The sequence below is a fragment of the Emydura macquarii genome, unplaced genomic scaffold, assembly GCF_026122565.2.
Source record: "Emydura macquarii macquarii isolate MOO-44397 ecotype Brisbane River unplaced genomic scaffold, CSIRO-AGI_Emac_v2 contig_2205, whole genome shotgun sequence".
NCBI lineage: Eukaryota > Metazoa > Chordata > Testudines > Chelidae > Emydura > Emydura macquarii.
The window spans coordinates 21581654-21637697 of NW_027132342.1; the positions used below are offsets into that span (position 1 = coordinate 21581654).

At 41.1% G+C, this 56044-nt stretch overlaps 11 protein-coding genes and 1 long non-coding RNA gene across 12 annotated transcripts; 6 read left to right on the forward strand and 6 right to left on the reverse strand.

Annotated features, from left to right (window-relative positions):
* The first annotated feature begins 3830 nt into the window (after positions 1-3830).
* Positions 3831-4267, forward strand: LOC137160507 (histone H4). Its single transcript, XM_067559073.1, has one exon. It carries the CDS (start codon positions 3907-3909, stop codon positions 4216-4218), a length of 312 nt encoding a protein of 103 aa, XP_067415174.1. The 5' UTR covers positions 3831-3906; the 3' UTR covers positions 4219-4267.
* A 1293-nt stretch (positions 4268-5560) lies between these two features.
* Positions 5561-5972, reverse strand: LOC137160509 (histone H4). The gene has a single exon (XM_067559074.1). It carries the CDS (start codon positions 5920-5922, stop codon positions 5611-5613), a length of 312 nt encoding a protein of 103 aa, XP_067415175.1. The 5' UTR covers positions 5923-5972; the 3' UTR covers positions 5561-5610.
* A 16251-nt stretch (positions 5973-22223) lies between these two features.
* On the forward strand, positions 22224-23669 carry LOC137160821 (uncharacterized). The gene is made up of 3 exons (XR_010921981.1): positions 22224-22303; positions 22721-22925; positions 23554-23669. It is a non-coding gene; the product is annotated as an uncharacterized lncRNA (long non-coding RNA).
* Positions 23670-24820: 1151 nt separating this feature from the next.
* On the reverse strand, positions 24821-26172 carry LOC137160817 (histone H3). Its single transcript, XM_067559683.1, has one exon. It carries the CDS (start codon positions 25291-25293, stop codon positions 24883-24885), a length of 411 nt encoding a protein of 136 aa, XP_067415784.1. The 5' UTR covers positions 25294-26172; the 3' UTR covers positions 24821-24882.
* A 141-nt stretch (positions 26173-26313) lies between these two features.
* LOC137160819 (histone H2B 8) lies at positions 26314-27087 on the reverse strand. Its single transcript, XM_067559685.1, has one exon. It carries the CDS (start codon positions 26737-26739, stop codon positions 26359-26361), a length of 381 nt encoding a protein of 126 aa, XP_067415786.1. The 5' UTR covers positions 26740-27087; the 3' UTR covers positions 26314-26358.
* On the forward strand, positions 27027-27521 carry LOC137160818 (histone H2A.J). The gene has a single exon (XM_067559684.1). The coding sequence runs from the start codon at positions 27085-27087 to the stop codon at positions 27472-27474; it is 390 nt and encodes a 129-aa protein (XP_067415785.1). The 5' UTR covers positions 27027-27084; the 3' UTR covers positions 27475-27521.
* Positions 27522-28417: 896 nt separating this feature from the next.
* LOC137160816 (histone H1-like) lies at positions 28418-29149 on the reverse strand. The gene has a single exon (XM_067559682.1). The coding sequence runs from the start codon at positions 29136-29138 to the stop codon at positions 28479-28481; it is 660 nt and encodes a 219-aa protein (XP_067415783.1). The 5' UTR covers positions 29139-29149; the 3' UTR covers positions 28418-28478.
* Positions 29150-43506: 14357 nt separating this feature from the next.
* LOC137160825 (histone H4) lies at positions 43507-43919 on the forward strand. The gene has a single exon (XM_067559691.1). It carries the CDS (start codon positions 43547-43549, stop codon positions 43856-43858), a length of 312 nt encoding a protein of 103 aa, XP_067415792.1. The 5' UTR covers positions 43507-43546; the 3' UTR covers positions 43859-43919.
* A 563-nt stretch (positions 43920-44482) lies between these two features.
* LOC137160822 (histone H3) lies at positions 44483-45001 on the reverse strand. The gene has a single exon (XM_067559686.1). It carries the CDS (start codon positions 44957-44959, stop codon positions 44549-44551), a length of 411 nt encoding a protein of 136 aa, XP_067415787.1. The 5' UTR covers positions 44960-45001; the 3' UTR covers positions 44483-44548.
* An 821-nt stretch (positions 45002-45822) lies between these two features.
* LOC137160823 (histone H3) lies at positions 45823-46318 on the forward strand. Its single transcript, XM_067559687.1, has one exon. The coding sequence runs from the start codon at positions 45842-45844 to the stop codon at positions 46250-46252; it is 411 nt and encodes a 136-aa protein (XP_067415788.1). The 5' UTR covers positions 45823-45841; the 3' UTR covers positions 46253-46318.
* A 565-nt stretch (positions 46319-46883) lies between these two features.
* H4C16 (H4 histone 16) lies at positions 46884-47295 on the reverse strand. The gene has a single exon (XM_067559690.1). The coding sequence runs from the start codon at positions 47254-47256 to the stop codon at positions 46945-46947; it is 312 nt and encodes a 103-aa protein (XP_067415791.1). The 5' UTR covers positions 47257-47295; the 3' UTR covers positions 46884-46944.
* Positions 47296-55356: 8061 nt separating this feature from the next.
* LOC137160827 (histone H2B 8-like) lies at positions 55357-55811 on the forward strand. Its single transcript, XM_067559693.1, has one exon. It carries the CDS (start codon positions 55384-55386, stop codon positions 55762-55764), a length of 381 nt encoding a protein of 126 aa, XP_067415794.1. The 5' UTR covers positions 55357-55383; the 3' UTR covers positions 55765-55811.
* Positions 55812-56044: the final 233 nt, after the last annotated feature.

Genomic DNA, 56044 nt, shown 5'->3' on the forward strand with positions numbered 1-56044 from the left:
TTAATCCCTATATTCCCTCAAGTTTACATATTTGAGTTGGTCTGCATGTTTGTGTTTCCAATAAAATTTGTTTTGGCAAATGATCCCTGTGATAAATTGTTTAACAAGCATTCTGTACTTCAGCATATGTAGGCCTGATGCTCAGGTCTGGTGGATCTATAGCTAAGTAAGGAGCCAAAGGAGAAGGAACAAGGATGGCTTTATGCCAGGGACCATCAGTGCCCCTGGCACTGATTTGAGAGGGTTCAGAGCTGCATATGTCTGAGTCTGGCTAGTAGTGGTTCCAGCCACTGGAAATCATTATCTTGCAGGTGTTCTTCAGTCACCCCTCCTTCCCTGGCTGATACCAACAGGCCCCCTAAGCTAGAAGTTGTGAGAAAAGGTGACATAGAACCAGATCATTGATACTGGAGGAATGTTCAGTTATCCAAGTAAGATGGTTTTAAAGCCAGTTTGTGCTGCTGGAGTAAGAAGGAAGATGTAAGGTTAAAAAAATCCATAGATCACTCCTACCTAAGCATCCTTGCCTTCCCTCATACAAATAACAGAGATAATGGTAAATAAATAAAGCCTCCCAAAATAAAGTAAACAATGCTATTTAATGGAATGACCCCGCTCCTCCGTACATTCCTAATCCTTAACATACACAATTTGTAACCAGTGATTTAAAAGTACCTCAAATTTACTAAATAAAGATCAAATCCACCACGAGTAAGCAACGATTTCTAATAGCAGCAATTACTGCATTTATTTAACAGCTAAATGTTTCAAGTTTCCTAGCTGCACTTTGAAAAAATGTGTACAGAGTATTTCTAAATTGATCAGCATGCTCACTGCAGGCTACATGAATATATCACATCCTCAGATTCAACAGCTTACCTGGCTGTACATATTTTTCATCAAGTCCAGCTTCCTCTTCACTCTAGTGTGTTGAAGATCTCATCTTGCCTTCATAGATATTACACAGAATGGCATTATATTATAATTAGTATGTTGTTGATACTGTTGTTTCATGTAAAAAGAAACTTATTTACAGTGTCTCAAGAAACACTTCAGTCCCTGATTAGGAGATTGTAGTTGAAGCAGTGTCTGTCTAGGTCTGTGCAGCTGGGTTATGACTTCATGACCTTAGGCTATGTTAGGTCATCTGGAATCATTGTTGATAATGGTAATAGGGTGAGAAGAGTGTCCTTCTCTCTCTGCTCAGCGTGTGTGTGTGGTGGGGGAGAGGGAGAAAGGTCATTTATTTATTTTTAAAATAAAAATAAAGTTTGTCATTATAATTGTACCTAACCACCCTATATATGTGTTAAGAAACAGCAGTGACCTACTATGACCTGCATTATCTTTTTCCTTGAATTATGGTGCAGCTGTAGTTACACCGTAGTTAAGGTTACATTACAAATTCAGTTTAATAGAACTTTAAACAGCATCTTTTTCAATGTGATTTTACAAGGCAAATATAAAAATACAGACTATAAACACTGAGAATATTTGAATTTGTCAAGATTTGATAAATAATGACATAGGATGACCATGAGCTGCCAATGTGATATGGCAGTGGGAAAGGCTAATGCAACCTTAGGATGCATTGGGCAAAGTTTTTCCTATAGCAATAGGTAAGTGTTATTACCATTGTCCAAGGCACTAATGAGACCTCATCTGGAATACTGTGTGCAGGCAAGTTTGTTCTTCCATATTTAAAAAAGATAAAATCATACTGGAATAGGTGCAGAGAAGTTTTTCTAGCATGATCAGAGGAATGGAGAACTTGCCTTACAAGAGGAGACTTAAGGAGCATGGCTTGTATAGTCTGACAAAAGGAAGGCTGAGGGGAAAGATGATTGCTCTCTGCAAATATATCAGAGGGATAAACACTGAGGGAGAGGAGTTATTTAGGTTAAGAGCTAAAATTGGCTCAAGAACAGATGGATACAAACTGGCCATCAACAAATTTAGGCTTGAAATTAGACAAAGGTTATAGGTATTGAAAGCTGTTACATATTTCCATATTTTGGTATGTCAGAGATGAATACATTTCCTAAATGGAAATTAATGTAACAGAAAAGTTAAGAAAGGAAAACAATATTCAGGGACCCTGATTTTTCTTCCATTTAAGTACATTGAAGATTTATCCCTCATTTAAAATTAAGCAACATAGGGCCAGGACCTTGTATTAACATTTCAGTATAAGTGATAAATCCTCTCACTGGAAACTTGTATGAAAATCACACTTGGGGAGAAAATATTTTAAAGAGATTTATCAAAAAGGAATATCAAAATAGTATAGTGGAATGGGGATGAGAAAGGAAAAATGTGGATGCAAACAAAAAAATGAGCAAGATTTTTGGTGGCTGAATTTGAAATTCATAACACGCAATTACTGTGAAAATTCATGTCATGTGCCACATCTATCATTTTTCTTTGAGAAATTTAGAGGAAATAACATTTGAAACCTCTTTTTTTCTCCACCTCTTCCCCATGACCTTTATTCCCTTAACAAATAAGGCCTAGCCTAATATCTACTGACACTGTTCTGTTACAGTAAATTGGTGAGTACAGTGAACACACTTCAAAATGTATACGTATTTAAAATAAGGAAATCATATTTAGTCATTTTTTATATTTAATATCTTTCAAAAATCATACTGTGATTTTCTATATCATTCTTTCCTCTCTCTTTCTCGATAGGAAAAATAATCCACTATTCAACACGTAGGTAATCCTATTATGAGAGGTTGCCAGGTTAAAATATTAAAAGTTAAAACAGAAAGGTGATTGGATCAGTTAAAAATCCTCACCGATTTAAACTAATTAATTGAAAGTCAGTAGATGGCAGCAAAGGATACATTAGAAATGGCTGATGTATTCCTTAAACTGTTAACCCCCGCACCAATTTCTTTAATTATTTTCACCAAAGCTTCTCAATGGTCTAAACGTTCATAATTAATAGTTATACTGTAACCGTTAAGATGACTATATAATATAATTTGAATATCACATCAGAACCTAAAGTGATTGCCCAATCCAAACAAGGGGGAAATGTTTCCATTTTCAATTTAGAACTGGTTTCTCAGCCTCGCTGAAATGGAAAAGATGTTTAGTTTTCCGAGTGATTATTTACAGCAACTCTCGTGATACCCTATTTATGTAAAAAGTATGTATTTAGTTATAAAAACCACCAAAGCAAAAAACGTCACTCACAGTGACGAGGGGAAGGCAGGGAAGGGCACAGGGCTCTGTCCCACTCCCGCCGTTTCTCTGCAACATTGCCGGGTATCAGAGCAGGCCGACCGCTCTCGATCAAGCTTCGGGAAATGGCGGCGATTGGGAGAGAGGGACCAAAGGCAGGCAGGGGAAGAACGGATGTGCCAGGAAACCTGATTGGTCAGATTCTGCCGCAGACTCCAAATGCTAGAAACCCAGAGAGGAGTGTTTTCAAACTAAAACAACCGCGCGCAGCAGACCCGCGTCTGCCTCTCTCTGCTCAGCAGACGCACCGGAAGGAAGGGCAGAGTTTGAGACTGAAATTAGTTTGAAAGCGGCTGTTCTTTAAAGTGAGGAAAAGGAAACGCCCAGTGTTGCAGGGAAACGAGGCATTCCATTATAATTCCTGGACGTAGGGCTTGAGAATGAGTCTCTGCAAATTTCGCATCCTAACTCTGTCTGAAGCCAGGTTTGGGGGGTTCCTATTTATGTTAAGAGCAAGCCTGTGGGTGTAATTCTAGCCATGAGCAGATAAGGGCGGGTGTTGGAGGAGGGTTCTATAAGCCCGCCCTTTTCCTTTTCAGTTCTCAATCAGGTCGCGTGGCAGACAATATAGCCAGACTTCAGGCTAACAGGCCCCCGTAACATTGTGAGTTGCTGTTTGCTTGCTGCTCTGTTGTTGCTGTGTGGCATTTCAATATGTCTGGGCGCGGTAAGGGAGGTAAAGGGTTAGGGAAAGGAGGCGCTAAGCGCCATCGGAAGGTGCTGCGGGACAATATCCAAGGCATTACAAAGCCGGCTATTCGTCGCTTGGCTCGGCGCGGGGGAGTGAAGCGTATTTCGGGCTTGATTTACGAGGAGACCCGGGGTGTGCTGAAGGTTTTCTTGGAGAATGTGATCCGCGATGCTGTCACCTACACCGAGCATGCCAAGCGGAAAACCGTAACGGCTATGGACGTGGTTTATGCTCTGAAGCGCCAGGGACGCACTCTCTATGGTTTTGGCGGCTAACCGGATCCCTTAGTCTACAGGATAACACAAAGGCTCTTTTAAGAGCCACCCATACGTTCACAAGAAGAGTTGTGATTCTTGTGTTCTCGTGCTGTGATGTGAATACTTTCAATGGAAAAAAGCGAAATACTTAACTAGTACACTAAATATTTTGTAGGTTAGTGTCGATAAGTGCCTTGGTTTAGCAGCGTGGGTGTATTTTCCAGCAATAAAATTAGTGGTGGCCTCCTTGAGTGACAGTACAGTATTTAAGAGGAAAATTCAAAAGAAATGATTCTCTTTTACTGAAAACATGAAAGAATCTTTGGGTTTTAAATATTAATTTCTACATTCAAAGACCATTTACATGACTTCAGATACAGCATGTTTTGGTGAACCCCCCTCAGCAGCAGGAGCACAGCAGTCTGGATCTCCCGGGAGGTGATGGTCGAGCGCTTGTAATGAGCCAGGCGCGATGCTTCCCCGACAATACGCTCAAAAATACCACTTATAAAAGAACCGATTCCAATGACCTTGGAGGAGATGCCACTGTCCGGGTGAATTTACTTCACCACTTTGTAAACATACACGAAGTAACTTCCAACCCTGCTTTTTCTGTGTTTTTTTGTCCCCCTTTTGGGTCTTGCTCACATCTTAGACCCCTTCTCGGGAGCAGGAGATTTCGATGGTTCTGGCATCTCAAGGTTTTTTAGGATCTCCCTGTTGCTCAGTTACAGAGTGATAATAGCGTCTGTTTCTCTGTTTAGTAGGACGCTATGCAAAGAAAAGCATTGCATTCTTAAAATTCAAATTCATAAAGGAAAACGTCCTTATGGACCTTTTCTCTCCTTTCCCCCATCCCCCTTGGTCAGACGCAGTATTCCAGGACAACAAACCTATCACCGGCTCTTAGGTGGATGTAGTTAAATTACTTCTTAGAAAAATATTTGTATCGTTAACCAAAGGCTCTTTTCAGACCTATTCTGCTTTTCATAAAAGAGCTGATATTCTTTACAACTTATTTTTTTTAATCGTTTGAATACATATGTAGCAGGTTATTTGGGCTTCAAAACAAACCAAAATTTTCCTTTGCAATCTGTTGACATATTGACATCAAATGTAAGTTTGGGGTTTTTTTATACCGTTGAAAGTACAACTATTTTAACATTGAATATTTTACTAAACCCCTGCAGTTGCTTCAGGGCTATGTACTAGAGATCTCCGCATTTAAAAGGAGGTTGTTTATGTATTTTTAAAGGCACGTTGATTTTAAGAGCCTGTGAAAACCGAGTTACTCAAGTTAATTTTCAGCACTTTCGTCTAAATGTTATGAAAATAATACAACTCTTCTTGTGAAAGTGTGGGTGGCTCTTAAAAGAGCCTTTGTGTTATCCTGTAGACTAAGGGATCAGGTTAGCCGCCAAAACCATAGAGAGTGCGTCCCTGGCGCTTCAGAGCATAAACCACGTCCATAGCCGTTACGGTCTTCCGCTTGGCATGCTCGGTGTAGGTGACAGCATCGCGGATCACATTCTCCAAGAAAACCTTCAGCACTCCCCGGGTCTCCTCGTAAATCAAGCCCGAAATACGCTTCACTCCCCCGCGCCGAGCCAAGCGACGAATGGCCGGCTTCGTAATGCCTTGGATATTGTCCCGCAGCACCTTCCGATGGCGCTTAGCGCCTCCTTTCCCTAGCCCTTTACCTCCCTTACCGCGCCCGGACATGCTGTAATGACACACAGCAACAACACACAGCTAAACGTACCGCTACTCAGAAATTATTGTATTCCTGTTAGCCTGAAGTCTGGCTATATTGTCTGCCACGCGACCTGATTGAGAACTGAAAAGAAAAAGGCGGGCTCTCGCCTCCCTCCCTACTCCCCCCTCCCACCCGCCGTTGTTTGTGCTCACTGCTAGTTACTTCCCCCGCCCCAGGCTTTCAATGACAATAAATACAAAACCCCCAAACAGGTTTCTACAAAAACCTGGCCTCAAGTTAGGATGCGGCGGAGACTCATTGGTCATTATCAAGCCCTAAGTCCGGGATTTATAACTGAGTCTCCCCGTTTCCCTGCAACACTGGGCGTCTCCGTTCCTCTCTTTAAAGAACAGCCGCTTTTTGTCGCCGATAGTTTCAGTCTCTGCCCTCCCAGCGTCTGCCGACTCCGAGCAGAGAGAGGGAGGCCGACGCGGGTCTGCTGCGCGCGGTTGTTTTAGTTTGAAAACGCTCCTCTCTGGAGTCTGCGGCAGAATCTGACCAATCAGGTTTCCTGGCACATCCGTTCTTCCCCTCCCTGCCCTTGGCCCCTCTCTACCAATCGCCGCCATTTTGACCGAGCTGCCTGCCCTGGTGATAATATTACCCAGACCATGCAGCAGAGAGGCGGCAGGACTGGGTCTGGGAGCGGGACAGGGCCCTGTGCTCTCATCCTCTTTCCCCTCGTTACTGTGATTGACGTTTCTGCTTTGGTTATTTATTTGTGCAGTGTGCGCATAAGTATGACATCGTGAGTCTGGCTGTGAATCACTGCAAACCGGATCGCTTGGGAAACCAAAGATTTGTTTCTGAGCAGTGAACACCCCGCCCCATAATGCAGGACTCAAGAGACGGCGCGAGAGACGAATCTTTAATTGATAAGCTGAAACAATTGGTTGAGTGTCTTTGATACGTGTTGACAAGAATATATACGATCATTATTTCTACTATCGTTCAGAATATTTGATATCAGGAACAAGCATGTTTTTTTGATTTTGCAAGAGCCTGGCGTCATGATAGATACATTCAGGAAATGGCGAGTGTGTCAGTGCTGGTGTAGTTGAGGGGAGGCGGAAGGAGGAGGAAAGGGGGAAGTCCCTGCATGCTGGCTCAAGATACTTGCATTCATAATAATAATAATCAAAAGGATAGTTCCAGGATTAACTCTTGTTTGAACACTTACCAAGTGAAACTGGAATGTGCATTTTGTAATCTCTGGATGTGGGCAGCAATGAAATCTAGGCTAGTATTCACAATTAGATTTCCTTTCCTGACTCAACACTAAAACTTTCAATCTAAGCATCTCTACCTAGATCTCCTGGACAGAGTTTCACTGTTAGGGACATATCAGGTAGGTCACCTTAGTTTCATATTATACATAGAAGCATGACAGTGCATAGCCATAGTAACAAAATGTCATGTATATACAGTACTTTTTAGATAGTTGCAAACTTTTACTAATTTATTTTGGCAAAATGGCTGTGAGATCAGTCAGTCAAACAGGATTGTCCCTTTTAACAGAGGGGAAACTGAAATAGGGGAAGGAAGTCTTAGTTCAGTCCAAAGGAGAAGGAATCACTTTCAGAGGCAGGAGTAGAACTTGTCAGACTGTTTTTGTCTGTCTCTCCATAAACAGAATTTAATTTGTTGCCATCAGAATGTTCATTTAGAGAAGCTTTTTCATACTTAGTGCAATTTTATCAGGACACTTGGTCAATATATTGTTTAGCATGAAAAAAATGACATCTTTCCGATAAAGTATTCTCACATTTACTAATCTTTTAACAACAGAAAAGTTTCTTCATTTCCTTGTGATTAATACATGACAATAGTTGCTTACTATTAGAGCTAGGATGACTGCTTAAAACATTAAGGCCATAGACAATAAAACTGATTAAGAAAATATATTCTTAAATATTTTATAACAGTTTGTAGAAGATTAATATTCTCAATTTTAACTTAATCTCAAGATAAATGAATAATAGGAAATTAAGTGTTGCATAAAATAATTACATTGTCAAAGAAATAACTGTGCTAAATTAATTGAATAGTTTCCAGAAAACATGAAATAAGTCTCCCATGTTCATTTAAATTATCTCATTGTGCATATAAATGAAAATATTGTCTTTCATTTTCTGATCACAGATGAGCAACAAAAAGTGTGACTGATTCATAGGTCAATATAGGAGCAACCTAGCTTTAAATTGTAAAACATATACATATGTTCTTTAAGTATACTATCTAATTGGGGCAACAATAGAGAATGAATTTAGAATTTATTTCTGTATTATTGTACTGTATGTCATATACTCAGAATTATGTCTCTTCACCTGTTATTGTGTGATTATATTGTAACAAATGAATTCTCAAAGAACAAAATGGGCACATTAAGTTTTACTCAGAAAATTCCACAGAAAAAACAGACATTCCTCAGGGGTTCATTGAAAGAGGCCTCTTCACACTGATTGAAAGAAAAAAAAATTCAAAAGATTTGGGTGAGAGTAAAATTAATTTGGCTTAGTTACCTGAAAACATCCTGACACTGTAAATAGGTAAGACTGCTTAAATAATATAATTTATTGAACAATTTATTTTTTTTCTGGGTAGGACTGATTGTTGCTGTGTCTTCATTTTCAGCCTCTTTGGGAGGATGGACAAATCTTAGGAGAGATGAGTTGTTGTAGACTGGGTTTAACCTTTTATTATGGGATATGAGTTACCAACACCCTTCTTTTAAGATAGTGGTGTGAGACAGTTAAATAGCTATTTCTCTCTGCCTCCCCCCATATCCACCATCAAAAACAGGCATATATGTGAGTCCACCCAGGATTTTGAATAATGTTGGCAGAAGGCTTTAGTTGAGCATTCTTTCGGTAGCAGGGGGAGTGAGCTGCATTCATGATACAGGGTCAGGAGCAGCCAGAAAGGCAATTAGTGTTGCTGTTATACAGAAATGTTAGTAATGTGGCCCAGAGAGAAAGCTAAGAGAGCAAATTTTTTAAGCAGAGTAGTGGCTGAAAAGTAACATTTGGAAAAGTCAGCAAATTGTCTCTTGCTGTTAGATTCCTCCTGTTATCGGGAAACCGGACTTTATGTATAATTCTGTAAATAAACAAGATTGCATCAAAGAAAATGGTTATATCATCAATTTCTCCTCACACCTGGAACAACCCACAACACCCTAAATGTAGCTGTCTACTTAGCTCAAAAGGGATAACAATACAATAAAAGCCTATTGAAATATATGCACCCTAGGGTTAAACCAAAAGCTATTTCAGGAACCATAAACTTAAAAAAAATTGCAATACATGAACTTTCAAATTATATATATATATATATATATATGCTTTGGGACATACAAGATAAACTGTTAAATTCCTTTTAGAATACAATGTACAGTATTTTTACAAAGGAGGAAATTAAGGTGGATAATGATTTATTCATGATCTTTGGATTGTGTCTCCAAATCAAACTTTGTACTATGGAACTACAGTTCCAACATTCAGTGTGCCTCTTGGAGCATGCTAGCCACAAGGCATCAGAGTGCCTAAAATTTAGAGGTTGCAATGCTGGTATTGACCATTCTGAAGTGTCTCACAGATTCATAGACTTTAAAGTCAAAAGGGACCATTGGGATTTTCTAGCCTGACCTCCTGTATGTTACAGGCCACAGGACTCCCCTGTTTATGTTTTGTTAACTCACAGATTGGGATCTGCTATTCATGTGCTAAGGACATGACTCTCATTCGATAATGACAGAAAGACTTTAATTACTATACTTGTAAACAAATAAAATGAGCCCCCAAACCAAAAGTCCAGTATATTTTAGCTGCAAACGCAATTATCCTCACCAATGCAGGCAAGATGCAGCTATTTCCCTCTGCCTCCCCACATCTCCACCATCAAAAACAGGCATACGTGTGAGTCCACCCAGGATTTCTTAGCAGCTTCCCCCAAGAGCCTGGATCCGTGGTTTCAGAAGACAGCTGGACAAAAATGGCAGGTCTTGTCAGTTGTTTGTCCAGAATGACCCTTCACTCTTGAAGCTTGCTTGCCTTTTTTATTTCCATTGCTTCTCTTATATATTCTTAAATGTAATGTTTTTCAAAGTATTTTGGTAATTTACATGAGTAAACACAGGAATTCCCGAAAACAATACAAGTGGGAGAGACCCATGTGTTTTATTTAGTTAAAAGGCACTATCCATCTAGATTTGTTGTTTAGTTTCAGTGTTCCACCCTTCAAACAAAGGGGTATTGGGTTTGTTGTGACTAAATTGAGCAATATCTGGGGTGGCATCCAGCCATGGGCTTTGATCATAAGATATTTTGAGAGATCTGGATCCATGGAGATCTAGCACGCCTGACATTTAACACATTTCTGTTTACTGCATAGATGAGTTACTCCCAGAGGATAAGTTCATCAGGGAAGATGGTCCAGGCAAAAGAGGCAATTAATAAACAGTTATCTTAATGAAATACCAGACATACTTTGAGAATGGAAAGACAGCGTGGGTGTGTTGCAATGAGAAACAACCACCCCTTTTCAAAAGGGACTCCAGCCACCATTTCACATACTCTGCAATATGCCACATATTAATATTTGGTAGCTTAATTTTATAAGTAGGTCCAGCCTAGCAGAAATTTCATGGTCTAAAGTTTCAATAGCTGTGCTTGAACTAGAGCATATATTTTAAGAAAATAAATACATAAATATATAGATCTTGCTTTAAAATTTTCCAGTGATGGAGAATCCACTGAAACCATTGGATAATTGTTCTAATGATTAATTACCATTACTGTTAAAAATTTGCACCGTATTTCTAGTCTGTCTAGTTTCATCAACTTCCAGATTGAAGAGCTCTCTATTATCACATTTCTGATCCCCATTTATATTTATAGACTGTGATCAAGTCACCTCTTAACATTGTCTTTGGTAGGCTAAATAGAGCTCTTTAAGTTTTTCAACTATAAGGAATGTTTTCCAATTCTTTAGTCATTCTCGTGGTTCTTCTCAGAACCCTCTCCAATTTATCAATGTCCTCCTTGAAGAGATCATTCAAGGTAAGTTGGACCATTAAACATGTCTCTAAGTCAAAGGACAAAAAGAGGGGGATAGTGGGTTTGTTATAATAAGCTATAAATCCAGTGTCCCCATTCAGTCCTTGATTTTTAGTGTGTAGCAGAGTTATGAATTTAAACTCCAGGCTCTTCTTTTGAAAGTGTTGTGCAGGTTTCCTTGTCTGCCTTCAGGTAGACTATGGGATAACTGTCATAGTGCCTAAGATAGAATGACTTCTGCTGGTTGGGCTCTATGATGGGGTGTGCCTGCCCCGCACTAGAGGCAAGGAAACTGACTCTTCATTATAGGCAGAAGTCCCACCTCTTAGACTGTGCTGGGCATGCTCCAACTCCTGTCTCAGTATAAAAGAGAGCAGCCTAGCTCATTCAGGGCTGACCACCAAGGAGGAAGAACAGAGCCCTGCTGGAGGCTCCTGCCACAGAACCAGCATAACAATGGACCGGGAGAATCGGAGACCCGATGAACCCAGGAGGAGTCTCAGAACCTGTGGCCGCCCACCCAAAGGCTGGACACATTGAAGGACCTGGGGACTCTGCCAAACAATGGACCATCATTGAGGGAGTTGGGGTAAGAAGTAGCACAGGGAAGGGGGGCTAGCCCTGACCAGCAGGGAGAGTCAGCATATTGCAGAAGGATTCCTGCTGACCCAGTAGCAACTTGTACCCCCACCTCCATTAGGTCCCTGGACTGGGGCACAGAAGAGCAGGGAGGGTCTTGTTACCCAAATAACAAATATCACAGGATCTTTTTAGGGAATAAGGCAACAAGCCACGTTTATTATGAACATGGAAACTTGGTAAATAGTAACAAAGAAAAGAAAAGTATCAACACTGTAATAATATCAATATTGTGCTTTAACAACATAGTATCAATAATGCAACCACTATGAAAACAGTATTAACATTGTATCAATACTACAATTACAGAGATTCTTGTTTAATAAAATATACTTTGTTGACACATGTTTCAATTGGAACTTTTATTCATCCTCACACACACTGACAGGCATACACAGACAGAGACAGACAAACACACACACAGGTTCCACAGATGTTATAGTTACCAGCCTCTTGGTGCTCGTGACAGTCACTGGCCAGATGACTAGAGCATGAGGATGAGGAGCAAGGTCCTGCCGATGCGCACTGGTACTCCTGGCTGGTGTGATGTTGTAGACCCGAACCTCCAGCCTTCATCTTCTTGTCCCATTTTATAGGGAAAGGACCCCATGTAAGTCTATGGGTTTTGCACTGTCATGCTGCAACTGCATTCTTGGTGTGATTCTTAATCACCCACATTCTTGCAAGCCTGATCAGATTTTGTCCTTTGAAATGTGCTGGCTCCAAAGTTATCAGGGTGGGTTCCTCTTCGGCCATTTGATCATCTTCACTCCTTTCTTCCTTCCTCAAGCGTTTTAGGTGAGGCTGGTGTTTTCTTCATGTCTGTTTCAATATCCCTCACTCAGACCAATTGTTCAATCACTCTCCCTGTCTACACCCAACTCAATTGCTCAGCCATTCACACTTCAATCACTCAGTGCCAACTCTTAGGTGAAGAACTTACATATTATTTTTAGAGCAAACATTATTTCATTTTTGCCAGTGTCTTTTACAATTGAGAGTAGATATATATTACATTTCACAGTGTGGCTTTTTATACTTACAAATATATTGAAAGTGAGTAAAATGAACAGATAAAATGGTTTTCAAACAAATAGACTTATAGAAAGTAAGTGAACATTTAAAAGAGTAAAACAAGAGTCAGTTGAGGTTTTAACTTTTGATTAAAGTTACAGTGTGTCAGGCTGAAGTGCCTTTTGGTAGGAAGTGGGGGGGTGTTTGTGGCTCTGTTCTTTCATGTATTTCTCAAAAACAGGATTGGGCCAACAGTCTGAGCCCCCCTACCTTGGGCACCATGTGCTTCTAGGTGGTGCTGCACGCCGCCAATGGGTCTCATTGTCCCCCAGAATTGGGTGATGTTGTTGACTCAGGCCTGTAGGCTGTGTGGCCCTGACCCAGAAGGACTGTCCATGGACTCTGGCCATCAGGCCATACTGCCTCACTTCCCCCGAGCTGTGATACTGACTCTGGCTGCTGAGCCATACTGCCTCACCCCCCAGGCAGAGATACTGACCTGACTGGGGATCATGCAATCTCTCCCCCTGGGAGATCAGATCCTCAAGGGAGGTTGGGGATGGACCACCCGAACAGGCCCCCACAAACTCGTGGGTTTTGGTGTGACTGCACCACTGGCACTATTGTAGCTACACCACTAACTGGACACTGTATTCCAATAGTGGTCACACCAGTGCCAAATACAAAGGTAATATAATCTCAGCTCTTACTTGACATTCCCCTTTTTATACATCCTAAGATTGTATTAGCCCTTTTGGCCACGGCATCATACTAGTAGCTCATGTTCAGCTGACTATCCACTATTACCCTAAGTCTTTTTAACAGTCACTGTTTCCCAGAATAGATGTATGTTTGTAGATATATGACTTTACATTTGGATGTATTGATACAATATTGTTTGGTTGTGGCCAGTTTACCAAGAAATCCAGATTGTTGTGTGAGAGTGGCCTGTTCTTTTAATTATTTACCATTCCTCCAGTCTTTGTGCCATCAGCTACCTTTATTTTTGATGTTTTGATGTTTTCTTCCAGGTCACCGATAAAAATGTTAAATAGCTTATGGCCAAGAACCAATCACTGCAAGACTCCACTAGAAACATAGCCACTCAACAACAATTCTCCGTTTATAATATTTTGAGGCCTATCTGTTAACAAATTTTGAATCCAGTGAATGTACACCATCTTGATTTTGTACTGTTGTACTTTATAAATCAAGATATCATATGGCACAGAACTCTAAATATATTACAGCAACATTGTTACAGAAGCCAACATGCTGAGTTGGGAGCTGCCTAAATTAGCCAGTCAGCAATGCATAGGAGATGGGTATGGCCTAAGCCCTGCTTCTCTCAGAAAGTTGGGCTACCACTCCAGGCTGTAGGAAGGAGCCTTTCTCTACTTGCAATTCATAGCCATGAACCCTCTCCTGAGATTAGGCACCTACTCACCACAGCCCTTTCTTGTGACAAACTGAGGAAGAGAGAGTGGTGCTCTTCCCCACCATCAGTAGGCCAGTGGTTGGAGCACACATTTGGGATGTGGGAGATGCAGATTGGAATTCCCTCTCTGCCAGATTTGGAGCAGGGATTGGAACTTCAGTCTACTATATCCCATTCCCAGGTTAGTGCTTTAACCACTGAGATATGAGTGGAGGGCAGCACCACCTCTTGGCTGTTTTTTGTGTAGTTTGGTCAAGTTTGCAGTATGCCTACTGGATTGGGCCACACAGGCAAAATAGATGGAGGAATATCTACATTGTGAATCCTGCTGGGGTTTAGGTATAATGGTGCTGAGCAGCTCAGTGGCATCAGGATTTAGGTGGCTTTGTGCATGCCCACTGACACAAATTTAACCAGCATGGGGACTTTCCCAGTGGAAACTTCTGCACCTCCAAGATTATACAACAGAGGAGTCCTGAAGAACTCAATGGCACCTAAATGTTGGATTGAGGAGCCTAAAGTTCTAGTCAGGCATCTAAGCCCCTTTGTGGATCAAACCCAAAATGAATTACCCAGAAGCCACCAGTTGAGCCATAAATAAAACTCAATTCTCCTGAGGCCAAGTCCAGTACACCATCACAGTGGTTAAAAGATAAGAAAGACCATCTCAGTCCTGTTGACCTAATGAAGCATTCAGCCTAAAAATAACTTTAATCTTATCTGTCATTTACAGTCTTTTGCCAATGATGGACTGATTGAAATCAAGGCAATTTTAAATCAGCAATTTAAATCATGATTTAAATCACCAAGTGCAAAGCCTTGATTTAATTAACTTTTCCATTTATACTTCTGTTATTTGCTAAAAAGAAAGGTGCATTAGCTGATATAACTATTAAAACATGTTGATTAACAACTAAATAGAGCCTTTACACTAGATTTGGTACATTTTTTTGCTACCTAGGAGGGTACACTATATAACTATATACATATATTTAAGTAATTATACAGCTTAATATTTTCAGATTCTTATTAACTGTACACTTTTAGTATGCTAGAAAATTGTGAATGATATATTGCTTATTTACTAGATAATTATTTTTCTGCTCATGATTTGTGTCAAGCTGCATTAGGATGGTAACTGGAATTTAATTACACATTACATTAATTATCTGCGGCCAAAACAGCAGATAAGATTTATTTTTATTAAATAAAATAACTTTAAATGCTTTGGATACATAAATATCTCTTAACAAAACATGCTTCACATTTGCAACTTAGTGATTTATTCAAAAGGAGGATTAACTGTTGTCAGAGAATGTAACTGATTATTTCACATCTACCTAGGAAAATTTTCAGTTATGCTTAAGTGAATGTGACTGGAGCTTAAATTCTTACTTGCCTAAGTCTTTGAAAATGAGATAGTCTCCCAAATTACTTAGGCTGCCCTTCAAACTTGTACAACTAGTAGATCTCATCTCCTCGCTCCTTGCTTTAATTAATTTTAAACAGGTTAACTTTTAAAAAGAAAAACTTACTATAATTTAAATAAAATACAAAATCTGATTTACGTTTTTAAAAATCATCAGTTTTTATCCATCTTTCTTTTGCCCAAATGCAGCTATTGTAATACTCTTAATTAAGGCCAAAAAAAACCTGTTAGCATGGTTAAAATTGCCCAGCATTTCCTGGTGCCCTTACAAGAGACTTCAAGTGAATGTACACTTACCCTCTGAAAACCAGGAAACAAAGATATAATGTAACATTAAAGTGTGCCACTCTACAGATGGTTTCACAGTGTATTGTAGGAGACCCTGTCCATCACATCTGGGGATTTTGGGCAGAAATAATATGAACCCAGCAACTCATGAAAGTAAACCAGTCCCAGCTGCACATGCTCCAGATATTTGTCCAAGGCCCTCATTGCAACATGTGGCGAGACATGGATTTAACTCAGAGCAACGTCCTGTATTGCATGTTAGCATTAATGCAACTATCATCTGACAGGAGAATGAATAGCCAGGGCATGAGACATATATGTCCCAAGACAGCTAATTCCCCATTTTCGAGACTGTCTCTTCAGGGACTACAGCGAGGAGGCATGACCCTCCTCTCAGATGCACAGGGAGGGACAGACATGCAGCACTACACCAGGAAATTAAAGTGAAATGTCAAATGTAATGTAATTACATATTATCACGTCTGTTGTCTTTGCCCTGCGAAGGCATGGCACAATTGATCACGTGCAGCTCCATTATATATGAAGTGGCTTCACCTCTTCTCTGCTGCAAATTCTCCATCAGTTGGAGCATATGACAGTGTGATGCCAGCACACCTGGAGTCACTGGGACTGGGTCTGGGTTCAGAGGAGTCCAGGATTTGAGATAAGCTTTCCAAAAAGAGTCTCTCAGATATGTCCTTCTGTTGTTTACTGACTCTTTCTTTCATTTCCCAGTCTTCCCTTCATCTCCCAATCATGCTTCAGAGAATCTGCCACCATTTTTTCCCCTCCCACTCCAGCATCTTCTCTGTTACACTGGACATTGGCAGTATTCATAATTTGCTGGTTCCAAAGAGACAGTAAATCCCAGCTTGCCCAGTCCCCCTGAGATCACTGCTTGACTTAACACACAGCACTTATGTTTATAGCAAAAACAACTAGAAAGTTATTTAACAAAGTATAGAGATTCAAGTTGAAACAAATGGTTACATATAAAATAAAAAATAACACACATTCTAGAACCTAGACTTAACTCGATATTTTCATGTCTTATAGAGAAATGCTCACCCAACGTCCTTCCACATTTTATAGCCAGACTTGGCTGTGATCCTCCACACATGAGACAAACACACTATTAGCTTGTCTCCTGAGCAACATAATTTATGTCGACTTAAACTGTAGTGTAGCCATAGCCTCAATGTAGCCACATGCAAAACTAGGTCAATATAAGCTTTGTTGCATTGACCTAACTTTGTAGAGTAGACCAAAGGCATAGTGGTCTGAAAGATAAGGCTCCATGCTGATTCTTCTCCCACTAGAGTGGCAAGCAAATTGCTACTATGCAAATTACCTCTTCCTGCTGCAACCTCTGATACAAAATTAATAGCCCATTGAATCTGGGCCACACCTAGTTTGAGGTGTTGCCCTCTTTCCTTTGTCTGGAGAAAACCTGTTTACCAAGTCCCCTGATAGGCCTGATTTAAACATCTTTTAGTCACAAACTTTTAAGCATAACATTAGTGAGTATCCATAATTTCACACAAAGCATTTTTATGTATATTTTTAAATGATATTATTGATCAGTGTATTATTAGTTTTCAAATGATATCATACAAAGTATATCTTGAACAAAAGTCATTGCAGTAGTGTGTAGGGTATGAATACTTGTCACACACCCACTCCTTCCAGGAACCTACTTTTAGGCTATGTTCATAGTCAGAGTTGCACTGGCTTAATAAAGTTGTGTTTTAAAGTAGTTTAGTTAAAAGAGTGCAAAATCCTGGGTATACATTCCTAAATCAGTTTAAACCTGGCCAATATTAATATAGGTTAATTCACTAAGCAATTAAGTTAACCTAAATTGATATCAATCAAGTTTAAATTCAATTAAGAGTGTTCACCCAGAAAATTGTACCAGTTTTAAGCCTAAAATTAACTTAACTAAGGCCATGTCCGCACTTGCACTTATGTCAGCAAAACTTTTATTGCTCAGGGGTGTGAAAAAGAACAAGGTACTGGGACAGGATGGAAAGATGCAAGGAATGTGTGGGAGGAGTTTGAGGAGGGCATGGCACACAAATCTGCATAGGCTGCAGAAGGGATTGGAGGGAGCAAGCATGTATTCTGCCTGCAGCGCGATTAGGAACTTCAGCATCTCCATTTGCTCCTCCACCACTTTTATCATCTGCTCCTGGGCCACTAAAATTCGCTGCTCCCCTGCTTCCTCTCCTTCCTATCTATTTTCGTATTTTCAGAAACTGTCTCTCTCCATGCCCTTCATTCTTGTTCTGTGACTTAAGAGGTTTGGAGCACCTCCTGAAACATTTCCCCCTTGCTCCTTCTGGGTTGCATCCTTATCAGGCGGAGGTGCTCTGCCAATGCATAGGGGGCACCCTTGAAGGCCATATCTGCAGAACCACAAGAAACAATAAACAGAAGCATGATTGTTAGTGCACTCAAAGCATCAACTCATAATAGTAAAATACACCTCATTATCACTGTCCCCTGGCAAGCACACAGCTTGGCAAATGCCCTAAACATGGTGAGTTCGGCCTGGGGAGCGAGGAGAGCATTCAAGATGGGCAAAGGGTGTTGATGGTTTTCTATGGGGGTCACTGCAAGCAACCAGGGACAATATTGTAAATCCTTCCACCATTTTTCACATGCATGGGTAACAGAAACTGATATCTCACTCTTGAGGGCTTGCAAGGGTGCATCTCCTTCATGTGAGGTGGCTTCAGACCGGGTCCATATGCTGCTCACCTGTGTGCCACTTTGGTCTCTGCTCAAGTGATTGCTAATTGGCATGGGAAAGTTTCCTAAAATAGGTGAAGGAACAAAACACATCTGCCAAGGAACTTTCGGCAGAAGATTGGCAAGAATCCCAAAGAAAGTTTCCTAAAGATCTCTCTGAAGGATTCCCTTGAAATCTCGGTGTGAATTAACACACTGTTCCGCCCTCTGGCGTAGCTGCACAGGGGAATGTGAAGGAGACGCAAACACAACTAGTCTTGTACATTTCTACTCTTTAACCCACTTCTAGCATATAACAAAGCCAAGGACAGTTCTTCCTCATGTAACCAAGCAGTATCAATTGAAAATAATCACTTACCAGTGTTCTCCTCTCCTGCATCATGTGCACCAGAGATGGAGTGCTGGAATTGGCTCAAACCCTCCAGGTCGAAAAGAGATCCTGGCTCACCGCGGTATTGGACAACCCTGTCGCCTGTCCCACCTAATTCTCCAACTCCACTTCCTCATCCACCATTTCATCCTCAGAGTTGAGTCTGCTAGCAGCTGACCCCAGCCCCACAGAAGTATCTAAGGGGTTCTTGGTTGTGGAGGTGGGGTAGCTGCCGAAGATGGCATCTAGCTCCTTATAGAAGTGGCAGGTCTTTGACACAACATCAGAGCGATGGTTTGACACCCTTGCCTTCTGATACACCTGCCTCAGTTACTTTATTTTCACACGACACTGATGTGTGTCCACTTTATACCCCTTATCCAACGTGCCACAAGAAATCTGACTGTAGATATCAACGTTCCTATGGCTGTAGCGGTGTTGGGACTGCCCAGCCTCTTCTACCCACAGATCCAACAACTCTGGTGTGCTCCAAGCAGGAGAATGTTTGCTGCCTGAAGCCTCCATTGTCAGCTGGGAAGATGAGATCTGAGCTCGAGATGCCCAATGAACAGGCATTGAAATTTAAAAAATCCCCAGTCCTTTAAAGGGGGAGGGGTGTATGCTTGTGCACCTGGGTGCAGGGTAGCAGAGTTCGAATTGTCAAGATGCGGTCAAGATGGGCATTGTGGGATACTTCCTGGAGGCCATTTACGATGACATAACCAAGAGCAGAGTCTACACTGACATTTTGTCAATCTGACTTTGCAGCAAAAAGCTCTATGTCACTTGCTGAGGTGGTTTTATTTTGTCAGCAAAGCAGGAGAGTTTTGTCAGTGGGAAGAGCATTGTACTGTGTACACCTCCATTGTTTTGTGGATGAAAGCTGACGTTTGTTGACAAAACTCTGTAGTGTACACAAGGCCTAACCCAGTGTGCTGTAGGCTATAGCATGTTCTGACAGCTTTAGGGCAGGTGCCCCAAAGATTTCTAAATTCCACCCAACAAATCCCTTCTGGTTGCTGGTGTTGTTCCCTAGGAACAGTTACCATTATTATGACCTTTTATATATATATATATATATATATATTACAGAAATTTACAGAGACCCACAGTCAGGTGATAGTGCCATTTTTTTCTGGGTGTTCTGCGAACCATCCCTGACCAGATAAGCTTGCTTTACATGTACGCACAAACACACACACAAACACAATTAAGCAGTGGAGTTTCATTTTTAAACATGATAATTTAAATCAGGTTTCATAGTTGTATAGTGTATGTATGCAGTATTTATGAGTCCTTAATATATTGGAAGGCTATCAGGTTCCCCCCTCAGTCTTCTATTCTCTAGATTGAACATACCCTTTTTTTTAAATCGTTCCTCATAAGTCAGATTTTCTAAACCTTTTATCATTTTTGTTGCTCTCCTCTGGATTCTATCCAGTTTGTCCACATCTTTCTTAAAGTGTGACACCCAGAGCTGGACGTAGTACTCCAGCAGTCTCATCAATGCAGAGTAGAACAGAACAATTACTTCCCTTGTCTTACATATGATATTTCTGTTAATACACCCCAGAGTTATATCATTAGCCTTTTGCACAACAGGATGACATTGTTTACCCATACTCAATTTGTAATCCAAAATAGCCCTCAGATTTCAGCAGGACTATCTAGCCAGTTATTTCTCATTTTGTATTTGTGTATCTGATTTTTATTTCCAAAGTGTAGTAAATTGCACTTCTCTATATTTAATTTCATCTTGTTGATTTCAGAACAATTCTCCAATTTGTCAGGGACATTCTGAATTCTAATCCTGTCGTCCAAATCCATGTTGGCTATTCCTTATAACCCTATATCCTCCAGGTGCTTGAAAATCATTGCTTAATAATTTGTTCCAGTATCTTTTCAAGAATTGAAGTCAGGCTAAGTAGTCTATAATTCCTTGAGTTTTCTTTGTTCCACTTTCTAAAGACAGGTACTATGTTTGCCTTTCTCCAGTCTTCTGGATGTCACCCAACCTCCATGAGTTCTCTAAGATAATTGCTTATGGTTCTGAGATTGCTTCAGCTTGTTCCTTAAATACCCTAGAGTGGATTTCAGTAGGCCCTATAAACTTGAATACATCTAATTTATCTAAATATTTGTAACCTGTTTTTTCCCTATTTTGTCTTGTATTCTTTCCCCATTGTTGTTAATATTGTGTTGTTGAGTATCTTATCACCATCAGCCTGTTTTAGAGAAGACAGATGCAAAATAGGTATTAAATACCTCACCCTTCTTGATGTCATCAGTTATTAGATTTCCTTCCTTGCTAAGCAGAGGACCTATATTTTCCTTTGTCTTTTTATTGTTCCTATTGTATTTATATAAATATTTTTCCCTATCATTTTAAACTTATGAATAAATATCAATCAGCTTTGCCTATGATGTAGGCATGACCACACATGACCAGGCAGGCATATAACACCTATGTCTGACCTGCTTCTTCATACTTCATCAAGGGAGGTGAGTGTGTGTGATCTTTGCCAAAAGCTAAGCACTAGCTGTTTGTCATGGCTTTTGTGATATGTTTGTATGGGAACTCTATTAAAGAGATATGTAAAATGTGGAATATTATGTTCAAAGCTGCTGGAGATGGAGCATGTCACCACCAGAGGCAGGTGGGTCTCAACTACTTCAGTCAAAGGTGAGAACAATCAACATCAGTCCAACCCTGTGTTTACAGTCTGGACCAGATGCAGGCCTGAAAATTTACAAAATAAAAGAACCAAAAGAAAAGACTCAGAATAGCCAGAAACAAAATGTCTGGGACCGTATAGGAGAAGAAGAAATAGTACTAGATGTTATCATCCATTACACGTGTGGCACTCTGCCCTCATGAGTGTCTCCTGAAAAGTGGATGCCAGCTCTCTAGACTGGACAAACACTGAAAGGACTGACCATGAGGTGAGAAATACCTTCTTACACTGGAAATGAACTTAATAAGCATAGGTTCTAGATTGTTTTTTATATTTTCTTCTTTTAATCTGTAACCTGGTATTTTCAATCCTTTTGCTTACATCTATTTTAGAACTTCTTTTCTTAACTTGTGTTAAATAAACTAAATAAAGTGTTAAACTGAAGGGAGACTGGTGAGCTGGGGTACACTGCTTCCATGGAGACAGCGGATTGGTGTACATTGCTTGTGTCCAGAAGAAAAGGTACTCCAATGTATCAAAGTGGAGTGTGCTAATTGCTAGAGCCCAGTCTGCAGAGGGAAAGTGTGATTCAGAGAGCCCAGAGTGGAGTGCTTATGCTGCCTGCGGCCAGCAGAGGTGGGAGGATTCGCCCCTGGTGAGCACAGACAAGGGTCTCTCATACTGTAAGTAAATGGTAGAGAATGTGATTCATCCTGTATATTTTGGGTAACCCCTGAAGTGTCACATTGCCCAAAAGCCTGCTATTTGTGAATGGCTCTCTCTCTTTCTCTCTCTCTCTCTCTGTCTCATACACGCACACACACACACACAAGCCCAGGAAATAAATTCATATCACGGATCATTTCTGCAATCATATCAATAGTCATATTCATGCATATATGCTACAAATAAAATCACAATATTATTCAAAATAAACTATTTCAGTGATCAGAAGAAAACAATCTAATCTCCTAGACCAGCATTTACTCAAAAGTGATGGGGGAGGGGAGTTATTCATAGATTCAGCAGTGACAGGAAAAACTACCAAGACAGTGGAGCACCAGTCAGGCACTTTTGATTTGGATTATTTTATTTTTCAGATTAGCCCCCTCTGATTACATTTTAGAAAATGGCGATGAACGTAAAACTCAGAGTGAGAGAAAGATGGTGTGGCAAGAATCTGATTGGTCCGATTTTGCTGCAGTCCTAATTCCTGAAACAAAGGAGCATTAAAAAAAAGTATCAACAGCCACTGCGAAGAAAGGTCAATAAAGATCGTTACGCTAGTAGAAAGATCTTCCAATTGTGAGTGTATATATGTTTACTCCAAGAAATCTTCTACGGCCCATTATTAATCGAATTAAGTATAGAGTAAGTGCAATTGAGTCAAGTCCTTTGCTAAAGGCTCCTCATGATTTCAAATAGCAACACAAATAAGACAGCCATCATTAATGTTTCATTTTTTAAAGTGTATTTTACAGAAAATAGCTAATTATTATAGACGAAGCACGAAAACATGCTGGGATTTTCAAGTGACCACTTTGTAAAATTGTGTTATGAGATCAACCAGAAATGGGTAAGGATACAGAGTGTAACAGAAAGTGTACATTGAAAGCAGTTCTTGTTATGATTAATATATTTAACGAAACCTACAAGACTAAGGGGATATCTGAGTTTCCATTGAAATAACGCTGGACTTGATATTAATTTTCGAGCTCCTACATGGGTCATTTTTTTCCCTCTGAAATCTATGTTTGAGGTTATTGAGCGCCCTGGGGAATCTTAACCGAGCTGTATCCAGAAGGGGGAGGGGGAATAGCAGCCCAAAAAATTACCATCTTTACCTTTTCAGTCAGGTCTGACTCCAGAGAGACATGGAGAGCGATCTCAGATCATTTGTAATTATTTTGATTTTCACGTCTGGTAATCGTAGGTAAAGAGATTGGGAAAGGACGCAGCACCAGAGCAGAGTGCAGACTTTAAGGATAACAGCCTGGCTCGCCATGGGGGCACAAGCGTATCTTAGGACTGATCTAGGAAGAGACCTGCGATGGTTTTCTTGGACCTACACTGAAGATGAACACTCCAAGTGAAAGGCTGACAGCTGTGGACTTTGTCGGTGCTCTGAAAGGGCAGGAGCACACACCACACGGATTCGGTGGTTAAATCCACATTATGAATAACACATTTGCAACTCAACTGCTCTTTCCTGAATCACTCACAAATCCAATAGAAGAGCTGATAGCATATAGGTTAAAAATAGAATATTTTTAAAAGCCACGTAGTATACCGAAATTTAGAGGGAATCACCTAGTATGAAAAACCTAACAATAATTACAATATTGGGCAAAATATTTAGATTTTACTTTTGTCTTATTCAGAATGGTTTCAGAATTTAAAAAGCTATATTTTGTTTTGCTTTTAATATACCATGAATACTCGTTACATTTTACAATTAATATACTTTGCATGAGGAGAGGGTCAGGGATGTATTTCTTCTAAAATATGCACATCTAGTCTTACAAAAAGTTGCTACACTTTATTTCTAAGTGCTAAATTCGGAAGAAAAAAAGTTGGAGTGTCATTTAACACCGTATGCTGTATAGAACTGGTCGTGTAGAAAGCCAGCCAAATGATAAATATTTTGAGGTGCGTTCTAAAACACGCCAGTCGTTTTTGCTCTGGGCGAAAGAGAATATTTTATTCATTGCTGGTCAGCTTGTGCATTTAAATCGAGATAAATTAAAAATGTAAGTCATGAAAATGAGTAATGATTTCAAGAGGGAGTCTGAAAGAGGGATAGCAGCAAGTCATCAGTTCAGTCATTTTGTGGTTCTACCTCTTCGCTTTATGGAACTGAATTAGCTAACCGAAATATGTTATTTTTTTTAACTTATCATGGGTGATAGATTTTTATTTTTGATTATTTCACTTAGCCATCTCTTTAGCAACAACTGATTATTCCTCATATCACGTCAAAGAATGCTAACACCGAATCTTTCTAAAGCAAATTAAACATTTATGGGTACAAACAAGTTGAACTTAATACTAAGTATTTTGTTCTATAAATGTAATAAAACATGCGACTAAATTGCCTACTATTTAGCTTTTCTGTCTGAAGCGAGAGACTACAATTTGTTGGTCCTTATTCTTTGATTTAAAAAATTAAAGCAGATACAGCTCCTTTCAGTGTCAATGTGGTGGCTCTTAAAAGAGCCTTTGGGTTTTAGATGGTTGCATTAACTTCTGCTATTAGGAATGTTTACGCTCTCTCACCACGGATACGGCGGGCTAACTGGATGTCCTTGGGCATGATAGTGACTCTCTTGGCGTGAATAGCGCACAGGTTGGTATCCTCAAAAAGCCCAACCAAATAAGCTTCACTGGCTTCCTGCAGGGCCATAACGGCCGAACTCTGAAAGCGCAAGTCAGTCTTGAAATCTTGGGCGATTTCACGAACCAGGCGCTGGAAGGGCAGCTTGCGGATAAGCAATTCAGTAGATTTCTGGTAGCGGCGGATCTCCCGCAGAGCCACAGTGCCAGGCCGGTAACGATGAGGTTTTTTCACTCCTCCAGTTGCAGGAGCACTTTTACGGGCAGCTTTAGTAGCCAGCTGCTTACGCGGAGCTTTCCCCCCAGTGGATTTGCGGGCGGTTTGCTTTGTCCTAGCCATTCTCCCTATCTGTTACTGTCGCTTCGACAAGACAAAGAAAAATAAGACGCGCGCTGTAGCAAAACCCGATATTTATAGCCAAAGTCCCCCTCCTGATTGGCTGGCGGAAAAAAGCAAATCCATTGGATAATTTTAAATATTTGAAAAGCCCGCGCTCTGCCAGGAAGGAAAGAAATTACCCTTCCCGCCTTCGTTCTGCCTTACAGTGCCTATACCGCCTCCCCCACTCGCGCCCTCACGTCATCTGATTTCAAATAACACGCCCGGCTTCTAGCACCCATTCATCGCTACCAGTAGTTTTCTGGCTCTTATCAACTTAAAAAACCCTTATTTTAATTCCTGATTTCTCTCTTTAAATCCTTCCTTCACCGGAAAGCGACAGATATGTGATCTGTGATTCTGAATACTTTCATCCTCCTATTTACAAAATCTCCACCTTGCCAGACAACTACGAAAGCAGAGAAGGAAATGCATACCGCATAAACCGAAAAAGTTTGGTGGGGTGGAATTCTATGCTATTCTATATTGCACTTTGGGGTTATCTAGAGGGTGATAAACATCCTATAATCTTTCTCCTCTCAGCACCCCCAAAGCAACATAATCTTTATTAAAGATTAAGCAAGAACAGAATGGAGGATTTAATATAATTTAATTCTTGGATATAGTACAGTAATAGTTAATTGTCCTGTTAGTTTTACTTTCCTGAAAACCAAGATGTACACATGACTTCAGCAGGGGATTGGTTAAGTGTTTGAATACGAAGTATGCAAACTATAAATATTTTTCGTTTTATTCGAATGTCTATGAGCATAGATGTAGCATTAAATGCGAGAACATGTTTAAATATTTTACGGACTTCTCTAACAGTGGGCAACACTTAAAATAATTGTGGTGTATATTCTTAGCAAGAATTAGGAGAGATAATTTAGGTTTTCTGTGCACTAATATTTTTTAAACAATCACTTTCTACATTCAGAAAAAAGAGGAAGCAGCGTCAGAGCTCTTTTATTGAAAACGTGGGTGGCTCTTAAAAGAGCCTTTGGGTTTTATGGTCTTTAATAAAATTTACTTAGAGCTGGTGTACTTGGTGACAGCCTTAGTGCCTTCAGACACAGCATGTTTGGCCAACTCACCCGGCAGCAAGAGTCTTACAGCCGTCTGAATCTCCCGGGAAGTGATGGTCGAGCGCTTGTTGTAATGCGCTAGACGGGACGCCTCCCCTGCGATGCGCTCAAAGATGTCGTTCACAAAAGAGTTCATGATGCCCATGGCTTTAGAGGAAATACCGGTGTCTGGATGAACCTGCTTCAGCACTTTATATACATAGATAGAATAACTTTCCTTCCTAGTCTTTCTACGCTTCTTATCGCCCTTCTTCTGGGTCTTGGTGACGGCTTTCTTAGACCCCTTCTTAGGAGCTGGAGCAGATTTCGCCGGCTCAGGCATATTGAAATTCGACGATTTCGCTAAATCACAGAAAGAACATAAACACAATGGCGGCCAACCCCCTTATTTATAGAGGCCGTATGCAAATGAGATGCTTGTAATCTTTTATTTTCTATTGGACCTTAGCTAAAATTCACGTCACACACGATAAATTCTGCACCCAATTGGTCAAAATAAAATCCTTATTACCATTGGTTGTAAATACAATGAAAATTTTCAACCAATCATGAGTCAGTTTCTGTGCCACAAGGAAGGGATAAAAAGGCAGGATTCGGGCGGGGCGTTACTATACTTATTCTACTTTGAGTCTTAGTGCTTTGGTTGTCTGAATTAGCGCGTTGAAAAATGTCAGGCCGAGGAAAACAGGGAGGCAAAGTGAGGGCGAAGGCTAAGTCTCGTTCTTCACGAGCTGGGCTGCAGTTCCCTGTAGGTCGTGTGCATCGTCTTCTTCGGAAAGGTAATTACGCTGAGCGAGTGGGGGCCGGCGCTCCGGTCTATATGGCGGCAGTGCTGGAGTATCTGACCGCTGAAATTTTGGAGCTCGCTGGTAACGCTGCTCGGGACAACAAGAAAACTAGGATCATTCCCCGTCATCTGCAGCTCGCCATCCGGAACGACGAGGAGCTCAACAAACTACTGGGGAAAGTCACAATCGCTCAAGGAGGTGTCTTGCCTAACATCCAGGCCGTGCTGCTGCCCAAGAAAACTGAGAGCCATAAAGCGAAGAGCAAGTAAACGTGACAGCATTCAAAATCAACCCAAAGGCTCTTTTCAGAGCCACCCACATCCCAGAAAAAGAGTTGAGTTTCTAATACAGGTTATATGCTGAAAAAATAACATTAGGTTTCACTCAGTGTTTAAAGTGAAAAAACACTGGAATGAGGTGGGGGAAAAGTCCGTAGTTTATTTTAACTTAATAGATAAATTTAATAATTTTAAGCGAAATTATTTGAGTCTGTAGACCGAATAGAATAGAGTCTTAAATCATGGGGCAGAGTTTTTTTTATGGTTAAAAGGAGCACTCACATTTACTCTACCCCTTGTTCCTATTCTGCGCTCAACGAGGGTAAAGGTTACTCAGATGTATGTATTTTCATGGGCAGAGACAAGGATGAAAATAAATTAAAGATCGACCACAGGAAAGCAAGAACTACATCTTTCGAAGCGAAATTGACGACAGAATATTTAATTAGTACTGGGAATAAGAGTAGATTCATGTAATTTAACAAACTCGGGGCGGAGAGAAGAGGCGTCACGGACCAATCCCTGTAAAACGCAGGTTTTTCGAACTCTCCAATTGCTGTGAAGCGCGCCCTTTTCAAACTTTCCCCACTCCCTGCAAAGTGCCGATTTTTCACTGTCAAGAGGGATGTATGTTCGCAACAGCTGAGAGAAGTAGGGTGTTCTAAATGATCTGCGGCTTCTCGTCCTTAGTAGCCGACAGGACAAGTACTGACAGCAATAGATCTAAAGGGCCAGAATGCCTGCCAATATAAAGGATAAAAATGTAGCTTACCTCCCCCAACCCGTCTTATACCACTTAGAAAAATCTTTCAAAAGCATTAAATAACTATATAGAAAAATATGAAACATGAGAAACTGCTAGCCTTAGTCCTCCAAAGCAACCTGCTGCGGGTGCAGAATACTGTCAGACACAGCTCCTTTTGGAAAGGGGTGGGTGGCTCTTAAAAGAGCCGTTGGGTTTGTTTGCATGAGACTCAATTTCTCTTCAAACAGCTTCACTTCTTCTTGGTTGCTGCCTTCTTTGCCTTTCCTGCTTTTGGCTTGGTTGGCTTGGGCTTGGCCGCCTTGGGCTTCACCGCCTTCGCCTTCGCCGGGCTCTTAGCTGCCTTTTTGGGCTTAGCAGCAGCTTTAGCTTTTTTCGGGCTCTTGGCTGCTTTCTTGGCCACGGAAGCAGCTGGTTTCTTAGCTTTTTTCGGGCTCTTTTTTACAGCTGCAGCCTTTTTGGGCTTCTTAGCGGCGCTGGTCGGTTTCTTGGTAGCTGGTTTCTTAGGCTTTGTCGCTGGCTTTTTCTTGGGTGCTTTTTCCTTGATCTCACCCGGTTTTTTGTTGAGTTTGAAAGATCCAGAAGCCCCGGTGCCTTTGGTCTGTACCAAGATGCCTTTGCTCACCAGACTCTTCAACCCCAGCTTAATACGGCTGTTGTTTTTCTCTACATCGTACCCTCCAGCTGCTAAAACTTTCTTAAGAGCAGCCAAAGACTGCCCTTTGCGCTCTTTGGAGGCAGATACTGCCTTAGTGATCAACTCAGTTACGCTAGGAGCTGAGGGCTTCCGGACTTTCGAGCCCCCTGCTGCCTTCTTTGCCCTTTTAACTGGAGGCCTTGGGGCTGGAGCAGAGGCAGCTGCAGCTGCAACTACAGGCGCAGTCTCAGACATGGTCACAGACACGTTTCAAAACCAGAAAAAACATAAAGTGAACTAGTCTGACGCCTGTTATTTATAGGGAGGAGTCACTGTCTGATTGGTGCGTTAAAGTGCCCGCCCAGCTGCAAACCAGAAAGGGCTCTTTCTCTCCTCTCATTTTGTGTTTCTTCGGAGTCAATAAAGTGTAATTTTTGCACAATATTTGCCACCAAATTATCTCTTTTCTCAGCCAAATGAAGTTGAAACAGGATATTTTAATCCATTAATGTTTCCTACAGAAAACAATACAATTACATTAAGGAAAAGACAATAAACCCCGAGTGCTGAAGCTGGATGGACCTCGAGAGAGGGAATTTTTTGTTTTTCTTTGTAAATTAAAAATGTCCCTTTGCCAAAAATATCAGAGAAATAATGTAATTCTACTCTTTTGACGGTCGTCTTCTAATTAGGAAAGAAAGCGAGTAACGTGTGTCAATGACTTCATTATAAATCTATTTCAAACAGAAAGAGGTAGCACACACTCCCACAGAATAAATTGCAGGTCGATTGAACAAGGCGTATACCTCCAAACTTAAAGAGGTATTATTATTGTTGTATTTTCATTTAAATTATTATTTTGGGACAATACAGCTGTATTTACTTTAAAAAATAAAAAATATTTTCCAGTAATCTGATTACCACTAGCCAGAGCTGACATGAAGTGCCGGCGTTGAAACGCTATTAGTATTACAACCTAACTAGTGGCTGTGGCTTCATTCAGAATTAATAAGAAACAAATAACGCTTATATAAATTCCATTCAAAGGGTTAACCGAAAATTTAAGTTCTCTCTCTTTCTCTATGTATATATAGAGAGAGAATCATAAAAGATTATATATATAAATAAAATGTAAGAAGCATTCAGATTTTTAGTTGGTTGGTTTGGCAGGGGTTTTTGTTTGTTTGTCTTTGTTGTTGTTTTGTTTGTTTTCCCTCTGCCTTGTTAATAGTGGAAGGTTCTTAAAATTCCTTGGTACTAGTTTCAAAACTATTAAGCTGATCTGAGATAGCGCCGAGTTTGAAGTCTTAACTCTGATTGGGCAGTTTGAAAAGCCCGCGCTTGGAAATGGAGGGTCTAGGATTCCGGGATTTTGCTCACGTGGTCAGACTGGCTTCACCCGCCTCCAGAAATACCCTGCAGTCAGCAGTAAACCTTTGGGATTTGTAAATCCTACATCTCTGATTTTCATTCTCAATCTTCACTAAATTCACTACTACTTGATAAATCTTTTCTTAGTGAAGGGTTAAATGTACTTAACATATTTTTGGTATACCAAAAAAGGTACCTTTGTTTCATAACTTTGGACAGGTTCCCTTTCCCTTGACTCACCACAATCATTTTTATAGTTGATTTTCCATTTATTTCCTTATATTGATTCCAATAATCAGATTAACCAGCACTGACTAAGGAATCCCTTCAATCCCAAGAAGAAATAAATGACTAGAATGGTTTTGCAGCCACTATTAAAATAATTGATCGTTTCTTTTCATAATAATTAGTTGCATGCTTACTTTGGATTCTGTTTTTGTCTAGTCTGTCAGTAAAAGAAAATGTACTAACTCTGAATAGGCCTTCTATATGTATGCCTTTGTTTACAGTAAGAAATCTCTGTGTTGTTTTATAGCTTCTAAGGCCAGAAGGGACCACTGTGGTCACCTATTTTCACCTCCTATATAACTCAGGCCAAACTATCCAATCTAGATTTAAAAATTGTCACTGATAGAAAATCCACCACTTCTCTTGCAAAATTGTTTTAATGGTTAATTACTTTCACTGTTAAAAATGTAAGCCTTATTTTTAATCTGAATATATCTAGCTTCTACTTCCAGCAATTACATTGTTTTATACCTTTTTCTGCTAGACTGAAAAGCCCATTAATAAATATTTGTTCCATGTCGTAAATTATAGACTGTAATCAAGTCACCCCTTAACTTTCTCTTTGTAAAACTAAATAGATAGAGCTTCTTGAATCTCTCACTATTTTTAAACTTTAAATTTTAAAACATGCCTAAATTATCTATAATGCAAAATAAAAATGTAACTACAGACTATTCAAAATTGAATAACTAGTATGATTAGAATTTTTACCCATTTTCTTTAAAATTCATTTGTTTTAAAACACTGACTTCATTTAAGTTCACATATACAACTTTTGTTTAAACTGAATCCCTCTAAAGAGCCTTTTCGTTACTCTAGAATAGAGCTAATTTTAAATCTGAATATTTCTATGTCTAAGTATATATATGAAGGTAATACAGCTCTTTTCAAGAAAACATGGGTGAGTCTAAAAATAGCCCTTGTGTTGTAGATGTTCTTAAAATGATTTTAACCTCCAAATTCATACAGTGCACCCCTGGCGTTTTAAGGCAGCCATACACCATGTCCATGGACATCACAGTTTTTCACTTGGCATGCTCTGAATGTAGGTGAATGCATCCTGATAGACATTCTTTAGAACTGGGGTTCCCAAACTGGTACACGTACCACCAGTGGTACGGAGGCCACCTCCCAATGGTATGTGTCTAAGCTGCCCGACAAGTTGCCAAGGTAGCTTAAGAGGAGTGTCAGCAGCAGTTTAGCCTGAAGTTCTGCTGCCAATGCTCCGCTTAAGTTACCTTGGCAACTGGACCGAGCAACTTAGTTCCTCAACCAGTTGCTTCCTGAACTTCTGGCTTCCAGCCACATGAAAGGAACCAGTTGCCAAGGTAGCTTATAAGTGGAGCATCAGAAGCTACATTGTATAAAAATTTGGTGGTGGTACTACAAGTAGTGCCATTTTATGTTGGTGGTAGAGTTTGGGAACCGCTGCTGTAGAAAAACCTTGAGCAACCCTGGTCTCTTCATAAATCAGTCCAGAGATACATTGGACTCCCATTCAAGTAGGTAGACAATGAATAGGCTTCAGTAATACCCTGAATGTTCTCTCTCTCAGCACATATCAATTTCTATGGACTTAGCACTTCCTTTCCCTACTTACTCCCTTACTACCTTTACCATGACCAGACATAGTGGAGTCAAAATAGAAACTTAGTAATAATTTGTACAAAATTATCAATATATACAGAAAAATTCTTAATGTGTATATAGGCCTGCACTGACTCTCTTTACATTCCTTGAAGTCAGACCTGATTAAAAACTATAGAAAAGAGGCAGGTTGTTGGTGCTGTTCTCTTCCCTTCTCCCCCACCCCCAAAATCCTAATCTCTGTCTGTACAGGGTCGGTTTAGACTCAGCCAAACATGCAATAAACTCAAAGCTCACATTTCTAGAATAGTTTTGGAGAAAATAATGTCCAATTTAGGATTTTAAAATTTATTATGATTATAATTATAACTGAAATGGAAACTCCTATTGACAACATCATGTCTCGGTAACTACACTACTTAACACAAGAACCGATTTCAAACATCTTTGATTTTTTAGTCATTCGTTGCTGTTCCTCTCTCCTCTCTCGTTTTCTGATGGTCTGTTGATGCTGTTTTTCAAGATAACCGTTTGAAATCAGTGTACATTTTCGCGTCCCTTCTCTCTAAAACATTTTGTTAATGGTGCTGTTGTATCCATATAATTTATATTTAAATGGCCCAGGACAGCGCGGAGGAAGAATTTCTACTGCCGCGGAATATTCCTGGTAAAATGCACAGATCTGATCTACGTGATTGTAAAAACCTTATTCAGCTACTTGGAGTCTGCAGCAAATTCTGACCAATCAGCTTCACTGTCACATAATATTCTCGCTCCGGTTTTCTCTCCTGTGTTCGCCGCCATTTTCCAAAGCTGCGACAGGGGGAATTAATGTTATACAATGTGATCAAAAGACCAAGAGCACTCACGTGCTCTGGGAAGCTGTATTGTTTTCATTCACTCAAAAATCCTCAGGTTCTGAACGCTTGTTACTTTTCCTGTATTAACAATGCATTTATCAGAACTGATCTGAGTGGTTACAGAATGAGTGCTCAAAAAACTAGAGCTTTGTTTCTCCTCTCACCTCCCCCCCCCCCCGCCTCCATTCACAATTTACCGACACAACTAATCCTGCAGCTGGTGTGGGAAAGGGTGAGACGATCTGTTGATTATATTAAAATCCGCAAAAATCCAGCATGAAACTATCATACAGAATGCTGATGGAGACTTTCAAGACGAACAAGTATGTCCTATCATCATACCAAAAGTAGGTGAGTCCGGGCTGGTTAGTTTGTGTCTTAATTCTGTTTCATTCCACCCCCGCCAGTGACTAGGACAAAAAGAATGGGAAGCCCCAGGAGGACAAGCATTTCCTGTTACATTGTCCCTAAATAATGTTTTATATATGAATTTTCTTTGGTTACTTACTGCAGCTGATCAGTTATTTTGTGTCAAATAAAGTGTTTGTTTGCACTATTTCTTTGGAAAGAATTAATTAGGCATTACAGCTTTAAAGAACCGCTATTTCATTGTTACATAATTTCCCTCACCCAAAAAGTATATCAATTCACAATACTACTTGCAAGATGATAAAGAAAAAATCATTGCATAAGACCAAACCAACACCAGAAACACCTATTTCAGACTCAAACTTCATTCATCTCTTATATCACTGGACCTAGCAAGATTGGTGTGCAAATATTCACTGATTTGTTTTGCACAATATCTCGTGGCATTTCTTCTCTATCCAACTGTGTATTCTTTGCAGCAAGAATCCAAACACCACATCAATGTGTCTGTTAAACCCCTCACCCTTGATTTCACACATGGTGAGTAGAATATTAAAGGCAAACCTACTGATGCCCCAGTTTTGGAATTCCCATCATGGTGAGTTAACAGATGTTCCACTTTACTTTAAGCTCCCAGTGCATGCTCTGCCTTCCTGCATCTGCTGAGCATATAACGGAACTGCTGCTGGTCAGAGTCTGTGTAGTTAGACTATGGCTTCATGCCTTAGGGAAACAAAGGGTATACAGTGTCTCAAAGAATCATGATTATGGGTACCTATAAATAATGCTGTGGCATCGAAAATTCAGGAGCTGAGAATAGACTTGGATGAATGGAACAAAACAGTCACACAGCACTGGATAATCTGGTGACTTGAGAACAGGCATGTTCAGTACATGGCACAGACTACAAGCTCTGACACTAGGCCAAGGAAAGGGGAATGAGAACATTCACTGAGATGAATGAAGGAGTTCACACATCTCAAAGCTCTTGTTTCATGCTCTGTTCTTTTCCATGAATGTTTGCATTCATCTAAGAACATCCCATTGAGGTGAATGGGCCACTTCACACCTCTGCTGGGCTCCTATTCTGCAGATGGACTTGTAAAATCTCTTCCCCAAACACTGGCAAAGTCTGAGAACTATAGTGGCACCGCACAGCTTCTGGGCTGGGAAGGGAATGGCCAATGGGATGGATCACTTGATGATTACCTGTTTTATTCATTCCGTCTGAAGTATCTGGCATTGGCCACTGTTAGAAAACAGGATACTGGGCTAGATGGACCATTGGTCTGACCCAGTATTGCCCTTCTTATGTTATGTATGCTGAATGCTGTAGTGTAGTGTAGTGAATTAATAGTGTAGACACAGAGTACTGTTATGTTTTTCCATCAGTTTAGGAACTCCACCCCCCTCCCCCAAAGCAATGGTAGCTAAGTTGATGGAAGCAGTCTTCAAGTGACCTAGCTGTGTCTCCATAAGGGGTTAAGTCAGAACATAGTTACAGTGCTGAGCATTGTGGATTTTTCACAGCCATGGGAGCTGTAAGTGACCTATGTTTTAAGTGTAGATGAGAACTGTGTGTACACTCTCCTGCCTTCAGTTGTCACATGCACTTCTCATATGCCCACCACCCTCCCTCTTCTCATAGTCCCTCCAGGTTTACCAAGAAAATGGAGTGGCAAGGAGGATGGAATTGGGGGCTGAGCTTGGGGGCTGGGGTGTACGGGTTTGGAGCAACAGGCATGTTGAGGAGGTCAGAGCAATGTGGAACTGCAGCAAATAAGAGGGAATAAATTGGTACAGTAGCAGGGGATTGCATGGATGGGAGACTGAAGGAGATAAAAGTGGGAAAGGAGCTTTGGAGTATTGCAGAAAGTGTGGGGGTTGCCAGGGTTCAGAATAGGGTCACTGCCCTTTTCCCAACCTTTGCCCTTTAGGGCTGTGATCTGGCACAGTTTCTGAGCTCTGAAGGACCAGCACACGTCTACATGACAATCCTTATTAGTAATATCTTTTATTGGACCAACCACTGTTGGTGAGAGAGACATGCTTCTGAGCCACACAGAGCTTTTCTTCAGGTCTGGGAAATGTCCCCAGAGTGTCACAGCTAAATACAAGGTGGAACAGTTTGGTTAGCATATGCAGTTAACACATATTTCAAGGGACCATTCAAGATGAAGTGGCCAGTTAACGCCTCTCCAGTCATGGGGGGCAAAGGAGAAAAAAAAAAAAAGATGGTGGAGGAGTAATGGGTTATAAATTATTGTAATAAACCATAAATACAGTGTCTCTATTCACTCCATGATTTTTAGTGGCTGTAGATATAGCTGTATCTATCTATATAGCTACATCTATAACTATTTTAGTGACTATATATAGAGAGTGATTGCTTTGTGAAAAGAACTCACCCACAAAATATATGGTGTTTTTGTCTTTTACCATTTTTCTATGTGAGTTCATTCAAGAGTGTAGTGATTGTCTGGTTTCACCCACACAGTTGTTATGGGCATTTAGTGCATGGGATAAGGTACACCATATGTTCTGATAGGGATGCAGAGGACCCAAGGATTTGGAAAGGTGTGTTGTGGGGAGTGTTGACCATTGTACCAGTGGAGATATGTCTGCAGATTTTGCATCTGTTGTTCTGGAAGAGTCTGGTGCTGCTTTGAGTTGGTGTGTCCTGGTCATTGGGGAGTACGTTTCTGATTATCAATACAGAGAGGTTAGGGGATTGTTTGAAAGCCAGAAGAGGGGGCTTAGGAAATATTTCTTTCAGCATGTGGCCACCATCAAGTATGGGTTGTAATTATTTCTTAATACCCCATATGGGTTCCAGTGAGGGGTGATAAATGACAACCACAGGTGTACAGTCAGAGGGGGTATTATTTCCATATCAAAGCAGTTTCACTTGGGGTATTTGCATGGTCCATTCCATGATGCAATCTACTTCTCTGGATTCTAGTGGAGAGTCTTTGTTTGGTGAAGGCAGTTGGGAGCTGAGGCTGGGCCAGGTGCCAGGAGCTGAGGCTGGGTGCCGGGGCCAGAGGCCGGGGCCGCAGCAGAGCAGACCAGTGCATCCCTCCCTCCTCCACACCCCCATGGGAGCTGGTCCAGGCCCTGCTGTGCCCCACAGTTACCTCTAATCAAAGGTATATTATTGGTTTTGTGATGGATTTGTCCAGAAATTCTTCCTCAAGGTGACCCATGAAATGCTTGGTATATTGGGGAATCATCCTAGTACGCCTGGCTGTTCCCACGGTTTGGACAAAGTGTTTGTTGTTGAATATAGAATCGTTATGGATGAGGACGAAATGGATGAGTTTGGCGATGTGTTTGGGGTCAATACCTGAGTGTTGTCTATTATCTTGTAGATATTTGTGCCGCAGTGATGCTGTCATTGTGAGGGATGTTGTTGTAAAAGGAGGTGACATCCATGCAAGGACAGTCTTCTCAGGGAGGTTGTTAATGTTGCAGAGTTTCTGGAAGAAGTCAGTTGTGTCCTGGAGGAAGCTGGCCCTTTGTGCGGTGAGTGGTTTGAGGATGGTTTATATGAGTACCAATATTCCTCCAGTAAGAGTGCTGTGGCCAGATATGATGGATCTGCCTGGGTTCCTTTGTTTGTGTATCTTGGGAAACATGCAGAAGGTCCCTAGGATGGGTTTGTGGGGGGTGAGGTAGTAGAGTTTCTCTTGCAGTTGTTTGGGGAAGTATTTGATATCTTTAAATTTCTGGGTAAACTGTGGGATGGGATAGTTGAGTTCTTTATAATAGATGGTGTCAGAGAGTTGTCAGTTAACCTCATTAACATACTCATCACAGTTGAGGACTATGATGGCTTTCCCTTTGTCTGCTGATTTGATCAGTATCTGGTGGTTGGATTTCAGGAATTATATAGCTATCCTGTTGGTGCTGAAGAGATTGTGGTGTATGTGATGTTTGTTAAGGATTTTATAGTTATTTTTTTTCCTGAAGCAATTAATGTAATGATCAATAATATGGTTTCATCCACTGTGGGGTGTCCAGTCAGATGATTCTTTTTTCTTATGACTGCCAGTGAGGAAATGGTTATTTTGGGTGATGGTCATCATTGTTGTAAAATAATTCCTTGAGGTGGAATCGGCAAAATAATTCTTTTAATTCTCCATATTTTAATATAGTAACAGGTTCTGTGGTGGGGCAGAAGTCCAGTCCCTTGGAGGACATGGAGAGTACAGATAATTCAGCTCCAGTTATGGGTAGTCTTGATAAATTGATGATGTTTGAGTGTCACGTAGGGTCCATGGTGTCCTGGTGCCATAGTTTCTCCTGAAGGTGGTGTTCTGTAGATTGAGGAGTTGTTGTAGTTGATTCCGCTTTTTGTTTTTGTGTTGGATGACTGTTATCAATGGGGGTTTTTTTTATAGTTGCTTTGGGTTTTTGATTTTTTTCTTCAAGTGTGTGGAAGCATGTGATAATTTTTTGCTTGAGGTGGTTCCTTCTTGAGTATGTGAGGTGCAGTAAGTGGTTCCTCAGTTTTTTCTGAAGTCCTTCTGTAGAGCTCTTCAGCATATTTTGGATTTCTGTGTAATGGTCAGAGGGTTACAGGTGGTGAAACCTCTGAGGATGATGTTTTGATTCTTGAATTTGCTCAGCAAGTAGATGTCACTGTTAAGTTTTGCTTCCTTTTGCTTCATGTTGTGGCATTTCCATTTCAAATGGCAAAATTAAATATCTTCCATTGTTGAATGCAGTGTTGTTGTAGACATGTTGGTCCTATGATATTAGAGAGATAAAAGAAAGAGAAAAAGAGACCCTGTGAGGGGGAAGCGTCCCAGAGGCCAAGCTCCAGCCTGAGCCAAATGTCTACACTGCAATTAAACAGCCCCATAGATTTAGCCTGCGAGCCCAAGAAAGCTGACATGGGCAGCCGCGGGTGTTTAACTGAAGTGTAGACATACCCTCTGTGCTCCTTTAACCCTTTGTTGTCTAGTGGCCTCAGTACATGTTTGGGAGGCTTCCTGCTTCTGATGTACTTAAAAAAATGTCTTACTCTTAACGTTTTGCATCTTTAGCAAGTTGTGTCTCAAATTCTTTCTTGGGCTGCCTTATTGTACTTTCACACTTAACCTGCCAGAGTTGGTGCACCGTCCCATTATTCTCACTAGGATTTGACTTCCAAATTTTAAAGAATGCCCTTTTGCCTCTAATGGTCACCATTGATCTGCTGTTTAGCCACAGTGGCATTCTTTTGGTCCTCTTATTGTCTTTTCTGACTTGAGGTACACATTTAGTCTCAGCCTCTAATATGGTATATTTAAATTGTCCCCATGCTTCTTGCAGGCATTTTACACTTGTGACAGCTCCATTTTATTTACATCTAACCAGGATCCTCATTTTTGTGTAGTTTCTCTTTTAAAAGTTAATGGGACTGTGACTAGGTTTTTTTTGTTATTATCCCTGCTACAAGGATCTTAAATTTAATTACATTATGGTCACTATTACCGAGTGGTTCAGCTATAGTTACCTCTTGAACCATACCTTGTGCTCTACTTAGGACTACATCAAGAATGCCTCTCCACAAGTGGGTTCCATGACTAGCTGTTCCAGGAAGCAACCATTTATGGTGTCTAGAAATTTTCTCTCTCCGCATCATGCCCTGAGGTGACATTTACCCAGTCAACATGAGTATACTTGAAATCACTCATTACTATTGTGCTTTCTGCTTTTGTAGTCTCTCTCTATCCTCCCTTTGCATTTTACTATCTCATCATCCTGGTCACTTGGTCAATGGTATAGTCCTACTGCTATACACTTTTTATTCAACCATGTAATTTCTATCCACAGAGATTCTATGGTACAGTTTTTATCATTTAAGATTTTTACCTTATTTGACTCTATTCTTTCTTTAATATAGAATGCCATCTCCCCACCAGCATAACCTACTCTGTCTTTCCTGTCTATTTTATACTCTGGTATTGCCATGTCCCATTGATTATCCTTCATCCACTAAGTTTCTGTGATGCCTATTATATCAATATTCTCATTTAATGTGAGACACTCTAGTTCACCCATCTTAGATTTTAAGATTTCTCACATTTGTATATAAGCACTTGCACATTATGTCAGTATTCAGTTGCTTGACTTCAGATGTTATATTTAAATGGGAGTCTCTTATATTTGACTGTTCCTCACTGCCTGTACCTGTACTTTGCCAACTTCTTTCCTATCCTCTTTACTCGGATACAGAGTTCACCCTTTAATAAATTCATCCCTAAGGGACATCTCTTACCTGAATGGTGTGTTCCTCCGCACCAATTGGCATTCCCCCAACCATTTAAAAAAAAAATCCTCTACAACCTTTTTAATTGTATGTACCAACCATCTGGTTGCTTAAGGTGGAGCAATTCCTTCCCCAATAGGTTCCCCAGTTCCTAATAAATTTATGTCCCTCCTGCCTACGCCATCATCTCAGCCATGGATTGAGATCCTGCAGTTCTGCCTGTCTTACTGCCCCTGAACATGAAACTGGATGTATTTCAGAGAATGCTACCATGGAGATACTGGATTTTAATCTCTTAACTAGCAACCTAAATTTGGCCTCTGGGACCTATATTCTGCATTTCCTACATCACTGGTACCTACATATACCACAAACATCGGCCCCTCCCCTGCACTACCTATATGGCTATCTAGATGTCCTGCCCATGGCTGCCTCACCAAGCTGATGGAGGGGTTTCTGGGCTCCTCTTTCTTCCACTGGTCTCCTAACACAGGAATAACACAGAACTCCCCTCCTTCTCCATGCTGTCTCCAGCAGTGAGTAAGAGGCTCCAGATTCTTCCTACACCCCCCACAAACTGCTGCTCTTAGGTGCAAGGGGAAGTCAGACCAGTGCAGTTGATTGTGTGCAGAAAAAAAGAGAGTCAGAGCTGTGAAGTGGGTGACACAGGGATATTCAACTATGCACCTCCTAAAACTTACAGCTATGTCATCCCCATTTCTGTCTCCCTTCAAATATTGCTGCTACTGACTATGTCAGCCCCTTCATTGTTCCTGTATCTTCTTCTCAACTCCTCAGCCGGCTTCTATGTAGGACAGAGTGGCGGGGAAGAAAGACTGGGCTGTGTTTGACAAATGAAAAATCCTTGAGATGATGCATAGACAATGAAGGGATTAATGTGCAGTCAGTGCCTTCTGTGGCTGGGTAACTATTGCCAAGGACCAAGAAGAAGTGGAGGGACAGTGTAGGCTGTAAAATATGAGGACATTGAGAAATTATGTTTTAATAAAACAAGGAAATATATTATCCAAAAACTTTGCTAATGCAGGTTGCCCACCATTGCCTAGTGCCCCTCCAGACTGTGAAAAGATGGTAAACTTAAACCTCTGAAAACTGGAGTTAAAAAGTTAAGGTACACAACACGATCTTTACTCTGCCCGCTTTGATTGAAATCCCAGCATAGTAATAACAAACATACCAGCACTCTACCCTCACAGATGCTTCAGAACACTTTGGGAATAGAGCACAATGAGCAGAGCACTGTATGATAAAGTCTAACAACTTCTGTTTGCTAAAACAAAACTTGGATTTAGTTCAGGGATAGCCAACAGGATTTGCTTACATGTCACCTATACTCAAAGCCTATTCCAAAAAGGCCATCCCAAATCTGCAAAATGTTACCACGCCTTCTTTGTTGCCCTGAAAATTCCTTCTATAACATTACCTTCACCTATTCCTCATTAAACCCTGGAGACCACTGTTATATATTTCATCCGATTGCTAACAATCCGCAGGATAAGATGACCAACGTAAACAAGAGCATATTCTCTTATTCTTTCCTCATGTTTTTTTTTTAAGGCATCACCATTATTGAACAGTAGTTAATTCAAGCTTTAGAGGTGCATTGGGGAAGCGGTATGAATTTTTATGTACCATTTTCTGGTTTTCAGAGGTTTCAGGTTATTCAGTCTCCACATTCTGGAAAACCATAAGGTAATGCCTGACAACCTTAATTCTACATTAACTAAGTTTTTGGGCATATAATTATTAATTCTTATTAATAATATACAGTTCTGAGAGAAAAATTAAATGTCTGCATTCAATTTGCTTTGATAAGGATTGACTTGAGAAACTGGAAGGGAAGGGGATTTAGTCAGTCCTTTATTTTTTTACTTTTATTTTTTTTTTTCATTTTGTTGTTGGTTGGATTTTATTTGTTTATTTTAGCAAATCCTGACAGTTGTGAAAAAAGATCTTGTTCTTAAATAATCAGTATTCTGCTATCAGTATCAGATTGTAATATGGGGAGCATTAATATTATATAAATTATAAATAAGTAATTTAATAACAAAAATAAAATAAAATTTATCCTGATATTGTTAATATACTCTAAAAAGCAAACAGGAAACAATACACAAACAATAACACCATGAGGTATAGCTATGTACGTCTCAGATTCTCCTGCCCAGTTTAATTTCATATTAAAATCTCTGCAACTCAAAGAACAAATTGAAACATCCATGAAAACAGAAACAAAGGAAAAGAATAAGGGAGGAAAAACTGCTGCTATATTTCATGTATAATCACAAGACCAAATGATCATTAAGTAGGGTCACAATTTGTTGCTGTTTTACTCACAAACACCTTCAAAAAACCTCCAGCAAAACAACAACAACAAACACCCAGAACACCTGCCAAATCTGAAATTAACAGCCAACCAAACAGAAATAAACCTTCCTCTGAGTGGAGTCCACCCATAAGGGAGAAAAGCCAGAGGGCCCCAAATCTATTCCTATTGTTATTGATTTTACCTGGAAGCTTCTTAAAGTAATAGATAGCAATATAAAAAAGATTAGCGAGATAGACTACATAGCAGTCTGTGTGCAACTGATATAAAATGGTTTCGAGAAAACATGTAATCGTTACCATCTGTGATTTACAGAGATCAGCAAAGCCAAGGCAAGCCGTTATTGTGTAAAACTTTAATTGTTTCGTGTGGGTATCTTGGCAATATAGGGGTTAGCTTTTTATGTTGGACAAACATAATATAGATACACACAGTTTTCAATAATTTTTTTCTCTCCTGTACGTTCGTCCGAGTAATTCAAAACCTATCTCCTTCAGAATCACAAACATGAAACCTTTGTTTCGATATTATAAATTAAAGCAATGGTAGGCGTCTCTCTTCCAGCAACCTGCGCCCCTAGCACTCCCTTGAGAATTAGGAGAGGAGTCTGGTTTTCTGAGTATACATAGATTGCATGATTTTTGGTAGATTTAGGAATTTTCCCCTGTACATTTATCGAAGTATGTAAAAACCTAGCCCTTTCACGACCACAAACAAAGAGCCTGTGTGTATACTTTATAAGTTAAAAAGAACGATACCGATCTCTCCCCCCGAGCTCCGGCAACCCCCCTTATGAACAAGGAGAGGAGTCTGGTTTTCTGAGTGTCCTTTCTCTAACCATGCAAATCTGTGATCACACCTTGGCTGTGACATCATTCACATTAGGCGAGAAAAGCACGAATTATGAAGCATCCGAGTCCCCCCAGCCTTGCCCCCTTTTAATTAAATCTGAAATTAGCAGATTTTAAAACCCTCCTTTGTTCAAGCGCTGGAAAATGGCGGCGAACGTCGGAGAGGACAGGGATGTGTCAGGGAACCCGATTGGTCATATTTTGCTGCAGACTCCTACTTGCAACGGCGGAAGGAGGCTTTACAGAACCACACAATAGCAGCCGGCCCCCTCTCCGTGGGAAGTCGCGTTAGCGAAAGATTTACCAGAAAGGAAAACATTCAAAGGACAAGTAGAAAAGATAGTGTAAAGAGATTCCTCATTTAACCAGCAGCGCACTGAGGAAGAGAAGCCCAGCACTGCACTGTGAGGAAATATGTGCTTCCAGTGAAGTTATAGGGGTTAATGCTGGCGCTTGGCACAGAAACTCCTAAACCTGTTTTCTCTGCCCCTAGCCTCCTTTGGTAAGACAAACGCTCTAAGGAAAGTGATGTTAGAACTCTTTGCCGGCTTTGCTTTCCGCTGTGTCATCCACCGCATTGAGAGACAATGAAGAGAGGGGGAGGGACAAGGTGCAAATAACCCGCCCTTTTTTCCTGTGCGGTTCTCAATCAGGTCGGACCCTAGGCAATATATTGGGACGTTCTTCCCTCTTTTCTCTATGCAGTTTGTAGCGTAAATCTAGCTGACAACATGTCTGGTCGTGGGAAAGGTGGCAAGGGGCTCGGCAAAGGGGGCGCTAAGCGCCATAGGAAAGTACTGAGGGATAACATCCAAGGTATTACGAAACCAGCTATTCGCCGATTGGCTCGTCGTGGGGGTGTCAAGCGTATTTCGGGTCTCATTTACGAGGAAACTCGGGGAGTGCTGAAGGTGTTTCTGGAGAATGTGATCCGGGACGCTGTTACTTACACCGAGCACGCCAAGCGGAAGACTGTAACTGCCATGGACGTCGTTTATGCTCTCAAGCGCCAGGGCCGTACTCTGTACGGATTTGGAGGCTAAGCCTGTGTCGTCTAACTCAGAAAACTACATCTATAACCCAAAGGCTCTTTTCAGAGCCACCCACCTTTTCATGAAAAGAGCTGTTACTGTGCGAAAAACCTTAAAGGGGTGTTCATGGGATTTTTTTGTTTTAAACTTCTGTTCTCCGTTAATCTAAGAATGTCACTTAAGGCGAGGTGAAGTCTCTAAAACTAGTGCCAGTTAAGTTGCTTTTTCCCGGATACCATTTTTCTTTAAAAGGGTAAGCTAGTCTTGGGCTTTTCCTTTCCACGGTGGTAATACTTGCGTCCCACACCATAAGGGGCTCAACGTGCGGGCGGAGTGTGCACACAAGAACCAAGGGGTTTGTCCGAACCGCGGGACTTAATCCTACTTCAAGGCAAGGGATTTTCAAATTAACCACGGGGAGAGAATGTCACCTGAGTTTACTGCTAACCAACAACCCACCCACTACAGGAAAAGGAAGGGTTTCCTAATGAAATAAAGGATAACCACCCCGCAGCTAGTCAAGATGAAGGGGGGGGGGGGCTGTTTCTCTTCCTCACTCAACCTACCAACTACGTGCCTTGCCAAGCCCCTGTAACCGGTGAAGGCAGAGATACAGCTCTTTTCTGTGTGAACGTGGTGGCTCTTAAAAGAGCCTTTGGGTTTTTCGGTGGATGCAAAACCTAATGAATGCTCTTAGGGGCTTTAAGCCCTCTCACCACGGATACGCCGGGCTAACTGGATGTCCTTGGGCATGATGGTGACTCTCTTGGCGTGAATAGCGCACAGGTTGGTGTCCTCAAAGAGCCCCACCAAATAGGCTTCGCTCGCCTCCTGCAGGGCCATAACAGCCGAGCTCTGGAAGCGCAAGTCAGTCTTGAAATCTTGGGCGATTTCGCGGACCAGGCGCTGGAAGGGCAGCTTGCGGATAAGCAGCTCGGTGGATTTCTGGTAGCGGCGGATCTCTCGCAGGGCCACGGTGCCGGGTCGGTAACGATGAGGCTTTTTCACACCCCCAGTGGCAGGCGCGCTCTTCCGGGCGGCTTTAGTTGCCAGCTGCTTACGGGGGGCTTTGCCACCAGTGGATTTACGGGCGGTCTGCTTGGTCCGGGCCATTTCTAACAAGGATTTCCCTTAACTCTGAGAGAAAATTAAAAAAAAAAAAAAAAAAAAAGTGAGCTAAGGCCTTTCTGCCCGCTGACCGCTCTTTATAGCCAAACTCTGTGCGGTGATTGGATGAGGGGCTGGCATCTCATTGGACATTCAAAATGGTTTGAGAAGCCGGCGTTATGCGCAGAACGTTCCGATTCCAGTCCCGTCCTGTCGCCCCGCTCTCTGGCTCAGAGTCTTCTCCCCACCAGCTGATTCAGTTTTTCCTACGATTCTTAACCACCTTCATTTGCAATGTGATCGACCAAAGCACCAGCACTGAAACCAGTCTTTAAAATTTAAAATAATTTTACTCCTCCCTTCCTCCCAGCTGTTCAGTGAGGAGCCAATGAGAAAAACAAAGCGGTTAAGCCTTTATGAGAGCCATTAATTACAATATAATTCAGTCGATCAGTCATTTAACTACCTTTCTGCAGCCAGTCCGTACCTATTGGACAACCTTGTCTAGCACCTTATCTGCGCTCGTTTTCTCTGGAACCACATCACGGCTGCAGAAAGGAAATTCCGTGTGGGATGAACCCCGCACATGAATTTAACATCAGCACTTCCTGGAGTACTACACTGGTATCTAAACACTACACGCTCCAGTGCACAGAAATCTAAACAGTTAAACGAGCCCGTGGGAAAGAGGTGGAAACTGGGAGAAGAGAGCGGGGAGAATAAAATCGGAATGTTCTGTGCATAACGCGGGCTTTTCAAATTATTTTGAATTGCCCAATGAGAATTGCCAGCTCCTCATCCAATCACGACATAGAGATTGGCTATAAAGAGCGGTCAGTGGGCTTGCTAATCAGTAGATATCTTTCAGCTTTAAGGGACGCAGATACAATGGCCCGGACCAAGCAGACCGCCCGTAAATCCACTGGTGGCAAAGCCCCCCGTAAGCAGCTGGCAACTAAAGCCGCCCGGAAGAGCGCGCCTGCCACTGGGGGTGTGAAAAAGCCTCATCGTTACCGACCCGGCACCGTGGCCCTGCGAGAGATCCGCCGCTACCAGAAATCCACCGAGCTGCTTATCCGCAAGCTGCCCTTCCAGCGCCTGGTCCGCGAAATCGCCCAAGATTTCAAGACTGACTTGCGCTTCCAGAGCTCGGCTGTTATGGCCCTGCAGGAGGCGAGCGAAGCCTATTTGGTGGGGCTCTTTGAGGACACCAACCTGTGCGCTATTCACGCCAAGAGAGTCACCATCATGCCCAAGGACATCCAGTTAGCCCGGCGTATCCGTGGTGAGAGGGCTTAAAGCCCCTAAGAGCATTCATTAGGTTTTGCATCCACCGAAAAACCCAAAGGCTCTTTTAAGAGCCACCACGTTCACACAGAAAAGAGCTGTATCTCTGCCTTCACCGGTTACAGGGGCTTGGCAAGGCACGTAGTTGGTAGGTTGAGTGAGGAAGAGAAACAGCCCCCCCCCCCCCCTTCATCTTGACTAGCTGCGGGGTGGTTATCCTTTATTTCATTAGGAAACCCTTCCTTTTCCTGTAGTGGGTGGGTTGTTGGTTAGCAGTAAACTCAGGTGACATTCTCTCCCCGTGGTTAATTTGAAAATCCCTTGCCTTGAAGTAGGATTAAGTCCCGCGGTTCGGACAAACCCCTTGGTTCTTGTGTGCACACTCCGCCCGCACGTTGAGCCCCTTATGGTGTGGGACGCAAGTATTACCACCGTGGAAAGGAAAAGCCCAAGACTAGCTTACCCTTTTAAAGAAAAATGGTATCCGGGAAAAAGCAACTTAACTGGCACTAGTTTTAGAGACTTCACCTCGCCTTAAGTGACATTCTTAGATTAACGGAGAACAGAAGTTTAAAACAAAAAAATCCCATGAACACCCCTTTAAGGTTTTTCGCACAGTAACAGCTCTTTTCATGAAAAGGTGGGTGGCTCTGAAAAGAGCCTTTGGGTTATAGATGTAGTTTTCTGAGTTAGACGACACAGGCTTAGCCTCCAAATCCGTACAGAGTACGGCCCTGGCGCTTGAGAGCATAAACGACGTCCATGGCAGTTACAGTCTTCCGCTTGGCGTGCTCGGTGTAAGTAACAGCGTCCCGGATCACATTCTCCAGAAACACCTTCAGCACTCCCCGAGTTTCCTCGTAAATGAGACCCGAAATACGCTTGACACCCCCACGACGAGCCAATCGGCGAATAGCTGGTTTCGTAATACCTTGGATGTTATCCCTCAGTACTTTCCTATGGCGCTTAGCGCCCCCTTTGCCGAGCCCCTTGCCACCTTTCCCACGACCAGACATGTTGTCAGCTAGATTTACGCTACAAACTGCATAGAGAAAAGAGGGAAGAACGTCCCAATATATTGCCTAGGGTCCGACCTGATTGAGAACCGCACAGGAAAAAAGGGCGGGTTATTTGCACCTTGTCCCTCCCCCTCTCTTCATTGTCTCTCAATGCGGTGGATGACACAGCGGAAAGCAAAGCCGGCAAAGAGTTCTAACATCACTTTCCTTAGAGCGTTTGTCTTACCAAAGGAGGCTAGGGGCAGAGAAAACAGGTTTAGGAGTTTCTGTGCCAAGCGCCAGCATTAACCCCTATAACTTCACTGGAAGCACATATTTCCTCACAGTGCAGTGCTGGGCTTCTCTTCCTCAGTGCGCTGCTGGTTAAATGAGGAATCTCTTTACACTATCTTTTCTACTTGTCCTTTGAATGTTTTCCTTTCTGGTAAATCTTTCGCTAACGCGACTTCCCACGGAGAGGGGGCCGGCTGCTATTGTGTGGTTCTGTAAAGCCTCCTTCCGCCGTTGCAAGTAGGAGTCTGCAGCAAAATATGACCAATCGGGTTCCCTGACACATCCCTGTCCTCTCCGACGTTCGCCGCCATTTTCCAGCGCTTGAACAAAGGAGGGTTTTAAAATCTGCTAATTTCAGATTTAATTAAAAGGGGGCAAGGCTGGGGGGACTCGGATGCTTCATAATTCGTGCTTTTCTCGCCTAATGTGAATGATGTCACAGCCAAGGTGTGATCACAGATTTGCATGGTTAGAGAAAGGACACTCAGAAAACCAGACTCCTCTCCTTGTTCATAAGGGGGGTTGCCGGAGCTCGGGGGGAGAGATCGGTATCGTTCTTTTTAACTTATAAAGTATACACACAGGCTCTTTGTTTGTGGTCGTGAAAGGGCTAGGTTTTTACATACTTCGATAAATGTACAGGGGAAAATTCCTAAATCTACCAAAAATCATGCAATCTATGTATATTTGCTCAGTTGTCTTCCGTTTGCTGATCTCACAAAGCACAGGTAATAAGGGTTTTCTCAAAGTCTCTCATGAAATAAGGACATGTGTATGGGTTTTAACTAGTCAGCAACTCTATTAATCAAATTACTTTTAAAGTCCCCATTGGGGGACAGCCCATCACAGTCATTCACACCCCACTGATCCTTTGCCAGTTCTTGGGTGTGCCACTGCACAGGGAGCCAATTACACTAGAAAGGTCTCTGGGCACTGCCACTCTCCCACTGGTATCCCTCCCTTTTTCAGGTGTTGAGGTGAGAGTGGATTTCAAACCCCCGCTAGCACCACCATCAAGTGCACTGGTGGGGTGATTCCCACAGGATAGTGCCTGACCCTTAGTACTCATTTGCCCCCAGAGGTTTAGACACAATGCCTCCATCTTATAAGGAGATTGATGCCTTTAGAGTGCCCTCTATGTTACCTTTTTGGATCTGGAGCCTAAATCAATGAATTACGGCACTGGGCACCTGCCAAAAGGAGGCACCAGGATCATCAAGGCTGTTTCCACCCCACCCCATAGAAGCTACCTAGATATTTGGTCAACCAAATACCAAGATCATCCAAGAACAAATAGGCACCTATATCAGAGAGGTGCACTCTGTCCTCTCAATAAAGCTCAGCTATACACTGGGCTGATAACCACGTCCTTTTGGGATTCCAGTCACATAGAGGTTTTCCAGTTGGCTTTCTTCTAGGCCCTATCCACCTTTTTCATGGATGTGTTATTCAAATAACAAATATCACAGGATCTTTTTCAGGGGATAAGGCAACAAGCCAAATTTATTGTGAATACAAAATTTGGTAAATAGTATCAATAGTGCAAACACCAATAAAAGAGTATCAACATTGTAACAATATCAATATTGTGCTTTACTTTGATTGCAAATACAGAGACTCTTGTTAATAAAGTATACTTCATTGACACATGTTTCAACTGGTACCTTCATTCACACTCATACATGCAGACAGGCATACACAGACAGAGAGACAGATAAACATACATAGGGGTCTCACAGATGTTATATTTACCAGCCTCTTGGTGCTCGTGGTAGTCACTGGCCAAGTGACTGTAGCACGAGGGTGAGGAGCAAGGTTCTGCTGATGCATATCGGTACTCCTGGATGGTGTGGTGATGTAGACCCAAACCTCCAGCCTTCATCTTTCTGTCCCATTTTATAGGGAAAAGATCTCATGTAAGTCTATGGGTTTTTGCTCTGTCATGCTGCATCTGCATTTGGTGTGATCCTCAATCACCCACATTGTTGCAAGCCTGATCATATTTTGTCCTTTGAAGTGGGCTGACTCCAAAGTTATCAGGGTTGACTCTTCTTCCGCCAGTTGAGTGGTAAAATTATCTTCGCTCCTTTCTTCCTCCCTCAAACATTTGAGGTGAGGCTGGTGTTTTCTTCATCATGTTTCCATATCCTTACTTACTTACCAATTGTTCAATCACTTTCCCTGTCTACACCCACCTCAATTGCTCAGCCATTCACACTCCAATTGCTCAGTGCAAACTCCTAGCTGAAGAGCTCACATGTCTTTTAAAGCAAACATTATTTCATTTTTGCAAGTGTCTTTCACAATTAGGTAGGTATATTACATTTCACAGTGTGGCTTCTCATACTTAAGCACATATAAAATAGGATTTTTACAAATATTCTGAAAGTGGGTAAAATCAACAGATAAAATTGTCAGTGGAGTGGTTTTACAATTAATCTTAAAACAAGTAGAATTATTCAAAGTAAAGACAGACTTGAATTATAACTAAATAATAGGATTTGGAACCATGTCAAACTGGAATGTAGGACTTACAGAGAATAGTTTAGACAAAAATCTGGGCACTCTTGTTCCAATGATATGCAGTAAATGAATAGTTTAAAAAGACTGAAGTGAACATTTTAAAAGGGTAGAACAATAAGAGTCAGTTGAGGTTTTAGCTTTTGATTAAAGGAACAGTGTATCAGGCTGAAGTGCCTCTTGGTAGGAAGCAGGGGGAGGGGGTGGTTTGTGACTCTGTTCTTTCATTTATTTCATAAAAACAGGATTGGGCCAACAGATGGACTGCAGTCCACCAAACCCTGTGGGCTAGTATCTGCAATCACACATTCCCCAGGCAAACATATCCACTAGCAGTCCAATATCCTACTTGGCTTTCCAAATCAGTCAAACTCTGGAGCACAGTCCCAGGTCATTGTCCTCTATGTGGATAACAATGATGTCCAGCATGTCCTCATGGGGTACCAACTCATGCAAATAAGCATGAGCAGGTCCCACCATATACCACCATGTCTTCTGTGCCAAGACAAGATCACATCCAGCCTGAGGCCCAGCTGCGAGCCTTTGACTGAATTACATTCTCTTTTGTAAGCCCAATGCACAATGCTGTGCCTGCAAATCCTATCTCCAGCTGTAGGAGTGCTTCAATACATTCTATATGAAAAATGTGGGGAAGGAAGCAGACATGGTTAAAAGCTGTGGTACTTACTGATGTGACCCCTATACAGAACGAATGGGAGTCTTCCTGTCCCAGTGGCAAGTTCAAGAATGATAGCCTCTTTCTAAACACTCCCACAAACTGAAATTTGGTTAGGAAAGAACGGTCTACCATGAAGGAACAGGGGACACTAATTGCATGGCCACTGAGACACATATGCCTGCAGTATCTGTATAGGACATAGGTCCCCCTCACCACAGGTGTGCAGACCAACATCCTCACCAACCCCAATTTGATAGGTTTTTGACCTGCAGCATTGAGCCATAGAGAATCACCTTCCCACTACATGGCCTGTAGTTTGAAAGCTTTCCCCGGAGAGTTTCCTTGGGCTGAAAGGAACAATTCACTGTCCCAGAAGGCCTTGAAGAAAGCCAATACTAAAGCCTGTCTTGAAGAGTACAGCCTCACAACCTGAACAATAGACCCAAGGAAGGACTCAACTAATTGCTTAAGGACCTGCAAGGTCACGGCTTTCCTAACGTTGCTCCACATCCCAGCGGACTGGGCCCAACCCTCCCAGATCCTGCAGATCATTAATCCCTGAGAGAGGTCCACCCACCGACTTGTAGTAAAACGTCACCATGGATAACTGGTTAGCTATAGCAAGACCATGAACAGTCAAATTTGGGAGTCTGGTATAAACTGGGTCCTTAGCCAGATCCTCAGCCCTCCTGAAACTCTTCAAACACTGTTGTCTAAGATGAAAAGGTACATGGTGATATTCCCTGCTCCCTTGGCCAGAGATCCTGCTTCTAGCAACCAAGATTCCATAGGTGTGCCGGTATCTGTTATGGCATTTCCTTGGCCTCCAGTATCAGGGCTCTGAATCTGTTGACCTGTAACTGAGAGAGCATCGACTATGCCATTAAGCCCAAGCACATGCTTGGCAGTGAAATGTATAGTGCATGCACATTTCTGTTTGGTGTACTGTTAATTGTTAAACATCTCTAGGCAGAAGAGAGTGAAAGTCTTAGTCACATTAAGGATTCCATGCAGGTGAAGTCACTCCTTCCCCTCCCTGTAAAGGCTGCTGTGCCCATGCTAGATCCTAACTACATTAAGGAAGTTTGCCCTAATACAACTCCATAAGTGTGCAAACCCCTAACTAAAGTGTATCAGGCTGAAGCAGGCTTTTAACCCGTTAAAGTGCTGCAAGGACCTTAAGTCTATACTTGAAGGGACACTCATCAATAGATGTCTGATTATATCAGACCATATCTCAGAGGGACAAAGTCACCAGCAGCATCAACAGTACAGACATACCACCTATTGCTCGTGATTGGAGGTTTCCATTTTCATTTCCAAAAATTCCAGTTTCTATGTTGTGCATTGGTTCAGACTGCAAACGTGACTAGTGCCCTGCAGAAAATGAGGAAGAGATTGCAAACATAGAGGGAATGCTCAAATAGAAAGAGACTCTGTACCAGCAGCAAGAACCATGCCAAGGGGTGTCAGACCTAGCTCCCAATTAGGGTGATCAATCCAGCCACCCCTCTGCCCTGTTGAAGCAATGATGGATCTCCAGTACGAACCAACTAAACTAGCACAGTAAGACAGAGTAAAACCCACCTCACAGGTGGGAGAGCAGATTGGGCTCACTCCCAGGGCAGCATTTGGCTGCCGATCACCACAATCACAGGTGATAATGATTTTCTTGAAATCAGTCATGAAATACAGTGCTTTTATTTTTCTTTATCTCTGCTTCTTGTTTTTTTCTTTTGTTTTGTTTTGTTTTTTGTTGCTGTTGATTGTTTGTTTTTTCCCCAGTTCATTCTTTTCAAGTTGCAGTAACGTGACCTAAAAGAATAATTACAAATAAAAATAAAAAAGTGGAGTAGAAAGAGTTGGGGGAGGGGAATTACTGCCTTACTAAGATGTATATTTGTTATATAAATAGGAAAGTTTGTTTGCTTGGTTTTGTTGTTGTTTTTGTTTTTTAAATCCCACTTGCCTTTTACCTTTGAAAATAGTTATTTCACTTTAAAAATATATTTAATAGTTACAAATTGTAAAACTACTGATGGATTATTTATATAATTCCCAAGAGTTTACAGTATAAACATAGAAATAAATATAACCAGAGGTGGTTAAGGGTGTCACAGAAATTAAAATAAATTAAAAGATGTTTGTCATATAATTTGTTAGTATCACATTTTCTTTGTGCATTTTCAGATTTTTAAGCTTGTCCCTGTTTTCCTTGAATCACCAGAAAAATTTCACAGAGGTTTTCTCAACCCTTATTTTAAGGGGCAGAAGTGTTGAATCTTCAATAAATTGTGTTTTTCAGCATTTCTTATAATTTTGGATGGTATCATACAACGCCTTCCTCAGACACATTTATTATATGTCCTTAAATTCTCTTTCAAAACAAGACAGTAAGCATAAAGCTTTCTGGAGTAAATGGGTTTATTTCTATGAAAATTAAGCATAAGGGGTTTCAGGATGAAATTCAAGAATATTTTCAAATTCAAGAAGACTTTGTAAACTATATAAATAAAACAAAAGAAAGGTGATGGAAACAGTAACCCCAGTTTGTACATAAGATTTTTCACTGAATATTGGATTGATAACATCACTTAATGATTTTTTGGTGGGATTTTCCTCAAAAGCACTGAGAAGTGGCTTAACTGCAGTAACGTAAAAATCCCATTCTATTAACTTCAGTTGGAATGGAGTCAGGTGTTTCTGACACTACCCCTCTGCATCATGAAGCTAAATTACTAACTATCTGGGCAATGAAGATTTACTGTGGTTAAGGAAATTTAGTTTACTAGAAAATCGGGCTGGAAGAAAGGGAAATTTGCATAGTCCAATAATAATGTTAAATCTCTGCAGTTTCTGTTTGCTAATTGTAAACAGGTGACTCCAACAGCAGTGGGTTTTACTAAGTAATTTAAATGTAATTTATAATGTAGAGAAAGTAGATAAAATAGACGAAACTATTGTTACAGCTCTTAACTGAAAACTTGAATGGCTCTAACTTTTGGATTTGAAAGTACAGAATAGCAGCACGCAACTCATTAAACTTAAAGGATACATATTTGTATAAAATCAACTCCCCACAATTCTATAATAAAATATAGATGTCCACTTTGAAAATACTTTGATTATTGTATTAAATCATTACATTTTCTTATTCTTAATAACAATATTATTCAATGTTGAATTTACACTTTATTTTTATTATCACTGCTATTCTGGTTAGATTTTAATAAACAAATTTATATTTTGATTAGTCATATCTAAAGGTCTTGAATCTCACTTTGTTTTACATGATACATGCAGTTCATGTAAAACAAATGAAGATACTAAGTATGTCTAACTAAGCCAGTATCACGAAAGCACATGGAATGTATTTAATTTTACTCACCAGAAGGCAATAGGAAAGCATAGAGTTAAGTTTTTGGTCTTTGCAGGATGAGAGGTGAAATTCTGGCCCATTGAAGTCAAGGCCAAAAAGCCCATTGATTTCAATAAAGCAAGATATTCCCTGAATCTTTGGTCCTGCAATGAGTTACACACAGGCAGACCCCCGTGGCCTTGAGTATAGTATCAGGGCCTTTGTCATTTTAATTTCACCTATTGTTCTTATAAAGGAATTCGATATTTATTGCATCTCAAATATTTCCACATCAAATTTGTTCAGTTTGCAGGTTTTTTTTAACACAACTGCCATCACTTTAAATTCATCATTCATTCTAAAAAACCCTGTTTTTATATTTTGTTTTTTCTTCTCAATGATCATCAACAATAATGAATATGACACAGTCCAAATTATTTTCTTAATTGCACTTGTGCTATCTCATCTGAAAATTCTGATAGCAGTTATAATTGTGTGATTTCATGACCCTACAAAGGGGATGTGCAGCTATAATTGAGGCTATGGTTTTGGCCTATAGGAACATATAATTATTAGTGATGACAAACAAGGAAAGAACTAGAGGTGAATTTTGGATCCCCTGGAAAGTATTCAGGCTAGTGTGGAAGAGGAGAGAGGGAAACACAATTTTAAAAAGTAATCACTGAAGTGGATTAATTTAATTTAGGGATTATTGATAAGCAAATAGGAACTTTATAATGATATTTTCACAAATACACTATTTAGAGTACATTTGTATAATTTAACACAAATCTTAATATAATCTTTAATTATAAAGATCCTCATTTTCTCTTATCTTCATTACTAATTTAAGGGTAAATGCTGATGATCATCATAGGTGATTGAAAGTAGTGTCTATAGGGATGTGTGTTCCCCCATTATAGAAACAAATATAAACCATTACTGAATTCGACTTTCAGTTTGGCTCTCGCTTTGATGGTTTTAAACGCTATGTGATAGGACTACGTCTAGAGTGAAACATTTCCAACTATTGCTTCTATTGGTTGGGAACTTACTTTTTAATTGGCGGAAAAAATAAATTAGTATGAGCAACCAATGGTGACATGGTCTCCGAAGCTGACCAATTATGAAGTAGCATGTGCAGGGGCTGACATCATTCGTTTCTTGTGTCAAATAGGAAATCAGACGGCAAAAGCTACTTATTTGCATGCGTTCCCTATAAATATAAGGGTAGCAGCTGTTCCATTTGCTTGCTATTGCTGTTAGGCTGTACTGGGATCGACGCGCTGCTAACATGCCGGAGCCGGCAAAATCTGCTCCTGCTGCCAAAAAGGGATCTAAGAAAGCTGTGACCAAGACTCAGAAGAAAGGAGATAAGAAACGGAAAAAGACCAGAAAGGAGAGTTACTCCATCTACGTCTATAAAGTGCTGAAGCAAGTTCACCCCGATACTGGCATCTCGTCTAAGGCCATGGGCATTATGAATTCCTTCGTGAACGATATTTTTGAGCGTATCGCTGGAGAAGCGTCTCGCCTGGCTCACTACAACAAACGCTCGACCATCACTTCCCGGGAGATCCAGACCGCGGTGCGCCTGCTGCTGCCGGGGGAGCTGGCCAAACACGCTGTGTCTGAGGGTACCAAGGCCGTCACCAAGTACACTAGTTCCAAGTAAACTCCAGTTACTGTCAGCTATAATCTAAAGGCTCTTTTAAGAGCCACCCATCCTCTCAATGAAGGAGCTTTATTACAATGTTTCTTCTATGGTCACAGAATAAATAGTGTATAGAATGTCTGTCTGAAAATGAAAACTTGCACTAACTAGAGCTTTATTTGCTCTATTTCAGTTACTAATTTTCTATGGTTGGATAAATAGTTATTAGGTCACTTTATTTAATTTGAGCTTTAGGAAGGGGGTTGTTTAAGGATGACTGTTCAAAGTTAGTGATTTCAGA

Bases quoted from the DNA above. Each gene is read 5' to 3' on its own strand.
- LOC137160507 (XM_067559073.1), top strand. From the start codon at position 3,907: ATGTCTGGGCGCGGTAAGGGAGGTAAAGGGTTAGGGAAAGGAGGCGCT.
- LOC137160509 (XM_067559074.1), bottom strand. From the start codon at position 5,922: ATGTCCGGGCGCGGTAAGGGAGGTAAAGGGCTAGGGAAAGGAGGCGCT.
- LOC137160817 (XM_067559683.1), bottom strand. From the start codon at position 25,293: ATGGCTAGGACAAAGCAAACCGCCCGCAAATCCACTGGGGGGAAAGCT.
- LOC137160819 (XM_067559685.1), bottom strand. From the start codon at position 26,739: ATGCCTGAGCCGGCGAAATCTGCTCCAGCTCCTAAGAAGGGGTCTAAG.
- LOC137160818 (XM_067559684.1), top strand. From the start codon at position 27,085: ATGTCAGGCCGAGGAAAACAGGGAGGCAAAGTGAGGGCGAAGGCTAAG.
- LOC137160816 (XM_067559682.1), bottom strand. From the start codon at position 29,138: ATGTCTGAGACTGCGCCTGTAGTTGCAGCTGCAGCTGCCTCTGCTCCA.
- LOC137160825 (XM_067559691.1), top strand. From the start codon at position 43,547: ATGTCTGGTCGTGGGAAAGGTGGCAAGGGGCTCGGCAAAGGGGGCGCT.
- LOC137160822 (XM_067559686.1), bottom strand. From the start codon at position 44,959: ATGGCCCGGACCAAGCAGACCGCCCGTAAATCCACTGGTGGCAAAGCC.
- LOC137160823 (XM_067559687.1), top strand. From the start codon at position 45,842: ATGGCCCGGACCAAGCAGACCGCCCGTAAATCCACTGGTGGCAAAGCC.
- H4C16 (XM_067559690.1), bottom strand. From the start codon at position 47,256: ATGTCTGGTCGTGGGAAAGGTGGCAAGGGGCTCGGCAAAGGGGGCGCT.
- LOC137160827 (XM_067559693.1), top strand. From the start codon at position 55,384: ATGCCGGAGCCGGCAAAATCTGCTCCTGCTGCCAAAAAGGGATCTAAG.